The sequence below is a fragment of the Pollicipes pollicipes genome, unplaced genomic scaffold (genome assembly GCF_011947565.3).
Source record: "Pollicipes pollicipes isolate AB1234 unplaced genomic scaffold, Ppol_2.1 Scaffold_3087;HRSCAF=3621_pilon_pilon_pilon, whole genome shotgun sequence".
Lineage (NCBI taxonomy): Eukaryota > Metazoa > Arthropoda > Thecostraca > Pollicipedomorpha > Pollicipedidae > Pollicipes > Pollicipes pollicipes.
Genome location: NW_023596225.1, coordinates 39897238 through 39968036, shown reverse-complemented (window position 1 = coordinate 39968036; position 70799 = coordinate 39897238). Strand labels below are relative to the sequence as shown.

Here is a 70799-nt window from a genome sequence, read left to right as displayed (position 1 = left end):
GCGACCATTTCGTGCCCGTCAGCTATGAGGCAGTGGAAACGGCAGCGGTGTGGCATGATAACGCATATCAGTAGAAAGTCTGGTACTGGCTGTATTATCAGGCGCATGGTCTTAAAGAGACTGATCCTACGACAACCTGCGGCAGGCAACTAGTCGGTTCCATGATCTCTTCGCTGATACAACACTCATGCCTAAGGATATCAGCTTCTTCTTTGCAATATGCCGTTCATGCGTTGTTCGGCGCTAACTCATGAACTGACGGCATGGTAAAAGTGACGTTCCTGAGCACAAAACTACTCGCCGTTGCCATTTCGAGGTCCGTCGGAACGCGGTGACGTGCGGTCGATCAATTCATGTAAAGTCCAATGCACGCGATCCGTGCTTCGCACCGAAATAGTGATGAATGGGTTGCGAATATAAACGCATCGAGCACGTGCGGCGGCATTCATGCCTCCCGGCGGAAAAAGAACACGATTACCGACCGCCACGGCGGAAGCGCATGTCGATTGCGTCTGCCGCTCCACAAAGCAATTACATCGGCGCTGATGCGTTTGTGGGCACTGACAGCCAAATGCGTCAGAGCACGTTTGCTCTTGCCCATCCATTTCCGTGTCGCAGCGTGATGCCGACGTGGAGCCGCCACGTCCTTCCGTTCATACGGCCTGTTTTGGACATCGTCGAAGTTCGACTTTGATCCTTACGGTTCTCGTTTTGTAGGGCGGCCGGAATGCGGATGTCACATTCGGTGACACAACGGTATAGACGCGTGCGGGCCACGGGGAAATGATTTGCAGGTCACCGGTGTGCGGGTCATTTCATGTTTGGGAAGTTCTGGGTCGACATTTGGTGCGGGGTGGCGCTGCCCAGCGTGGGCGTGTCGAGTCTTCCGTGGCGTGGTCGGCAACGAAATTAGAGCGCAGAGCAAATTAGCTCAAAATGAGGGGGCGACAAGGAAGAGATAGCTGGAGGAAATGGGGAAAGGCTTTTAAGGCGATTAGGGACTGATGAGGAGAATTCTTAGTCAACATTGCATCTAATGTTTATGGCGCACAAGGTTCTCTTTTGGTCAAATAAATTAACAATGTATTTCACGACACCGGTATAATTTAGCCCGCAAAATATCTTGCCTCTGACAGTGCTGTCAACCTACCATTTTGTGTCCAGATTGAAATTGGGCAAATCACACGTATTCATTGTTTGCGTCGGGAAAACAGGGGCTCTGGTGACCCGACGGGACCGGCGCCGGTTCCGACAGCGGCGTCGGCAGGGCCCGCCCTGCGGCGGGCAGGAGCAGAGGCAGCGGGCAGCGGCGCTGCGGGCAGCGGGCCGCGGCGGGCAGGTGCTGCAGGACGCGCTGCTTCCTTCCCATGTGGGATGGGGCTCAGGCAGTGCCACATGTCGCGTGTCGGGGGTGCTCGGTCTGCCTCCGTTGTGTGGTAGCTGCTGTGTGAGGGTCATACTCGAATTACGCTGATTACACATGGTCTGACCTTCAGGGGTCAGTCAGGAGAGGATTACAGCCAACCGGAGTGCAGTGGCTTCCAAACGAATCCTGAAAACATTTGGTTTGAATGGGCCCCTTTTGCGCTACTGCTGGTGCAAATGCAGAGGCATTGCTTATGCATTTTGCATGGGCGCTTGTCGTCTGCTTTATTATTTACCTCGTCCGCGCAGCACGATGAAACGCAAATGTCGCAAAAGAACCGCAATAACAGCTGAGCATTGGCTGCGGCAAACTGCGAGTTCAATTGCGCACCATGGCTCGTGACTTTCATTCAACGCTCCTGACTGAAATTCTGCGGGCTTTCCCCGCGCAAGCATTATTTTGAGGCATCGATCGCATTGTTCTCGTGGGCCTTTTTTGGTCTCTTCTCTCATGGAGATGATGGTATGACGTTAAAACGGAAATCCATAGCACCTGTTTATGAAGTCCTCGTCGATCGTTCGACGGCTCTGAGTCTGTTCCTTGTAATTAAAGACGTCCAGCATTCTATAACACGTAAAATCAATGGGTATAATGGTTGGTTTAATAGTTTCGCATGTCCGAAAGACCACTCTCTCCTCTCTTCCCTCCCTCTCTCTCTCTCCCACTCTCTCCCTCTCTCTCTCTTCCTCTCCTCCTCTCTCTCTCTCCTCTCTCTCTCTCTCTCTCTCTCTCTCTCTCTCTCTCCTCTTCCTCCTCTCTCTCTCTCTCTCTCTCTCTCTCCTCTCTCCTCTCTCCTCTCTCCTCTCTCTCTCCTCTCTCTCTCTCTCTCCTCTCTCTCTTCCTCCTCCCTCCTCTCCCTCTCTCTCCCCTCTCCTCTCTCTCTCTCTCTCTCCCTCCTCCTCTCTCTCTCCTCTCTCTCCTCCCTCTCTCTCTCCTCTTCCTCCTCTCTCTCTCTCTCCTCTCTCTCTCTCCTCTCTTCTCCTCTCTCTCTCCTCTCTCTCCCTCTCTCTCTCCTCTCTCTCTCTCTCTCTCTCCTCTCTTTCGGATTCTATCTTCATCTGTGTACTCCGCTCTAACTGTTATTCTCATTTTCCATCTACCCGTGTAACTCTTCGTCACTTTCCAGCATTTTACGAATGATTACTCCTACATACATAAATCCGCCTGGGCTTAGGCCGTTAATTGATGCGCTAAGTTAGTCGCTGTTAGCTCGCCGTGGTCCAGATTTTCCACCTTAAACTGCTATGCATTTTTGGAGATTACGATCGACGACAAAATTCGCGGAGGGCATCTCAAAACCGACCGGGGGAAACGAGCAGGGGACTGACTTGCAACCCGAACCTCCAACCTTCCGAATTTGCAAGGTTACGCTCCTAGTACCCGCTGCATCGAAGTCCCACTGCCATACAATGACCGGGGTATGTTGAACCACCAGCAGGATGGGAACCGCCACCCGACGGCTGGTCGCCTCCGGCGGCGGGCCACGTCGCCTCGCGTGACGGCCCGCCCCACTGCACCTGCCCCGCTCCAGTGCGCCCTGCAGCCAGCGCCGGCCCGCCCGCGGGCGGAGCGGGAGCGGGGCGGGAGCGGGAGCGGGGGACCCCGCCCAGCGAGCGGCGGCAGGAGGGCCGCTGCCGCTGCCGGCCGCGCTCAGTGTCTCCCCGTCGTCGCTCCGAGCCGCCACGTGACGCCATGCTCCGCGTGCGCTGCCTGCTGCTGGTGTTGGCCGCATGTGCGGCGTGTCTGCAGGCGTTCCCGACGGCGCGCGCCTGTCGAGGCCTGCCTGAGGGGCATGACGCCCAACCACGGCAACTCGCGCTCGGATGACCCCGGCTCCAGCCCGTTCGTCGTCACCCGCCGGACGCGCCGCGACAGGGTCGAAGGTGAGGGCGCCGCCCCGGCCCGACGGCAGCCGGACCGGCGAGGCCGTCTCGAAAGCTGACGCCGCGGCGCGTGCGTGGGAGGCTGCAGGGCAGTGTTGTTCGACAGCGCTTGCCTGGACCTGAGAGCAGTTGACCCGGCTGCTGTGAGGGTGTCGGCCAACCCTGAATGATGCTGGGGTCGCACTATAAGGCTAGCCCATGCAGCTCGACCAACTCACTCACAGCTCACCGCCTTCATTTATCGGTGACAAGACTACAGAAGTTATCTGTCAACGCATAGATCCCACAAGATCTGTGACCTTGAGATGCATAAGCAACCGAACATTGCAATTAAGCGAGCCGTCAGAACGGACATTCGAAATGTAGGCATGTGGCGCATGAATAGTGTCGTTCCATCGATTTTATATCGCACTTCCAACTAGTCTGAAAGCACGCAAACGGGGCCAACCCACTCAACCTCAGTATCTTGAACCGGACAAACTAAATGCCTATTTCACCTTCATCGGCACAGCAGCCCGGGACAAAGTTATCAAGGATTTCCATCAGTCGGGACCCAGAACAGGGAACATCCGTCACCGGCTTCAGTTTCAGGCTTCAGCGTGTCTATTTTTCGGTGCGAAAGGTGACAAACAACTTGAAACCTTGAAACTCCGCTTCGGCGTCATTGGTCGAGCGTTACTCCGCATCAGCAACGTCCCGGAAACCGTGTCTGCCAGCTGGAAAGTGTCGATGGGATATCGATTCCTAAAAAGAACGACCCGTCAGGAGCGTGGAACTTTAAAGTCACTCACACTGGCTCCAGCCATGTGTTAATTTATGACGAAGGCCGTTCGCCAGGGAGTCACGTCTCATCCGCAGCACCTGGGCCTTTTCATCGTTGAGCAGCAAAGACCCGAGGAAAACCAGCCGACATGTACCGCCCCTCAAACTGTTCTGGAGCAATCTTGCGCAGCGTGAACCAATCCGAAGTAGCACTTCTCACACTGATAGGTTTAAGCCGCTCTTTTGATGCGCGCCATTTTATCCGGGTCACAAATTTCCGGTTGTTACAGTCATCCGTCGGATGATTTGAGATCTATCTGAAAGGTCGCACGCAGAGAGTAAGATTGCAAATGCCGTTTAGTCCTGAAGGCATCATCATTTTGCTACTTTTCACGGCTTCTGTTTCGTCCCTTTGTTTCATAACATAACCAGCAATGACCTCACCCTTGTCATAATACCGCCTGATCTTAACGGCTTCCGTGTCAACGTAACCTCTTACGCTGACGGTGCGCCGTCACCCTCACTGCACGCGGAGCAGGCTGTCAGATCTGCGGCAATCGTTGGAGACGGCCCTGGACACGGTGTACGCGTGGTACCTACGGCGTGGCATCGCGATCCACGTTGGTGTAACGGACGTTTGCTCTGTGGAGACAGGCGCCAACGCAGCCAGCACTCGGTCACCCACCGTCCCGTTTTGAGAGGAGATACTATAATGTACAGAAAGTGTAAACAAGTAAGGCGTGATTCTGGGTCTTACGGTCCTGGGAGCTGCACGTGAACCATGCCAACTCAAGCGTCATAAGGATATCGAAACATCAACTTCTAATCGCCAGTTTGGAATCGCGTTCGCTCTCCGAAGCACCATTGACACGCTGCCTGTCCTGCATCGTGCATCTGCAGTGCATCTGCACTGTGCAGTCTGCATTGTAGATCAGCAGTGCATCATTGACGCGTTTGCCTTCCGACATGACCGTTACTGCACATGGGTTTTACTGGAGCGGCAACCGTCCCACCCTTGCCAGATTGCAGCCTTGCCGACTCTTGCAGGTTGAAGTGTCGTCTTTTGAATTCTAGTTTAAACAGGTATGGTTACTTGAGGTAAGTTTTTCAAACGTTGCAGCAGGGTGAAATCCAGGCCATGGAAACTTGACCATGTGTTGGATTTTCTACGACAGTTAAGCTGGCTTAATCCGCAAAAGCATCGTCGAGTTTTCTCGTGCGCCTTCACACAAAGGCTGGACTACGGAGAGCCTGACCTTACTTCCACAGTTTTCTTACACTATCAAAACACTGAGCGCAGTACATGACAACCCAATCGTTATCTCTGTATCGTTTACCTCTGCATCTTATCATCGTTATACTTCGTTTGCCCCGAAACAATCACGGCAAGCGAGGAGATGCTCGACGAACTGGTCGTACTTAGGAGGAGCCGATCATCAGCAAAGATATTACGGACGTGCTTTTTCCGACATTTCAACCCCTCATAGATGCCACCTTGTGACGTGTACTTCTGATTGACGATTTGTGAATGTTGACACACCTGTTGACAAAGGTCCGAGGATGGCCCGATTCATGTGGAATGACCAGATAAATGCAACACGAAAAGTAAAGCAAAATTGCGAAGAATGTCGGAAGGAAGACAATCGGGAAATGGGGTGCTGCTTTTTCTGCCTACCCACCACCTATGAGCATCTTACTTCCTTCCCCTTACTTCCTTCCCCGTCCTATGCAATTAGTGTCCCACACAAAGCACCATACGTTGATGCCCGCGTGATAAATGTAATATTGAACCCCTACTACCTGCTACGAAAAGTGGAATAAAGCACGTAACCACGGCTAAATGCGTGTAGAGCAAGAGACACGATGTGAGGATCCTCGAAGTTTGCGGTGCTAAGTAATGACCGATATTAGTCAAAGGTGGTTAGCAAGAACTGGAAACTGGAAATCAAAATAAATGAGTCAGTGTCATGTATGGTGACTGCCAGTACAAGGAACATTGTCACCCAGGTAGCGCATGACGAATCAATATGTGCCTAGTGCAATATCATGTTGTCGTGGGCAAAGGAAGACACTGATGTCATTACTGAGAAAGCCGACGCCCGCCCCCAAATAAGCAAATTAGTTGTCTACAGGGTGTGGGAGGTGCCGGCACAGTCATTACAGGGCATTAATCAATTTTCATTACTTCGCTTACATGTGTCGTCGCGTAACACACGTACTGTTACATGTGCTATTAGTGCGTGAAATAGTGGGGTCATAACCAAACTCACTTGCTGCCCATTTCTTATCACTCCCATCACTCGTTACTACCAACCCGCTCACCCTTTTCCGAGGCATTGGCTGTAGATTATCGTGAAAAACTTGATTCCTAAATAAGCTACTGTTTCTGCTTTAAATTAAGTAACTGGAGCAGCTATGAGAGAAAGCGACACAACCAGCAGTTCAGCATCCTGACTCCCTGCGGCCCCCGTCTCATCGATGCAGGCTGCATGCATCAGCCCGGAGCGGTCTTCAGTGCCCTCCTGGCTGGGGCCCGCGCAAGCGGCCGCGTGCTCTAGAGAAGGCTGGTCCTGAAATGAGCATCGCTGGCTGAAACGGCTCGAATCCCAACCAAACTAGAGCCATGCTTGAGGCATTGGTATTGACGTGTATTGAAATTAGCATCGACACACACACTCACACCTCTATTTTCCCCAAATAGGTGCATAATCCGGCCCGTTACTTCCCATTTGTCGGTGTCCGTGGACTTACTGCATCGAACCCATCGACACCTCTCCTATCGTCTTTTCTCTCTGTCTACGCGAAATAAACGCTTCTCGATTTAAAACGGCGCTCGGCTCAGCACATCGCCCAACCTTGAACTTAACCCACGCGAGTATATGCAGCCGTCAGGTCACCACTGCCGTCAGGGCCAGTTACTGTCCTTCCCCACCTCTTCCGGCCACGTTACGAGACCCCACCCAATGACTGACGCGCTGGGCTGCCCCGAGTAGGAAAACCAGCTCCAGGAAAGTCCGGACAGGCCTGCAAACGAGTCGAACGGCGTTCTCCTATCTGTTTCATCTTATATGCACAATGCAATGTCTGCAGAAAGCCCAATATTGTTTGTACGTATGCACCTGCATAAAAGGGTTCATGCAACAGCACGTGTGCTGCTACCTGCCTATCAGATCGGCGCGCAGCAGGAAATCGGCGCTGGCCAAGCCGCTGTCACATTAGGCGTGTCCTGAGTCATGGCATGTCCCAGCGGGGGCCGAATGGGGCGGTCACGCGCGCGCCGTTGCATTGTTTCGTTGGGGCGTTACGGCTGGCGTCGGAGCCACGATGGCGATCGACGGAAAACTTGGCTTGGTATAAGGGTCCTGCACGTGACCACATGGTGTGAGCGGCTCTATTCATATGCAGGGCCATTCACTAAGGTCATGAAGAGTTGCTCTGGCCTGCACACCGAATCACATTCAAACAGACGCCAACGCAATGCAAACTTCGTTATAACTTAGGCAAATGTTTTATATTGCAAAGTCGTAGTGAAAGGCCTGCCGTGGCGTTCCTCAGCCCCGTGCCTCTTCGGAGGTGTCCCAAACTCGTCAGTCTGACGACAGAAGGTATGCTTAATGCTACTGGCAGGTTAAGGTCGTCTAGTGAAGATAGGGCTATGCCAAATTCAGCCCATTGTTTTAATCGGGAAGTACGCCGTTTTTTGGCAGACGCCAAGAGGGAGAGAGGTCCGGTCACGCGATAACATCAGTGAGTATTAGCACGAAACAAGACAAGTTTTTACGCGTCAGCTTGCCTTGTTTTTCTCGTGTCGCAGAGTAACAAGCACGAGGTCATTCCATCTACGTGGGTGCCGACAATCCCTGCGCTGCATGACTCGCAGCCCCGCTGGCATGAGCCCAGGTTTCACAACGATTGCGTTGCAATATGGCACACTGCCGAATGCCGCCCTCGAATGCTGATCGCAAGTGCTGTGACGGGTGGTGCTCACCGTTTCCGGCGACAAAGATAAGGTGCGGTCTGCGGCTTTCACGAGGAGTAACTCCTTTGCTTCCGCATAGGGTGTGCAGTGAAGAGCTGTAAGCTGGGTATGTTCGGCGTCCCAACGCGTTTTGTTCCGTTGGTTACATTCCCCAAGTTCTCAGTGATACCCATGCTGAAGGAGTCGGGCCTACCAGCAAGCTTTGAGGCACATTTTTTCAACAACGAGCACAAACATTTTAGTTTCATATGCGGCTGATCAGCGCAGGCCTGATAGCAGAGACCTCGCTGCAGAACTTCAAATGTCAAACTTTTGTCAGCGAAAGAGCAGGCAAGTTGTTATAGTTGTTCACATCGACTTAGCCTATCAACTATTAACAAACCTGAGCAGTCCTGGGTAAATTTTATTATATATATGAATGTATAGGTGCATACACGTACACATATGCATATATATATATATATATATATATATATATATATATATATATATATATATATGTTGTGTGTGTGTGTGTGTGTTGTGTGTGTGTGTGTGTGTGTGTGTGTGTGTGTGTGTGTGTTGTGTGTTGTGTGTGTGTGTGTGTGGGTGTGTGTGTGTGTGTGTGTGTGTGTGTGTGTGTGTGTGTGTGTGTGTGTGGTGTGTGTGTGTGATGTGTGTGTGTGTGTGTGTTTGCCGCGTAAGGGATCGAGGGCCGCTTTAGTTTGATGAACAACTAAATTATGGACTTTTATGTAAAGACCCTATGCCACTGTACGCGTATGACTTACGGTGATAATGCCAGGATTAGCACTCGAACTGCATTTAACCCCGGTGCCGCCGCACGATATTTCGTCGCTTTCCATATCGTGAACAGGAGGCCTCTCACTCGTCCAACAACCCGACGTACCAGACAGTACATTGAAAATACATAGCTGAAGCCACACCCGTGGATTTACGACTGCCATGGGATCATTTTATAATAGGTCTTACAAATGCTCTGTCAGGTCAAGTTAGATGAGATCAAATCACGTTTTATCATCGGCACGTTTCCGTTACTTCCGTGAACCAGGCTGGTACAATGCAGAGTATGCCGTCACTGACTTCAAATGGGCAGGAAGAAATCGCCTGAGATCATTCCATAACAGCCCATGTCTTTTTCTTTGGATGGAATAACGACCTCCAAGTATGGTGGTGGTATTATGCGGCCGTTAATGTATGTTTAGTACTTTGAGGAGTTCTGCAGACTTTTACTTGACATGAACCTGACCAGCTTGAACGCCTGGTTAAAACGGTATGAAGCTCATTGAAATGTGTGGAATGGCTCGGACAACCACTTTTCGGAAAAACGGAGGCGACTGCACCACTCCGTCCTCCTCCTGTGCGCAGCGGATAAAAAGCATAGGGTTTCAGATTTATATGGATTGCAAAGAAACGCAGACACCATTGCACGGCATTGATCAGCGAATGCTGTCGACTCAATCTGACTCATTACCAACCCGATGCATTAATATGTTTACGTGGCATCGCGGTGGAAGTGGTGTCTACAACATGACATACGCCTCTCAGATGACATCCAGATGAAATGACGGCAGATGAATAGCCACGTTACGCCGGTCCAATATCCCCCACGTGCAGTGCCGCAGCTGAGGCCGACCCATCGTTTGCCCTAACGGCTGCGCATAGACGGGGCCTCGCCTCCTCCACGGTGCGCCCGCTCGTGCCGACCTGGCGAGGTTCACCTGCGGACCCGCCAAGGTCAATAATGCAGCCGGGCGGTCCACCTGCTGGCTGACCTGTGGCCGTCCCGGGAGCGGCCAGACGGGGAGACGGGCCGGCGGCCCGGCCGGCCGCCCCGGTCGCGTGCAACATTGAGGCCGGCCGGCGCCGGCCAGCTCGTCGCCCGCCTGGGCCGTGGGGACAACCGCCTGCAGAATTCAGCCGCTCAGGACGGGTGCCCTCTGCAAGCGTGATGTTGATGGGAGGACCCGTCCTCCGGCGGCGTGCGTGGAGGAGTTGGGGGACACGTGGGGGCCGTTTGTTCCTTGTTCGGTGACTGGTGATCTTCGGAGGTGATCTGTTGGAGCTGTCTCGCGCTGACGCCAGCGGCCACGTGCCGGCGGGACGCGAGCACGCGCCTGTCGGAGACGTGGGCCTGGTAATTCGATACTTGTGCCCACATGGCTAAGCCATGCCTGGCCGGCCGAAAACATGTTCAAGATTTGAAGAGCGCCCGGAAGTCAGAGGAGAGCGAGAGCTGGACGCGACCCGGTGAACCGCAAATGCGAGTTTGGGAGAAAACAAAAAGTAGCATCAGTATGGGGAGAAGGCTTCATTAATAACTGATTTTACCCTCACCCGCGCTCTTTGGCTGTGGTGTTACTGTTTCCTCTTTGATGATTTATTGACCAGTGTAGCGCCTCGTGCCCAGTGCCGTTGTCATGTCTTACCAGTGCGTGACGCCCCCAGATCAATGAGCTTCACTCCTGACGTTCGTCACGCTGACCCCATTCCCTATGGCACCGAAATCAGGTAATTACACGCAGGGCAGCAGAATCGATTGATTGTGAGGACATGAAAAAACATTAAGATTAATTTCGTGCGACCATGAGGATGAGATCACCAGCAAGGTGATCCCCCGAGACAGAGTCGACCGATTCTGGAATTATTAGCGTGCATTGCCCCTCGGCATTATTACGTGTTGCAAACGGTATGCCTTTATGCATTACACTCGTCGGACTTATGGAACACTGAAAGCGCCAAAAGAAGTCGTCGTCAGGGAAACGCACAGTTCCGACATTCGTCAAGTGCCAAGACGAGTCTTGAGCCGGCACCTGTGTCTTGAACCGGCACCTGTGTTGGTCCTCACCCGACTACAGCACTTTCACCAGCCGTCATCCGCCCCCCGCCCCCCCCCCCCCCCACAGTGGCGAGACTTTAGATGGCATCTGTCAGTCTTCAACCGGCTGCAGCACTTTCACCAGCCGTCATCCGCCCCCCCCCCCCCCTGACAGAAGCGAGTCTTTGGCCGGCACCTGTGTCTGGGCCGGCACCTGTGTCGGTGCCTACAGCACTCTCGCCAAGCCGTCATCCCCCCCCCCCCCCCCCCCTGACAGAAGCGAGTCTTTGGGCCGGCACCTGTGTCTTGGGCCGGCACCTGTGTCGGTCCTCATCCGACTGCAGCGCTCTCACCAGCCGACGTCTCCCCACAGTGTCCATCCACGCGGTGGGAGGCGCCTACATAAAGGGCTTCATGATCCAGGGCGCGTGGACCCGGCCACGGGGGCGCGCCGCGCGCGACCAGGGCAAGTGGCGGGAGGTGGAAAACGTGAAGCAGCTGCCCGAGTGTGCTGCCGTCACGCACGGCGATCGGAACAAGAAGACTAGCATCGCCGTCACTGGGAGGGACGCGGCGATGTGGCTATCTAGTGAGTACGGTCTGGAATCACTAGGGTCGGAATAGGCATTCCCTCGTGGTGTGGCCATCTAGTGAGTACAGTCGGGACATGACTAGTGGTCGGAGATACGGGCATTACCCTCGTGGTATGGCCACCTAGTGAGTACAGTCTGGGCCATGACTAGGGTCGGAATACGGGCATTACCCTCGTGATGTGGCCATCTGGTGAATACAGTCTGGGATATGACTAGGGTCGGAAGACGGGCATTACCCTCGTGGTGTGGCCATCTGGTGGGTACAGTCTGGGACAAGACTAGGGTCGGAATACGGGCATTACCCTCGTGTGTGGCCATCTGGTGAGTACAGTCTGGGACATCACTAGGGTCGGAAACGGGCATTACCCTCGTGGTGTGGCCATCTAGTGAGTACAGTCTGGGACATGACTAGGGTCGGAAGACGGGCATTACCCTCGTGGTGTGGCCATCTGGTGAGTACAGTCTGGGATATGAACGAGGTGTCGGAAGACGGGGCATTACCTCGTGGTGTGGGCCATCGGGTGGGTACAGTCTGGGACAAAGACTAGGGTCGGAAGACGGGCATTACCCTCGTGAATGTGGGCCATCTAGGGAGTACAAGGTCTGGGACATGACTAGGGTCGGAAGACGGGCATTACCCTCGTGGTGTGGCCATCTGGTGGGGTACAGGTCTGGGGACAAGAACTAGGGTCGGAAATACGGGCATTACCCTCGTGATGTGGCCATCTAGTGAGTACAGTCTGGGACATGACTAGGGTCGGAAGACGGGCATCACCGTCACCTGGGAAGGACACGAGGATGCGGCCACTCAGTGAGTATACAGCCAGGGGTGTGGAAAAGAAGAGAATACGCAATCGAGGCGATCTGTCAGGGCATGGATACCAAGTCAACGCCCGTTCCGCGAGTTTTCACCGAGCTTGGAGAAAAGGTCGTGGCCCCGATGTGGAAGGTGTTAAGAATGTGCTTAACATAACCGATCAAGGTTTGCCTGATTTGAAAATGACCGGTTTTCTTTACACCAGGCGGTGCTGGGAATGACGATATCATACGATAAATAGCCATGGCTTGTCTTAGAAAACTTCACATTCCAACTCGGCGCTCATTATCCCGAGTTTACAAGGCGGTGGCCGTGACTTGCCCTGACACACCGCTTTAAAACGTCAAGGCACCTCATAATATAAGTCAATGGTTACTTAAAATAACATCACACAATCAGCACTTCGGTTATTGTCCTGAAAAATAGGCATGTCTAAAGGACCAGGAGAAGTTAAATGTTAAAGTCACTCGAATCTTGGTACACTGAAGGTCCGTTATTTTGAACAAACCGATTCTTATTCCGGATGAGGTCTCGATCTCGCCTCTATGTTCGCTTATCCAGACAACACCCTGAATGGCGACAAGGATTTGTCGAGACTTAAAATGTCTCGAAGTGCTGGAAAATTGGGGCTCGATATCTTCGCAATACGATGCCCTTACCAGCGCGTGTTCCGCCAATGGCTGACAAGGCGTGCTTTCTATCGAATGAAAGATTACACACCACCAGCGCGCAAGAAATAATAGTCGGATAATGACAGATGACCACACGACGTTATTAATGTCTCAAAAGACACTTTCTGGCTCGGGACACGCTGTAACTCGTTGTTAGCACACGAGAGGCACACAGGGGCGTAGGCAGACTAATAGCCAGCCTCACGTACGGCAGGTGCACACAATTTCTCACAAGTCGTAAAACATATTGCGTGGTCTCGCTGCTTCCATTTTTACGAGTCAACCTGAAATTTTTACTGTCGACATCGATTCACGTAGACATCAATACATGGCAAAAATATTGGCCAGGTGGTGGAAGGGGATGGAGTGCCTCCCCCCCCGGGGTGCTAGGTGTGTGCGCCCCCCCCCCCCCCCCTGACACTGCCCAGAGAGTCAACAGCCAAGCGGCATCAAGCTCATTGGAAAATCGAAGGACGGGCTTCGAGAAGCACTGGGTCTGGCGCTTTAAGCGAATTTGGAATTCGTTAGACTGACATGGGGGCGGGGAAAGCAATGAGAAAGCCCCCTCCCCAAAAGTAGAATACCCATTCTCTGAATTCAGCATGGTATGCCCAGCAGCAACGCGCTCGCAGCTTACAGCTGTCTCTGCTTATCAAAATCCACTTTTTCCTATCTTGCTGTATTGGGAATGCAGCAATATGAGAGAAATGCGCGCGAAGAATTGATGATAATCGTTCCTCTGCGTGAAATGTCCGTGTTGGGATAGAAAACGCGGCCTCAGTTGGTCAAACGCTCAAACCGCGCTCTGTCTGTCGTGCAGTTCTCGGAAGTGTGCTGTTGAAGACCAGACATGTGTCTGATTTCTAATGCTAATTCTTGGTTCCCACTTCCTGTCATGTAAACAAGCCTGTGTATCCTGGTTTTGTCTGCTTTCCCATGAACGCCAGCCCCTGGTTCGTGGATGCTTTGGTTGTTTTGCAGATATTCGACTCTGGTCTATGGTTGTCACCAATCCCTTTACAAACACAACATATGGGGCCTTGGTATCCATTGGTTCGTTCATAACACCAGATTTTGGTCCTTGGCTCCCGCTGGCTCTATCACAAACGCCAGTACCTGGTTCCTGGTTCCCACTGGCTCCCTCACAAAAACCAGAGCCTAGTTCCTGGTTACCATTGGTTTTTCCATGTGCACCAGATTCTGGTATCCGGTTCCAATTGGTTCGCTCACAAAATTCCAAATCCCAAAGCCTGCTGCTGGCTGGCCTATTCATAAACACGAGCTCAAGTTATAATAACTGGACAATGATATACCATTGCAGATATGTCGCCTGAAAAAGAAGTTTGCTATGTAATATCTACTTGTGCAACGTACATGATGAAGTACACCATGTGGACGCGTACAAGTTCCAGGCAATAATTCCAGCCAATATCTTAGTTCTCCTCGATTTCATTAACGGCATATACTGGATCTTCTTTTTGTGCTTTTTGCACTTTTTCCTCGCACGTGGTCATCATCACTTCATGACTTAAAACAGGGATATTAAGTGAGTGAACATCTCCCACGCGAAATGCTAATTTTGCGGTGAATCATGTACAACTTATAAAACAGGACATGTTTGTTTTACGGTGTGCGAAGCCAGCACGCTCTACTTTGATACAGCTAAGTTGACCAACTTTTCGTCTAAGGCCTGGCCGGCACCAATTGCTCGCCGCAAATACTGTGCCACCACCCGCGCCCTGCGATGGCAGCTGTAGCCCCTACGCCCGTCGCGCCATCTGCCGGTGACCTCCGGTGGGCAGCACCCGCCGCCGTGCCCGCAGGACACAACGGGCACGCGCCGGACGGCAAAAGCTGGTGGACAGTGGCGGGTCGGCCGGCGAAAAATGGCGCGCCACCTACCGCGTCAGGGACCGATCAAATATTCAGCGGCTACGACGGGCCGCGGCGCCGTGACTCTGTCGCCATAGCATCTGACCATGCACACAAGCATTGATTCCGACGCACGGTACCGCCCGGACGACGGCTCATTGTTGGCGGGGCGCGATATAACTTCAGCAGCTGGCAGTGACGGGTCGCGGAGGGGGGGGGGGGGGGCGCAACGGCTTCGTGCGTTCGTGCCAGGTATAGCTAGGCGCTCACTGTTTCACGGCGAACGTGTGGGTACTTGCGAACAGCGTCAACTAGAGTCAAGGTTCGAAAAGCGTTTTGACTTTTATCGACAACGATAAACTTGCAGATTTTTTGTCGATGATCTATAAACTATCGACAAATTGCACGTAGGACACCCGAAAATATTTCTCACGTGCGTCATATATGGTGAAGTTATTGCATAGCCATTGTTTGAGTTCTATGGAATGAAGCGTGGTGTTTTAGCTTTTTATGTCAATATCCGTCGACAAAAGTCATGATTAAACTTCATCAAATTATTGTAGCCAAAAGGCAATCAAATATCGTATGCTTGAATTCAAGCGAAATCAACCAACTACCATTGGTAAACCCGTGCCTTTCAGCCAATTATGGACAAACTTATGAATAACACCAGCATTGAAACGTTCTTTGATATGGTTCCTCTGCTTGGAGACGCAGCACCGAACAAATCTCACGAATGTATTTCTCAGGGTTGTAGTTTCTCATCAGTTGGGGGAGGGAAGTGGGGATGGGGTCGCGCGCCCCGAACCATGAGAGTAACGTGGGGTAAATCAGCAGAGAAATCAGTTCTCAGGTGCATGTGCAGGGAAACTTGACATATTTTTCACTGCTAAGTCTGCAAACATCTTTTGCGATAATGCATCCGTGACGCGCGCACCCGTGACAAAATAAATAATGCACCCGTGACAAAATAAATAATGCACCCGTGACAAAATAAATAGTGCACCCGTGACAAAACAAATAGTGTAACCGTGACAGAATACATCTTGGAGTGGCGTTCTACGCCATGTAAATGGCCGTAAATTATTTTTCCAGCAGTATGTGGTGGTTTCTTGAACTCGAGTCAAGTAGAACACAAAAAAGTAGACCCAGACTCGTACCCGTACTGAGCGGACGTGTGACCCGACATGACCCGACCTGTCCACAGCGCCACCGTGCTCCAGTCATACTCCCTGTACTGGGCCAACGTGGAGGCGGTGGAGGAAAAGTCTCTCGGGGGATCCGGCCCGTCCGGGCCCGGGCTCGGAGGCCCGGCGAGGGGCCGCCCCCTGAGGCCGAGACCAGCCCGGGCTTCTCGCCGAGCTCTCCTGGGTTCTTCCCGAACTCCCAGAGGTTCCCGCCGAACCCCCAGAAGTTCTCGTCGAATCGCCAGAAGTTCTCGCCGAACTCCCAGAGGTTCTCGCCGAACCCCCAGAAGTTCTCGCCGGACTCCCAGAGGTTTTCGCCGAACTCCCAGGGGTTCCCGCCGAGCTCTCAGGGTTTCTTCCGCCCACCGGTGAGTGGCGGCGATCCCGTGACTCTCCGTCTCATCTAGACACTTCATGGTTGAGAAGGTTGTAGCCTGTGGGCGCTTTGTCTGAGCCATGCACTTTTTTAAAGGCAACCGATGCTCAGAGGTGCGCTTTGCCGTTCACTCGCATGCTTTTTGGACATTTTGGTCTGCGTTAGCCCATCTGTAATTTATATATATATATATATATATATATATATATATATATATATATATATATATATATGTGTGTGTGTGTGTGTATGTGTGTGTGTGTACACATATATGTATACATATATATATATATATATATATATATATATGTGTGTGTGTGTGTGTGTATGTGTGTGTGTACACATATATGTATACATATATATATATATATATATATATATATATATATATATATATATATATAAGCGGTGGCATCCTCGACTCCGTTGCGGGGAAGTGTGGTTACTAGGCTAGCGCGAGCTTGTTGCCGCCACATGCATTATGGCTCACGCTGAGATGATTTCAGTTCGGCAATCAGAAGTGAGGAGTGCGAAGATAAATCAGCATTATGAAGAACGGAGAACTACGTAAGACTTCAATGAGAAGTACATCGACAAGAAAAGCAACCTAAAAGATCGCATGCTTCCCCCACGCCGCTCACGCCGTAACTGACCTGCACGGCTGGGGGCGTACTTATCATATGAGGGTTTTTACGAGGTTTATATGGGGTCATTGAATGACTCTTACGTTTTGGAAAGTGATTGAATGGTGTATCGAGCCGAAGATGTGTCGCAATAATGTCAACAGAAAGCTGTTTCGTCTCGGTACTTAGTACGCCTCCGGATCATTTCCATGACATTCTCGGGTGAACGTGCTTCGAATATGAATACCCCGATGCGTCTGACATGAAATATATCCCACAATTCAGAGCACATGTGCTGTAGTTGTGAGCGCTCCACTGCTGGCACCAGAGTACGGGCAGACCGACCAAAGCCAGTGAAAAGTGAAAGCCGCCACCGACGGGATGACCCACACACCGGACACGTCCAAGCCTGAGCCACAAAACGCATTGTAGAGTTGCTCGCCCGCACGCCGTTCAGCCGATACGCTCACCTGCTGTTCTGAAGCGGCGCCCAATGACGTCAGCCGCAAGCGAGCACCCAGTGATGTCATCCCTAGACGAGCGCCCAGTGACGTCAGCCGTAGGCGAGCGTGCTGGGGCGTCAGCCGTAGGCGAGCACCCACTGACGTCAGCCGTAGACGAGCGTCCAGTGACGTCATCCCTAGACGAGCGTCCAGTGACGTTAGCCGTGGGCGGCGCCCAGTGACGTCAGCCGTAGACAAGCGTGCAGGGGTATCAGCCGTAGGCGAGCGTCAAGTGGCGCTAGCCGTGGGCGAACGCCAGGTGACGTCAGCTGTAGACTTCACACCACTTCAACACCAAAACGTTACAGAGCTTGCATTAAGTTCCGCCGATCTTTCCAGTGAGAAACCAGTCACCGTTTCGAACCCGTTTATTGTACTGGACAGCCACATCCGCCAAAGCACATGACAGGTTCAGGCCAGACGCAATTACCTCCGAAAACGGCATCTACGGCGCTAACAACGCTACAACAATGCATACTTCCGTAACACACGCAAACGCATGTCACCTGTGTACTCACAAATGGTCATACGCTTTACTCTCAATACGTCAATATTCGTAACATCCGCAGTTGCAAAACTGTCAAGAATCGAAAGCACGTATAAATAAATTGACTAGACCATCAGCAAACGCGAAAAGCCGTCGTAACCCTGCCGAGCGAGAGCTTCACCGCACACCCCGCGGTATATAATATCATCGTTTTGCCCACACGTGCTCCACGTACAACGGTATCACCCACCACAGAAGTTGCACGAGTCGGCCCATTTAATATTCTGGGGTAAAATTGAGAAAAGGGGACATTCGATGACACCCGACAGATCATTGCAGCGACTCGATTACGAAATTCGTACCGCGATTACAGAGCAGTCTACCTCGGTGAAATAACGACGAGGCATAATGATCACCCATATTGAGGACTAACGTGGTAAGCGCATCACATTTGACAGAACCGTACTCACCATTGCAAACATACTGTCACCAACTCCCTTGGTACAGATAGCTGTCAAACATTGCCATGGCAACGATACAACTGAAATGATGCGCGCGGATATACCAAGCCAGTAAAAATATATCGTAGCCAGCGTCCGTTTCACGGTCGTCTCCAAGCATCCTACAATTCAAAATATTGGACAGTGTCCAAATGGTGATGGTCCAGGGGAGAGCCGACCATGCAGGCAACAGATGACGTGAAAAATCGCTCAAAATGAGGGTTCAAAAAACACTTAACTTGCTTAATAGCCAAGGCTACTGCACGCCAGAAGGCTTTAAACATTTATCAATGAACCCTACCCGATGCCGCGCAACCTCCATCTCAATATGTATATCCGTGCATGGATATTAGATATGCAACGATCCTCAGGCATATTTGCTGCCAGATATGTTCAGTGATATTGCACGTTGATCACATTCAGAAAATCTGTCTCGTTTTCCACGACAGACCAGTCTGACTGCGCACGATCTCAGCCAGTGACCAGCGCCCGACGGTACTGCACAGGTCCACCAAATGTTTGGATTCACAGCAAACATTCTAAACCGCTGAATACATGTCTAGAAACCGGGCCCGCAACTAGAAAAATATGTTTCAGTCGAGTAAATTTATGGCCATTAGGTCTCGATAATCCAATGCCATTTTTCAGCCTAACACACCTAACTCGTGCAACCGTATAAATGTCATGCGCCTCGCTGACGAAGTTATTGGAATAAATAATACAAAACGAGAATGACTTAAGCAAGCTAAGGGAACAAGGACGTGTATAATGCCAGCAAACTGGCATTCGTTTTACAAGGAGTGCTATTTGTTCTTGTCGTGCATAACTACCCAACTCCTTTCAAGATTTTCGCTGCTCGCAATCTGATCAGCAAGACGCGCCATATTTATGCGATCGCACGATGATATTTGACCACGTTGAACACGAACATGTCCAAACATAAACTGTGACTGTGATTAAAGCCCTATGGCCGAAAGCAAGCCATCTACTCAATCGAATATATCTTTACTAGTTACGGGACCACGGATTTCCATTGTGTTCACTTACGTTTGATTTACTTCCGGCGACGCAACAGCATATCAGTGTGCCGGTCTAAATGAGCGCAACCATAACAAAGACCGTGCCACACGTCCGCAACGGCGCACACGAAAGCGCTGGGCACTAATGCCCGTTACAAATCACCTGAAAAGTTGCTAATGCCTGAGAAAAACAAAGAACGCTACGTCTCCGCACCAACGACGCCCCAAACACGGCGGCGCGCCGGCGGATACGCCCCGCATGCATGAACCGCCATGGCGCAACTGCAAGCATGTTTACGCAAGTAGACCTGAGCCTCGGAGCCCTCCCGCCGGGGGAGCTCCGGACATAGAATGAGAGATGGACTGCCGACAGTCCGCGCTGAGCAGCCCTGCCGCCCGCCCGTGCCTGCAAGCAGCCACGGACGAGACTGTCGCGACTAGAACGTCCGCGCCCCACATTGAGCAAGACTTAGGAAGACAAAACGATTGCACGTGCGCGAGAAAGACTAGGTCAATCCAGGTCATCAAAATGGACGACAAAACTATTGAAGCGCGCCGCTGCCGGCCCGCGCAGGGCGTCATGACGCAGCCAGCCGTGATATCAGCGTGCACGCGCCCCCGGGGCATGCGCCGCGGCGGCTGGCCGGAGTCACCAGGTCAGCCGGCCGGCCAGGTCAGGCCGGGTCAGGCACGCCGCGGCTACCGACAGAACCTGCAACACGGGGCGCGCCGGTCAGGCGCGCCGGCCGCTGGCGGCCAGCAAGGGGAAGGGGCGGGGGACGCGCCGCGTGCAGGCGAGGCAGCAAGTGACAACACCCGAGACGGGCGCATCGACCAAGCCGGCGGGCTCCAGTCTCGATAGTCAGGGAACAGCGGACTGAGAGGCAGGAGCTAGGAGCAGTCACGCCCCGCTTTGGAAAACATTAACACCGTTCCGCAGGGTGGCATAGAAACGACTTCAGGCTCGAACATGGCGCACGACGGCGTCAGCTGGCGCCGCGCTCGCTGTCCGACCGCCCGAGGCCGGGCTGTCGGGGGCGCTGGTGGGGGAGTTCACCAGATCGGTCGACAAATCATGACACCAGAGTGTAGCAGGGTTCTTTCTAGAAGAAAACAAACTTGGGTAGACAGGGAGACACACCAAGGACGTAGCCGACTCCAAGTACGGGCTCGCGTAACTGCCCCAAAAGTCCGATTGCTCCGCGGATTTAGGCCACTTTATTCTCGCGTTCAGATAAAGACGACAAAAAGCTGCAGTGACCTGGCCGCAGCATACGATGGGGCTACACCAGAGTAGACAGCTGTGAGCGAATGGGGGAGACACCAGGCCGGTTGTTATTTCCCCGCACATAAATTAATAAAGACCCTGGGTGCAGTTTACTGATATGATTATCCAGATCATGTATTTAACGACATATCGTAAGCAGTATACTTAAGAGGTCATATGATAAAACAAGCATGGCCAGGTGGGGGCAAGAATAAAGATCGACAGCCGAGAAAATGTATCAGGCCGAACTAGAACGAAAAAGACTGCACTTTTGCAGAACGGCAACACTGAGAAATGGGGTGAAGGGGCAAACGAGGGCATATAATCCTAAAAAAACATGCGTTTTAAGGGACTAGCATAACAGACGTAAAATGTGAAGCCTCATGTCAAGCTCTATGCCAGCAAAGTCCGTACGGAACGAACATTACGTTACGAAGCTGTGACCCAACATGAGCGCCGACAGTCATGCTAGTAGGTATCAGATTTGAGGCCCCAACAAGAAGTTCTTGGCCTTTAAGGTCCGAACGACAAAAGGTTCTTGGTCTTTAAGGTCCAGACAACAAAAGGTTCCTGACCTCTAAGGTCCGAACAACAATAAGTTCTTGACCATTCAATGTCCGAACATAAGTAGGTGTTGCCTGTTTATGTTCGGACCTTGACACACTGTTACTCGGATCAAAGGCTGTAATTTTCAACGCTGAATCCAGTAAAATTGCTCTTGGCGAGTCGCGTTTCGACTTAATGGGCTCCTGTCCCATCACAGAAATGGTTGGGCGGATTCGAGGAAGGCCAATGGAGCTCAGACTCCTCCGAACACGGCGAGAATAGCACGATTTCACCCCTAGCGCTAGAAGATGGGTAACATAATTTCGATCAGGACCAAAGCTTCGCGTGTCGGACACAAGACATTCCTAAAGCTAGAGGTTCCAATTGGTACCAGCCTTTTTGACTGACAAACCATGCGTCATGAAAGCAACGCAGATGCAACAGCAAATCTCGCGGGAACCCCCTTGACACACCACTACTCGACAATTGACCACGGACAACGAAAAGCCCTCGCTTTTCCAGCATGTCCGTGGGCCAACAGGCATCACATTACTCATTACAGCAGCCCCCTGGGAACAATCACCCTAACGCCGCGGAACATCGGCCGGGCCAGCCCGATGACCCGCGGCAGCCAGGCCACCCCGCACAAGCCCGGGCCGCATGAGCCTGCAGCCGGCTCGACAGGGCTTAGTTCCGGATATTCGAAGTTTGCCAGACTCGCGCCACCGGCAGCTGTACACCAGACGCATCACACCACTGCCAGCACGCTGCCACCGCCAGCGCCCTCAGCGCCGGCACGACACAGCTTGGCGCCGGCCGGCTGCAGGACGGGCATGGACGGTGTCTCTCAGAACGGCGCCGTGCGGGCGGGGACGGGGCAGCGCGAGCCGGGACCAGCTCCTTACCTGGCGCCGTCGGACCGGGCAGATGATTGGGGTGCGGTCTCTCGGACGGGTGCCGCCGCTGGCTGGGCGGCACCGGGGCGGACCACGGACTTCGGGCGGCACGAGGACACGCACCAGGACGCGGGCGTCACCGCCGCGCGGATCTGGCACACCAGCCGCCGATGTGGTGGTGGTGGTGGTTTATTGTGGTAAGAATGGACGCCAAGGAAGACAGCAAACATAATACACGACGCGCGGTTACACAAAATGATGCGTTCCTGCCCTCCCCCGCCCCGCCAGCCCCAGCAGCACACGTCACAGCTTTCCACACCCCGACCAGGATCGTCCGACGCCGGCGAGGGGCCACTGACGGCCCCGCAAACCACGAATGCCCGTTAACACCTGTTTGTGTCCTCTCGCATGCGCCTTGCCCCTAAAAAACACAGGCTCGCTCACTGGATCAGGAGCTGGCGCCGAACCCTGTCGGTTCTGGGATCAGGGCTGCACATTTGGCTGGATAGCACTTAATTACCTACTCTCTTCCACCCGGTCGCGGCGCTACAAAGCTCGGACGAAACCGGAATGAGAGGGATCATTTCTTCAATGCAAAGCAAGGCTACAAGGCCGGCGCGACCGCTCGCGCCTGCAACAGCCCCGCGGGCGATCGGGCCGGCTAGACCCAGGTCACAGGCCCGGCAGAGGGAGGGGCTCCAAGTCCCACCAAGCGGTGACCCTCACCCGGGCCGAAGGTCCTGCATGTCTACGGGGGCCTACGAATAACCACCGTCCGACTCTGGCCAGACTTTCTCAAGAATTGCGGCAGTGTGCCTCACGGTTAATCTCGTAAATGCGCTACGACCGAGCCAGAGCCACCATTCAACAGAAACGAGAAAAGCAACATGCGGTTTGACGCCTACAGCAGCCCACGGTGGCATCGTTCCCGACCAAACTGGGGAAAGCGCCTGGGCGGGGTACACCCAGCAATCTTGGCTTCCTGACGGGCACGTAACGCACCCCCCGCATGGCCATCAAGGCATCGCCAAGACTTCGCCAGGCGCCGAACAACAGCGCCCCTGTCAGACATGATTCTGTATTGAACACGGCCTTGGCCACTACAGAGCAACGCGGTCAAAAGAGCACGTCCCGTATAGACGCATAGACAATGAAAATCGATACGCGATAGCGGACGGTTGAAATCAAAACAAGAGCCGCGACAACCGCATGATCGGTCACCAAAACAGCCTTCTGACGGCGGCTAAACCACTCCGAAAAACGTGCCATGATCCTCGCTAATGCTCAATGGAAACATACAGGCGCAAAAATGTACCGCTAAGAATAAGGATGGGTGTGGGGGTGGGGGCGAGTGTCTGCCGCCGCCGGCGGGGCCCGGCCGCGCTGCCGCCAGACCCCTGCGCCCCTACGGCGCGCGGCCCGGGCTACATTACACATCTAATGGGCGGCGGCGGCGGCGGCCGCCACGAGCGCGCACATGGCCGACTGGGCGCGAGAGGGGCGCGGGAGGGGAGCGGGCGGGCCGGTTAGTAGGGCTGGAACTTGTTGCGCTTGTCGCGCGGCGGGGACGAGCCGCCGGGGGCGCGCTGCATGCGCGGCGTGTACGTCTTCTTGTGCACGCCGGTGGTCTGCACGGCGCCGCTGCCGCCCAGCAGCTCCTGCAGACCGCCCAGCGAGCTCAAGTTGATGTTGGTCAGGGCGGACAGGGCGTTGAGGGCGCCGGGGTTCTTGAGGAGGTTGGCCAGCGGGATAGCGGACGGGTTGAGCGCGCCGCCGCTGCCACCGGCGCCGCTGCTGCTGCTCTCCTCCTCCGCCTGGCTGCCCTCCAGGTTGGCTTTGTGCATCTCCACGCTGCAGGGAGAGACAAGAGGCGGCGCGGATTAGGGCTGGCGCGGCGGACCGGGATCGGTCGGGCGGTCGGGCGGTCGGTGGGGTGGGCGGGCGGGCGGTCGGACGGAGCGGGCCGGGCCGGGCCGGGCGAGACGGGCGGTGGGACGAACACAAACCAGAGGGCGAGACGGGCCAGGCGTGGAGAGACGACATGGCCGCTGCGACGGGGGACTAACAAAGTATTTCGGCCCGGCTTGGGTTTGCCGAGCGCAGGACCCTGTCGGGCCCGGACTCGAGGTGGCAGCAAACCATCAAAAGACGGGTGGTAATCGTTGCAAACCCGGGAAGGAAAAGAATGGGACATGGGACACCGAAACTAAAACTGCCGTTTCAAGCTTTTAGACTGTCGTGGTATCCCCGGGGGACGGGCGCGACTTTATCGGGTCTTTGGGTCACAGGCAACGTAAGTATACGGGATCAGCTGAAAAGGGATCCCCGGATCTTCCTGGTCAGGACCTGCGGTACACACCGGCGTTACGGGAGATGTCAGGGTCAGCAGAATCGGACGTCGCAGGAATGAAACGGCGGCACTCGGTGCGGGCTCGGGAGGCGGCGCGCGACAGGACCTGCGGGACGATGACTGGACCCGACGAGATCATGGCTTGAAGGCATGGACGACCAAGAAAACAGGCGAGTGAGCAGGACGTCAGAGAGATGTGATCACAGGGCGGCCGGGCGTACCGTGAGCGGGGTCAGATGATTTACTCGGGACGGTGGGCAGACGGTGCGGGTTCGGCCCAGCGCTGCGGAGCGGCACGCCGCTCCCCACGCTGGCGGATCCGGGAACGGACAGGCCGGCGCGCCGACTCTGTCGTCCCCGATGCTTCTCCAACTCGGAAGTGTCCGGCGACTGTCCCCGGAAGTCCTGCCGCCGTGGCGGCGGCGGCGGCGGCGGCTGGAAACGCGAGTGTCGCCACTCGCCGGCAGGTGGCAACCGTGCGCCGGCCTTACCTGGTGTTGATGAGGTACTGAGCCAGTGACACCTGGTCGCTGGTGCCCTTGATGGTGATGACGCGCTCCTGGTGGGTGGCGTCGTCCGTCGAGTCGTCAAACTTGGAGATGGTGATCATGGCGCCCGTTATCTGCCTGTGGGGTACCATCAACAGTCAGCCAGGCGGCTGCTGCGGGCAGGCAGGTCACAGCGGAATGCGCGCACAATGACGTGACGCACGTCACAAGGCCGGAACGTGATATCCATGTTGCCACCAACAAATTCTCACCCAAATACGTTTCTCCAGAGCAGAACACACTCTCCTTGTCGCAATCAGCATGGCATTTCCTGGGCGTGCGAATGTCAAACGCTGAATTCGTCTGCAGCGTCCAACACATACGCATCGTCGTTCTCGGATTCCTCTGGAGGTATCTACCACGACCACTTGACACCAAGCAGTTACCCGCCGGACGCCACACACCGGCCGTCACACTGCGGCGAGCCTGTGACACGACACCGCCCGGTCTCGGCTCACCTGATCTCGGCGATCTTGGTGCCGCCCTTGCCGATGATACAGCCGATCAGCTCGTTGGGCACGGTGATCTCGTGCGTCTGCGTGCCGGGCCCGACGCCCTGCGGCGCGCGCAGCTGGGAGCCGGCCAGCGCCGCCAGCGCCGTCACCGCTGCAAGACAGGTCGGGGGCGGTCACACAACAGCGGCCGCCTCACGCCGCGCCGACGGCCACGACCGTGTGACGCGCGAGGCAGCCCCACTGGGCGCGCCGGACACCGTCACACCCACGCGTGTGTGTCAACACCGCCGTGCCGACACGTGACCGGCCCAAATCACGCCCGACGGCTGCGCTCCGCCGCCCGGCGCAGTGTGCACGTCCGCGTGCAGCGTGTCCGTCTGTGTGCAGCACGTCGCGTCCGTCTGTGTGCAGCGCGTCCGTCTGTGTGCAGCGCGTTCGTCTGTGTGCAGCGCGTCCCTCTCTGCGCAGCGCGTCCGTCTGTGTGCAGCGCGTCCGTCTGTGTGCAGCGCGTTCGTCTGTGTGCAGCGCGTCCCTCTCTGCGCAGCGCGTCCGTCTGTGTGCAGCGCGTCCGTCTGTGTGTAGCGTGACCGTCTGTGTGCAGCGCGTCCGTCTGTGTGCAGCGCGTTCGTCTGTGTGCAGCGCGTCCGTCTGTGTGCAGCGCCAGCGCGTCCGTCTGTGCGCAGCGCGTCTGTCTGTGTGCAGCGCGTCCGTCTGTGTGCAGCGCGTCCCTCTCTGCGCAGCGCGCCCGTCTGTGTGCAGCGTGACCGTCTGTGTGCAGCGCGTCCGTCTGTGAGCAGCGCGTCCGTCTGTGAGCAGCGCGTCCGTCTGTGTGCAGCGCGTCTGTCTGTGTGCAGCGCGTCCGTCTGTGTGCAGCGCGTCCCTCTCTGCGCAGCGCGTCCTTCTGTGCAGCGCGACCGTCTGTGTGCAGCACATCGCGCACGTCCGTATGCAGCGTGTCCGTCTGTGTGCAGCGTGACCGTCTGTGCGCAGTGTCCGCCCGTAACGCGGTGTGCCCGTCCGTGTGCAGTGCATCAGGTACCGTGTCGGTCGACACCGCGTACCGGCGGGGCGCACGCCGGTCGAGCGGCCTCCCACTGACCTGAGGTGCTGGCTTGTAGCGTGTTCTGCGGCCCGCCCATGCCACCGCCGCCGCCCAGGCTGCCCAGCAGGCTGGCCAGCGGGTTGTTGTTCTTGGGCTGCGAGCGGGCGCGACAAGGTCAAACGAGCCGCGCCAGGCCTCTCGAACACCACCCACACTTATAAATATATCGAGTCGGGTGAGATGGTCGACATTCACTTACATCAGTACGGCGCGTAATGCTACTGACTTCTGTGTGTGTCGTTGAGGCTTTACGACGCACTCAGCTGCTGAGGCTATATGGCGTCGCCATGACACTGACTTCAATCATTGCCACATCAACACCGATAAAGAACGTGACCGACTTTGACCGGGGCCAGCCGATACCGGTTCGCGACCGCGAACGATCCTCGACACGAAACAGAGGCCCCGCTGACCAGCAAATGAGCCCGTGCCACTTGGAAAGCGCACGTCACTCGGGCTACACCCCGACGATTGACCACAACACGTCGCGGCTCGCCCCAGTTACCTGGAATCGGCTGGGCGCCGGCTCGTACGACTGCGGACAGAACGAGACAGCGGTCAGACAGGGGAAGGCGCATGACAGCGGCCGGTCGGCACCGACCCGGGAGTTTGCGCCGATGGGTGCTGATGTCGACCGACAGCACTCCTGTGGCGCCGGGCCAGCTATAGCGCAATAGCGCGCAGAAGGCGGCCTGGCGCCAACCGCCCCCTCCCCCCCCCCCCACGCGTCCCATGGCGACAAGCCAGTGCATACACGCCAGTCCAGCGTACCGGCACGAGATTTGTGAAGTTTCACGTGAACTGACGCGATGTACCGGGTGTGGGGCATTATCGCCTCTCTATCACCGGGGCCGCTTCAATTGCGGTTGAACAAGTCATCGGAGCAGCCGATTACAAGCACTGCAACAATGTCCAAACAATGCCCATTGTCGCGGCCGGGCTGCGCCAGCGGTACCGACCCAAGGCAGCGGGGAGCGGGGAGGGGGGGGGGGGCTGGGGTGAGCACAGGGGAGGCGACGACCAAACATTAAGAGGCAATAATCACGCGAAACCATGAGCACATGCAGGGGCTGTGGGTGAGCGCTCCGGCGGCAGCAGGCCGGGAGCACAGCCCGCTCTCCCAGCGCCGCCCCTCCCCGCTCCGCTCCGCCTCGGCTCGCCCGGCACTTAACCGCACGCCGACCGGGCAGCGGCGCCGCGGCGCCCCGCGACTCACGTCGTGCCCGGAGTGCATGCCGAAGTTGCCGAGCTGCGCGAACGGCTGGTTGCCGCCGAACATGCCCGGGTTGCCGCCGCCCATCTGCGGCTTGGGCCGGTACGGGATGGTGGCGCCCTTGGGCGGCGACTCCAGCATCACGCAGCAGATGTGGTAGATGCACTGCGTGATGGCGTCGCACGCGCCCGAGATGGTGACAGCGCGCTCCGTCGAGTTGGGCAGCATCTCGCTGGCCACCTGGATGCTGGCGCCGGACACCTCGCGGATCTCCTTGATCTTGGCGCCGCCCTTGCCGATGAGCGAGCCGCACTGGGAGGCCGGCACGATCAGGCGCATGGTGATGGGAGGCCGCGGCACGCCCGAGCCCGTCTGCATACTGCTGGCCTGCGGTGCACGGCACGGCCCCGGTCAGAGCCCGCGCCGAGCGACGACCCGGAGGGTTCGCCGTGCGATGGCGAGACGCGGGACACAACGCGCGCTGGTCCGCTTTTTGTCAGAACAGAGCGACGAGACGGAAATGACGATTTGTCAGAAATAAGGCGACGAAGGGGCGACCATTGCCTGAAAACACTAAGCACATACGGGGATACGGGACTCGGGAATGCTCGACGGGAATACGGGAATACGGGATACTGTGCCGTATTCCCAATTCCAGCTCGCCACATCGTGTGTGTAGTGCATGCAATGCTCCTAACAAAAAGGAACGTAACCTCATTCACTGTGCTGTCCATCAGGGCGGCTATTTATGCACCACAGCACACCAAATCACGGTAGGACGATGCTCAGGACTTACGATCGAGAACTAATGGTTCTGTCGCGGACACACCTGCCATCTGAGAATCGTGGCTTACATCCATCCTTAAACGCGAGAGGGTAGAAAGGCAGCGTCACGGATCGTGGGCGGCTGACTCGGCCTTACGCTGTATTCATTCTGATTGCGCTCGCTGACCTCCTCGAACTTCTTGCAAATCAGCTGGAATGCCTTGAAAATGGCGTCTGGCGAACCAGTGACCGTGACTATGCGCTCTGGGCAAGAGCCATCAGAAATGTTTATCTTGGCACCGCTCTGGAACCAAACAAAACATCATTGACCCGTGGCATCACGCCCCATGCGCTGTTGTCGAAACCAGTTCCAGGAATGCTGCCTCCCAGTGCTACAAGCGAGACGAACAGAGATTGCGGTCAGGCACGAGGGGAGTTGAGCACGCTCACTTAACCAGCTGTTCGGCTGCTTTGCGGCATATATGGAAGCGAAAACCTACCCAGTGCTAACCAAGGAGTCATTCTCCCTGTTCACCACGTCGACGAAATTAACCATGAGACGCCCTCGAAAAGCATCAACACCCCATCCCTGAACGCCCAGCGGACATACCGGGGACGCCGCGACCGCACCCGCCCGCCCCAGCACACGGCACTGGCGGGCGAGGGCCTCACGGGGGCCACAGCGGGGCTGTCCCGACCCCACACACGGGCCACGCCCCGTACGGCAGCGCCACCCGGACGGGCAGACGGGACGAAAACAAGCCACGAGCTGACAGAACGGGGCGATAGCGCACTCGCAGCACTCACCTCTTCCCTGAACCTTTTGACGATCTCTCCTTTCTTTCCGATAATACTGCCCACCTCCTGCAATGCGCAGACAGGTTATGCCAGCCTGACCTGGGGAGGCAGTGTTGAACGACTCCCTCCCCTCGCTTCAGTGACCAATACGGCCGTGCGCGATTTCACGTCTAATTCTCCATCTTGCAAATTCCACCAGCAATTAGACCACTAACAGTAACACCAGCTTCACGCCACGTCGAACTTCAACCACCAGAAACAATCATCACATCATCGCCTTCTTCGAACAGCACGACAGATCCGGCACCGCAACATCTCAATCACGGCCAGCATAGGCCAGTCACAGGGACCGCCTCCCGACCGAGCGTGCCCTGGCAGGGCCGCCCTGGGGTCCGCGGCTGGTCACAGGGGGGCCACCAGCCAACCGAGCGTGCCCCGGCGGGGCCGCTCCGGGGTCTGCGGGCCGGTCACGGGGACCAACTACCGACCGGGCGTACCCCGGCGAGGCCGCCCTGGGGTCTGTGGGCCAGTCACAGGAGGCGACCTCCCGACCGAGCGTGCCCAGGCGGGGCCGCTCCGGGGTGCGCGGGCCGGTCACAGGGGCCACCTCCCGACTGAGCGTGCCCCGGCGGGGCCGCTCCGGGGTCTGCGGGGCGGGTCTGGCCGGGCTGGATGGCGCCTACCTTGCCCTGCATGAGCAGGCGGATGGTGAGTGTGACCGACGGCCCGTCGGACGGAATCGACTTCAGCTCGCTGGAGGCCATCGCGGCGACAGGACAGATAGGGGACACTGCCAAACAAACAGAACGCAGGTCTGCACACCGGTCCACGGCACGACACCGACGAGAGCGAGGGGGGGGGGGTCCAATGGGCACGCTGAGGGTTCCAGGTGCTGCCTCCTCTCGAGAACTCCATGCAGGGAGCACTCTGAATCACCAAAAGTGTCAAGAGAAAATGCTCCGCCTAACATGAGCGTTCATATCCGGGTCATGATTAGAACAGAGCGACTCTGTAAAACGTACAGGAAGACGGGCAATCGAAACCCTTCCAAAACCGACGGCGGAGCGTGCGCACATCCGTACACTGCCCCGTCACAAACGGCATGGCGAGTGACGTCATTTGTGTACCTGTCGCCCGAGTCGTGACATGACATTTGGCGGGCAACGGCATGCAGCGAGGGACCTGATTGATCGGCGAATACCTTCTGCAACGGACTGTCAGATCGACCGGTACCAGGTGAGGTGTTCGACACTTTAGGTTCTTCTAGCTTCACTTCACTTCTGATCTTTCCCGGCTAGCAACTGATCCAGCTCACAGGATGGGGGTTCAGGGACGGCACCCAGCTTCAGGGTCAGACCGTGCTACCTTTAGCGCAAGGTAAGAGCTGGCACGACAAATTATATTGCATCAACATATTTTGGGTTTTTCACCGCCGCGTCATGTTACTCAATCACTACCGTCCACCCCTGGCCCAGGCAACGTGGTCGGTGAAAACTTTCTGCGGCGGGAACCGAGCCCGCAATACCTCAACGAAAAAAGCACAGCCCTTGCTACAGCTTGCGCTCATCTCAGTTTGCCGAACGATGATAAAATTTAGATAACTTCAAGACAGATATTTACTTCTGCCGAGTCACGGTATAATCTGGCATCCAAATCATGTCACGGCTACGAGAACTCATCAAATATATTGTGCCTCGTATCCGGTGTGAAATAATACTTCGATTTTCAAGGAATGTCTTACGTCCTGCACCGAACAAAAACGACTTGTCACATTCGCTTTGCAGACAATAAACGTACAGCAGTAAAATTCACATATCGCGGCTCCGACGCACAAAACATCACGTTTACGGACACCACAGCTCTTTCCAGACGATTGCTTTGCCCTTCTAGACTATCGGGGAATCGCATGAACGACATTTATACCCAGGACGGTAAATGTGTTCCCAACACTGACAACGGGACTTGACAGCGTTTGCCGCCTCCTGACGTGTACGATGACGAACGACTCGGAATGAAGCGTACGAAGCCAAACGGCTTCGGGGCCATTGTTTTCAGATCGAGAAATTGGGCTTCATTCCCTCGACACGTTAACTTCACCGGCCATCCATTTCCCAACTTCCAATCACGATAAATGCGTCGCATACACTTAGATGCAACATAAACCACAAGTAGTGACTCGCCAATCACGAGGTCGTTTGGCCCCGCCACCTACTTTGGCGCCTCGTTGGGCAAGAATGACACAACCTTCGCAGGGCGATGGTTGATGCAGAGCTATGGTTGATGCAGAGCTACGCACGGCGTTCTCCTACCGGAAAATCTCACGTGCTGCCTGGAGACAACTACATTTCGCACAATTTCTAACTAAAAGCAAGAAAAACTTATCGACTTACGTGTCATACAACCGCGCCCAAATCTTCGGTACCATCTGTAGCATTCATTATGCGCGCCGTAACACCAAAAAGGTGTCTTCAGCCCTCCTGTGTCGTCTTTTTAGGAACATCAAATATCGAATATCCTGCCCGCGCCGGTGGCACAGCGGAGCTGCCTAACCGAGTCCAATCGAATATGTTAAGAAAAAACTGACATTTTCAATTGAGCCTTCCGAACCTTGGGAGAGACAACTTTGGCATTTATACGCGACGACTTCCGTCTCCATGTCTTACGTGCCATGTAAGACTGCAGGCCTTAGTGTAGCACCGTGTGTCGGGTGTTCGGGTTGAGATGCCTGGCTGATTGATTATACAAATATCACTTTAATGGCGGCACCGGCAAAGATCAGAATGTTTCCCGTAATCACGTACTGATGTAAAATGGCATTGTTGGCTTTACCCTGTTCACTCGTGACGACGAACACGGCTTGTAGTTTGCATTTCCACAGCCAACGCCTCCTTGAGCAAGTCGTTTAACCAGGGCCTCCTGGCATACTGAAAGTCGATTAACGGCGCCGAAAACCAGGAGCTCAACGCCCTTCTTGACTTACACCAAGTGCCACCTACCTGTGCGTAATCCCGCCGCCGCGGATGCCATTCAGCCTGTGATTCGTCCCTGCTTCGACAGAGCCTACGTGACATCCCGCCTGTGAACCGCACTTATGATCCGACGGGCCTACACCTGTGCAGCGGCGACCGGACGGTCTCGAGCCCGTGTCGCGTGGCGGGCCCACCCAGCCTGCGACCCGCACCTGTGATACGACAGGACCTACATCTACGGAGCGGCGACCAGACGGTCCCGAGCCAGTGTCAGGTCGCGAGTCCCTCACCAGCCTGTGATCCCCACCTGTGATCCGACAGGGCCTACATTTGCGGACCGGCGACCGGACAGTCCCGGGCCAGTGTCAGGTCGCGAGTCCCTCACCAGCCTGCGGTCCCCACCTGTGATCCGACAGGGCCTACATTGGCGGACCGGCGACCGGACAGTCCCGAGCCAGTGTCGAGTGGCGCGTCCCTCGCCACGCGTCCGGCCCGCTTCACGCCGTAGATGAGTGACCCAGGAGCCATGTCGGTCGATGATACATACCTTCACGGGACACCTGATAGTGTTGATCAGCGGGTATTTACCGTTGACAAGTTCCCGCCACCAACGCACCTGAACCGCTTGGTTGTTACAATACTTTAAAAGCCGTCTATACTGGCGAAGTAAATGGCATTGGAATAGATCAGCTCTCGCCAACATGCAAGCTTAGCGGAGCTTCATATTTCCCGCTCAAACCGTCACATGTAGTTACCAGTTGTCGTGATGAACTCGATCAGCCGGGTCTACAATCCTGATCAAACTATCCCCGTGTCCGACGTCCATCGAGTTCCTGGTCGCAGTCGGCGGCGTTGGCCGCTCGCAACAATGACCCTCCCCTGTCCAGCAGTACATATCCCGAGCTGTCTGCCGGGGGCATTCTGATCTCCTGAACCCAAGATCGACGAGGTGCCTCGTCGACCAAGATCGACGGGGCCGCCCCGCGCTCATGTTCACACCAGAACAGGACCACTCCCACCTGAATCCCATCCGCTGATCACATTGTCATCGTCCATTCACGACCGATCGACCGCGAGCCGCGATACGATATCCGACGAGCCCCACTATGACTGGCATCCGAGACTGCGAAGATCGTCACACGCCGTCGAAAGCCGATCTGGCGCCTTAAAGGCCATGGCGAGCGACGGACGCGGCGACCCGCCCAGGCAGGCACGCTTTTGGTCACAAGGAGCCTCGCCGGCCAACGACGTAAATCGTGTATTTCGTGAAGCGAGGCCGCACGCCTCCGGCTTTTTCCTTATGTGAGCCTGTCATGGCAACAAACGTTGTCCGTTTAGAGCTCACGGTGAGAATGCTACTATCGCTTGATTGCTTGTGGTCCCAGGTTCTGAGTCTGCATAAAAGCTTGCTTAATTGGTTCAAAGCTAGTTTCACTGCTAAGGACAAACATTGGAGCGTCCAGCCTTTGGGGCATATTACAATCTATTCTAATGAAACCTCAGCACTTATTACATCCAAGCATGACGCTGAGTAGTGCCGCTGCAGCACCACCAACGCATTTGTGGCATGCATGCAAGTGCTGAGTGGTAATCTTCGCCTAATGAGCATTACCTTAGCCAAAAATGAACAGAACAATTGATGTGATAGGGCACGTGCACCAACTTGCCATCTAAAAAATTTCATTTCTCTCAACCACTAATTATTTATATTTACCACTGTGCTGTTTCCAAGGCAGCAAATACGCATGAGAAACAAACTATCTGGCTTCCCAACACAGTCCCATAATTGGTATTCAATTTCCCATTTTTGCAATGTTTTTGTAAGATACTCAATTCATTCACCCCTCGAACATTTTTATTTTCATTTAATTCACATCACGATTCAGATTTAGACACACAAATTTCTGCACATGCATTTGCCATTTTAATTGCCCAGACACACTATCCATAGCCAGCCCCAGTATCCCTGTCAACGTTCCTAGATCAGCTACCTGTCCATAATCTTGAGGCAAACACATCGCCGACACATGAGCGCGTTCGGCCGGCAGATAACATTGGAAAATCATCCGGGATGCTGGGGCAAATTTTCCGGAACGGCGTTCGGCACCGCCGACACGGAAAATTATCTCAGATGTTTCGTGCCGGGGGTGAATTCCAGGAAATTTCCAGAGCATGGTCAAGACGGAGAAACTTTTTCCGCTACGCAAAGCTATGACCGTTGGCCGTGCATGACATATGGGCGACGACTCTGAGGGAAATTTCCGGACGGCCGGACACAAATGGAGAACGGAGGCACTAAACGGCTGACTTAACTTTGACAACCCCATGCTTCGTAGGGCGCCAATCGACACCAAACCTTTACCATTCGATGCTGCTTGGTCGATAACCTTTCAGCATCGACAACTGGTCGATAAGTTTCCGCAAATATGGTGACCTTAGGTCAGGTCAAAGATCACCAAAAATACCAAAAGCTGGAAAATAGGATTGCGGCAATCCATGCCAAGAGCCTTTGGGACCGATCAGCATGACATCCTTATCAATCGATGTGCCATTGTTGATACCCTTTCCATGACATCATGACCTTTGGTTGGGTCAAAGGTAACCAAAAACGATCGAAACCACCTTAAGTTGGCCTGCCGACAACACCACGCTCTGATCTTGCGAGACCGACCAGCGCAAAATTTTTACCACTGTGTTATAGTCAATAACCTACCTTTTCCAGAACACGGTGACAATGGGTTAAATCAAAGGTCACCAAAACCGACTGAAACCAACTAAAATTAAATTCCCTGAGATTGATCAGTGGTTTTAGGTAATGTTTGACCTGACCCACAGTCACCATGCTCTGGAATGAATGAGATATCAGGTATGACACAATTACCGGCGGAACTTTCATGCAGATTGGTGCCATAACCTCAGGGCATGGGGTTGCTTGCAAACAATTTTGGCGGTTTTGCGTGTTTTTAGCGATGTTTGACATGACCCAAGGCCACTATATTTTGGACAGGATAGCAGCTATGACACATCAATTGATGAGTTCCATGCTGATCAGCGGCACAGCCTCAGAGCATAGGGATGTCTGCGACCCTGCTTTTTGTTTTTGTTTTTGTGGTATTTTTGGCTATCTTCTACTGGACCCAAGGTCATCATACTCCAGACAGGAAATGTCATCAACCAAGCAGCATCCAATGGTGAAGGTTCGTTGTCAATCAGTGCCACAAGCTTGGAGCATGGCTTGGTCAACAGGTTTGGTCAAGCATTTGGTCCCCCCTCCCCCCCCATGAGGAACAGAATCTCCAAGGATGATTATGGGAGGGGAAATTCATCACTAAATAACTTGTTCTCTGCTAAATGCACCCATGAGCCTGCTGCTATAAAAAAACTAGCAGAGAGTGGTGTCACCCAACATGCATACATCCCTGACCTCACCCTTAATGGGGGAACTGGGTAACAAAGGCATGCACAGATATTCCAGCTTGTCTTTTCAGGAGTAGGAAACAAATAGATCAATGCCACAACTGAGGTGTGCATTGAATAATTCATAACAAAATCAGAGCAAGACATTTTGTCATGACTGATTGCACCTAGCAATCTCAAAGAACATGAAAGTAAAAAATTGAACAAACTCATACTTTGGAGGATGGGCTGAAGATTTTAGTAAATCAATTTGAAAAAAAATGCCAGTGTACAATACACCATTGACTTTGCCAGGGAAAGTTATATGGGGTAAGACATATGAGATATCCATCAGAAAGTAAACTCCCAACACAACACATACTGACTGCAGCTGTAAACCTCATCACACCTTGAACCTGTTCAATACATATTTGTTGATCTCTTCAAATAATTCAAATCAAACCTTTTGAATGCATGCATTTCTGGGATAAAGGCTCATGTCAGGCAATGTTTCCTGCATGAACAATGACCCCTACCATCCAAAGTATAATTCAATATCATTTCCATGTCCATTCCACATCATTGTCAGAATATAGTGGTAACAATTGAAAATGCCACATTGCTTGGCATGCCTCCCCCCTTCTGATGTCACCCGACCTTTAGAGCAGCCAATACCAGTGGTCATAGGTCACCTGTCAAGGGCAAATAGCAAGCACCTGAAGACACTTAAACCCATATTACCACAGGTGATTGGAATGGAGGGTAGGCAGTCAAACAGAATAATCAGGATGGATATTAAACACATGTCTTGGAAAATCCTCCATGGAACATCTTTGACACAACATTGCATTGAATGGTCAAGGACTTATTTGGACTGATCTGATGGCATGTGATGTGGAGTTGCTGGGAGGGCAAATGGACTTACCTCAGGTGGATCTGATGGGAATAGTTGGGTTTACAGCAGGTCACTTGCAACAGGTACCTGGTCTCAGGTCAGATTAGGTCAGATGCCTGGAGAGGAGAAAAAAAGGTCAAGGTGGTCTAACCTCATTGAAGGAGGCAGCTTGGTTATGCATGTGTCTGACATTTCATTGGTTCATATGGATGTATGAGTGAGGATCATGACACTGAAACATAAACATTATACAGACAGATTGGTCACATCAGAGCCTTCATCAACCTTTATTACACACACACAACTCAGACAACACAAATACAACCCTCCATATTCATCAGACTTTATTGCACAAGCAACACCCGCAGAGAGCAATAATCCAATGGTGTATTGCTGTACAGAATAAACAAGGTCATAAGTGGTGAACTTCTCATATCACTGTCACATTACTGCAAGGCAGCCCCATCTTGAAGTAACACTTTTGATTGTGAGATAAAATTCCTCAAGATGTGTTCAGAACCAACATCAATAACTTTAAAACATTGGACATCACAGGGATGAACAAATGCCTTGCTAGAAAATGATTGCCTTATAAAACCATGCTTGATCCATGACTAAACTGGCTGAAATACTTCTGTGATGTTATCACATAAATCACACAGCAATCCATCCATAACTTTATTTAGGAAATCATGCATGGTTTCACTCATATGGTGACAACACAAATGCTTCTCCAGCTGAGCAACACCACCTGCCAAGATCACTGCATGGCCAGTGATCCCCTGATCAGCCTAAAAAAGACCAGGTTTTAAAAAATGTCTTCTTGAGGCATGGTTAAGCTGGAATTCATATTTAATGTATGATGAGAATTTTGGGACAGCCCATGACACCTTGTACAGGTACTAAGCTGAAGCAGATATGAACCTGTGCAGAAAATGCCCTGCACTGCACAAAACAACCAGAAGTAACCATTCATGCAGGCAAGGGCAGCCCACAGGCTGAGTGCACCACATTTGTTCCAGCACACATCTATCAATTACATTGAGCTGCTTGAAGAAAACATAGTGAAAAGACACTGAGCTTCTAATATAGCTACCCTCTGCTGTATGCATGAAACATGTAACCAGCTGCAAACAAATGCCAGAGGCCAGTAGTCAGGGCATTGGCTCTATTCATCAGTTTTTACCAAGTGGCCCAAGTTATGGCTTTTAAGTAATTAGATGCATGATTCAAAATGTTAAGTGCTTGATGCATTCTAATATACTGCAAATATAGTGCTCAAACATGACATGGAGGCCAATTAGACCTGCCCAAAACACCTTGTTGCCTGGTTTGCCACATTTTGCAGCCTGGCCAACAAGCAACTAGCCAAAGTGGTCTGATGTGATGCTTGCCAAGCATGTACAGCCAGTACTGACATCACACATGAAAATCCAGGGAGGTCTACAACAACAAACAAAAGGGTGGCAAGCATCAGGCAGTAGCCTGTGTATTGAGCATGGAATGATCATTACCAAAAAAATATAAACACCCCAGAACAGCTAAGCAATGCTATCACATCTGCTACCCAAATGTTTACCTTTAAGGCCATCAATCAAATACCAGTATGTATCCAGTCACTGTAAATAATGCATAACTCCTGAGATGAAAAAACAAAACTGGCACTTAATGAGCACCTCAATTGTCAATTGATGTGGCTCACATTACATTTATTCAGACAAAGCTGGAAGCCATCCAGTGTGCCTATAAATACACACTATTTACACTACCTGCCCAACAAACTAAAGCTTCCTTACAACTACCTGCCCAACAAACTAAAGCTTCCTTCAACCTGCATCAAATTAATCCAAGAAACCCTACAGGATCACATAACAATAATACTACATGTACTAAGAAGAGAAAACACCAAGTCCCAGCCCAAAACTGACACACCAGTACGTTATCCGATCACAAACGCTGACAAGACAATGCCCCAGCTCAGTGACATCCACAAACCAATGATAGCTTGCCAGCTGCACAAACCATCCGGTAATCCATCTACACACCATGCCGAGCCGAAGTTCAATGCACAACCTCTCAATTGGAATGCCGTCACACCTAGCACACAGAAGCTGGAAATAGGTAGATGTATGATCAGTAGACAGGACGATGACATGCAAATTGCGTCGGTATCACTAACTGCAACCAGCCCCCGCACCGCATGAACCAACGCTACCATGCGAACATTTCGAGACCCCCACCGATCGGGAGCTGTTTCCACACATGCACACACCGAACACAAACACACCTCAAACACAACCCAGTATCCGACGGACGCCGGTGCCCGCTTACAATGGCGGCGCGGCAAAATAGCGTAGTCGTGATTCGGCGGCAAACGGACATCCAGCACCACCATGTGTGAAATATTTATTGGGAGGCGAAGCAAGACATAGAGGCCAAATACACATAAATCTCCTAGAACTGAGCACATTCGTTTTAATCCAAACAGTAAATAAGACCATTGCCGTACTATTCGCCAAGTAAAAGCAATCTAGATAAAAATATCCTGTGATGCTGCCCGCGAGATAATTTTTGTAAGCATTACTTATCAGTTCAGCCACAAGAGGGCTCTTCATGCCAGAGGTGGCAGGAGGCATCGTTGTTGACAACGAGGAATCTGTGGAATGTGCATGGGTGAAATGAGAATGCTGGTGGTGGCTGGCGGAAGGAGACGAGATGATGCCAGGTGGTCTTCTCCTCCACATTCAGCTCTATCCTTTTGACGTTGTGTCGCAAGGAACGAGCAAATACTGCGTTTGCTCTCCCCAGACTCCTCGAACTCCTCGTACTCGACTCTTCGGACTCCGACTCCTGCTGAGTCCTCAGGCTCCCCAGAACAGCCGACAGCACGGGGACAGACGTCCTGCTTTCTTCACTTACCGCGTCTTCCTAAATCCTCTTACCACCTCATCTCGCCTAGAACTTTTGCAAGCTGCGGCCGTCTGCCATGAATCGGCATCAGTGTGGCCAGGCACAGGCCCCCCCCCCCCCCCCATGCAAACGCACGCGGTACAGACCTCGAAAATTGAGCCCTACCTTGTGCGATGTAAGGCTCGGAAGACTACATCTCTCAAACGGTCCTAGGACGGTGCCATCACTCTCCTCTCTCAATAATCTCCTGCTCTTGAAATGATCAATGCTAACTGAAAAGGCGCGAAACAAACCAAACTAAACGACACTGGTTTAGCTGCTGCAATGCATTACTTTCACCAATATCGTGGCAGCGTTTTGTGAAATGCACCCATCAGGGCTCGTCCCTAGTCTTCCCCCAGTATGTATGTGCTCTGAACCGATGGAAATGAGGCTACACATAGACTCTCTAGCCTCGGGTGGATCAGGCGGGACCATTTGTTTTTATACGTTTTCAGATAGTTCCTTTCTCACGTAAGGCCACGCCAACATGCGCTGCTCAAAATTCCACAAAGTTGGGGGGGGGGGCGGGGCGGGAAGGCTTGTCCCGCCCCTCGCCACTGGTGCGAGCCTATCGCCATGCGACGTGCTCTACCTGCGCCGGGCGTTCAGACGGCTTGGACGGTGGAGAGCAATGCACAGCAACATTGAAAACTTGCGTCTCCGAGTTCAAGTGATTGGTTCTGCTGCAGAGTGGTCAGTGAGCACAAGCTTTGGTGGTTGGCAGCTGGCACTGTTGCGGTTGCGGACGACGCCACCGCTCGACCACACCGCAGAAGGCCAGTTGTCACCTTGAGTGGTACTCTGGTCTTCTTCCGCGCGCCTCATCACTAGCAACTCCCGGCTCTATTCTTGTTACACCACCACAGCCACGTGCGGTTACTCTCCCAGACTCCGGCACGACCCCAGGTGGGCTGGTACTTGGTCATGAGCTTTGTTCACAGTACGCGGAGGGGCTGTTCTAGGCTCTGACTCTAGCCGACTTTTACACGTTGCGGTTGATTCATCACTGGGCTCGGGCCGTTGAAAAAATGAATGGAGCCGGCTCTGGCTACCGGCCCAATTAGCATTTTGAGTGCAAACTATAGCGAAATTCCCTGTCTACAGAACATGGTTATCATAGCAGACACTAGGCCGTCGACAGGTCCGCCACCCGCTTCTCCTCGCCGTTCGCCACATTTCCGGGATGATCGCTGTACGCATGGAACAATGGTCCTATAATTCATCAGAAACCCGTGAACGTTTGCCGACTTCAAACAGAAGTTGTCCAGCTTAGCAGCGTCAGGAAGGTTGACCTTGAGCGCTCTCGTCCATCCATCCGCGACCCGGCACACCGCCCATTTGTTTGTGGATATATGCGACTGTGTGTGTCCCTCGGGTGGTCCCAGATTCCACAGTCGGAATGATGACCAGTATCAGCACGGTCGTCAAAACCCATCACCAGCGCCACCATCGCTAACGCCATCATGATGACAACGCAATCGTTGTTATTAAAACATTAACAACTGCGATACTAGTACTACTACTACTTCTATTGGTAATTACCATAATTGCTCCAATGATAATTATCAGCAGAAGTATGATCATCATTATCACACTACAACTCCGAGCATAATCAGCGTTGTCGTCACCAACGCCATCATCATCATCGCATCGCCACGTTCTAACTGAAAACAAACAAATTACGCGAAGCACAGCATGCAGCCGGCGCGTTTAGCATCGCGCGGGCCTCCGCCTGCAAACCGGTCACGAAGCTCGCGCCCGACCGACTTCCGCGCAGGTCGACAGCTGGCTGTCGTGTGACCGGTCAGGCCGGGCGACATTCCTGGCGCGTGTCAGCGCAGATTTGCCCGGGGCGCCTCCAATCCGGAGAGAGTTACCGCGCCGCTGCAGCCGCCGCCCGCTCTGCAAACGTGCGGCCGAGTTTCACGCGCGTGCCGGAATGTTTTATTGATGCGATCGGCACGGGCTGATGTCTGGAGGAGGGCTGTCCCAAGCTCTGTCGTTGGCTTTCGGACGCGGCGGGGAGTTACCAGATTACACGTTCTGTCGTGATCTAGTCTGGTTTTGTGATGTGCTAACGAATGCCGCGTGCTAATTGCGACGACCAATCTTGTTGCACGCAATTATTTTATCGCACGCTTCCGTAATGCAGGTCGCATTCCTCGGAATAATGGTCCATTTCTGCATGGGGCGCACAATAGCTAACCATTTGGGCATACGTGACGTACGTGAACAGTTGACCTCGGTTTAATGAGTCAGGGTTCGACCCACCAATGACCATAGGAACATGACCCCGGTCCTCCCACCCGCCACACCGGGCACCGCACTCACATGCACACCATGCACTGGTGCACCGCCGGCGTTCTATATACCGCTCAACCGGTGCAGGCCGCAGAAACTGATTCCGCTGCATACATAACCATGCTGCATAGTTATTAGGCGCTGTGGTGGCGGCCCACTCTGAGCACTTCCGCATGTGCGGTAACGAACAGCAGCGGACAGCCACGCCGGCGGAGGCGGCCGCGCCGCGCGCGTGGCGAAACAGACGCGCCGCCTCCTGACTGGCAGTGCGCTCCGATTGCGAACGGAGTGGCGTTTTCAGGCCTCTTGCAACTGGAGCGCCCTCCCACACATTCACCGTTCCCGGTGGGGGCGCGGGAGTTGCGGGAAGGTATTGCGGACTGGGTGTGCGTCTGTGCGGTGGTGTCCAGCGGCTGGCGTCTGGCTGCTGCGGTTTCAGAGTGCAGTCGCGTAGTGGCTAGCTGAGCTGTCTGTGAGGGTGGGTGGGGGGGGGGGGGGGATGGTGGTGTAGTGCCATCAGAGTTTAGGAGATGGGTCAACACTTTCCGAAATACATGTTTGTTGTGGAGCGTGTATTGCAGGGCATGCTCGGTTTCCTTTGAAGTGGTTGGTAGACTTTGGACTTGCATTTAAAAATGAAGAAGTGCGTTTAACTCCTTTGGTGGGGTTCAGGGGTGTAGTTTCGCAAAATACGCCGCAAGTCTGACCAGAGGATGTGGCTAGTCCAACCTCCGACCCACAATTTCACCCACTGTCTTTTCAAAGTTAAGGGTGAGTGCTGAAGCTCCCCCATCTAATACAAGACTACTCCCTTGGTTTGGTTCGGATTTACGCATCTGATATTGATTTTGTAATACTTGCGATTCGCGTTAACATGATTTATCGTACAGACTTCACGCAACGGATGAGGACTTGGAAATATATCTTGAATAAAGAATGCGCAAAAATTTAAATTCACGGATACGCGCCGCACCGACTGAGCCCCATACCCAATGCAAAAGAAGAGATATGCTGGAATTATCTCAGCGGAAATAAAGGAGTTAGATGCGTCCATGACATAAAAAGAGCCATAGAGCCGGTTGTAGCATCCAGCATGACAGGCAATAAACCATTGCCGTTCATGTCAGTAGCTCCTCAAATACAAACGACTATCCGAAGGTATGGAGAGTCTTATTCCTGTCATGAAAATTCCTCACCGCTTCCCAGATTTAGGCCTCGGACTGATCCGATTCGGGGGCGTTTCTGCCAAACAAGAACCTGTGCCCGTTGCTTGTTGCCACGTCCTAGCAACTAGTGTCGGAGGCTACCATACCAATGATCCACTGCAGTTACGTGCGCTGTAACTAATGCCAGGGGCTTCGTGACAATCGCGGATTATTGCTGAACGTGCACGTACATTTCTCCAGGAAACAGATGTAAGTACCTGCGCGTATACGTGCTCGCACGCAAAGACATCTCGTACATCTTGTACGCAGCGGGCTGGAGCTGGGTAAGAACGGGAATGACAACTTAAACCTACAGTCGGTCGAGCATTTCTCGCACTGTTCCGATGTAGCGTCCGTTTTGCCGGCTACCACGACATCAACGACAAGAGATCTGTGGATACTGGATTTGAGCACTGTTAAAATCAGCAGGCAGACGACCCGTTGGGCGAAGGTGAAAGAGCTTCCGTAGGGCGGGGGTTCAAATATCTCATCAGAACGTGCCCCATGTTTTTTCCTCAACACAGACTGACTTGTTGCTGAGCCACGAACAAACGAGCCCTGGTACGGTAACCTCAGTCAGTCGCGAGGCAGACGACGTGCCGAATTCGCCGCCGCGTGTCTTGTCTCATTCGCCATGCATTGCTGTATCTGAGCCCCAAGCTCCGCTGCAGAGAGTCCTTCATCGACTAGAACACCCACATAGCACACGCGCTCTGCTCTTTGGCTCGTCGTGGAACGCATAACTTACGACTGCAAAGATGCGGGTTTTACATAAGTGTCAAGCTGCCATTAGTGCTTGTGCTTTCGTAGCCCTCATTATATGCCATCGATGTCATGCATTATCACGCTGTTGATATTAACAAAAGAATGAGCCGCAAAATATCAGCAAAACATTATCGCGTTCCGCGTACACGCGAGGCGCTTTAATGTTTAACATGGTGGCCTTGGATAATAACGGAGACCCTCACACGCGGCTCGTAAAATAAATTTAAGGCCCACATCTTCGCAGTCATTTATTCACACGTTCCACCACAAAGCTAAGATGTCCCTCTGACCTATCATGATTCCTCCTGTTGTATGCATTCGTTAGCACTATGTGCATTGGCCTTCCTCACCCACAGCTTTATTGCTGAGTGCGTACTAGACACGCGGCCGTTACGTGCACTTTTTCATCAAGCATCGCACTGACATCAAAGTGACCAGGTGTGTGTGTCCACTCTTATCTCTTAAGTGCTGACGTCCAACCAGACCGGTTCTGTTGACGCGACCCACCTGCATCAAAACACACATATCCCTTGTCAACTCGGAAGCGAAAGCAGCAGACTCTTGCAGCACTCCGCATGAAGAAAAGCCGTCACCTGTCACAAGCAAGGATGTGGGAGCCACCTCTGCAGAAACTGAAAACTGCTATGTTGGGCGAAGATCGCGGTCACGCATGGATGCCGTCGCGTGCCTGCCCTTGTGCCCGTCCTCTCCTACCCTGCCAGGAGCGCCCATACTCCCGCGATCGGTGCCTTCACAGAGGCCTGTGCTGTTGCTGCTCTGACGGGCCTATCATATGGCCAAGCCCCGGCTGGTTTGTGTCAGACCATGTGATGCCCCGCACACCGTGTAATCTGGGGCGGGCGTGCGATGCTGTGCGGTGGGCCAAGCAGCCGCACGCCACCTATCTCGGCTACGCTCCTGTGCCGAGCTGCAGTCTCCGCCCCGGCCGCCGGAGCGACCGCAGAGTGGTGGCGCGGCGCCCCGGCCCGGCGTCGGTACTGCGGCCTGGACGGCGTGTCCACGCTTGTCCAGCTGCGGTCGCCTCCCGAGCAGCGCCGAACGACTCCACAGCAGAACCGCTCGGCGCTCCAACCTGGGGTCGAAGCTGCGGCTGAGTCGCAAACGTGTCCGGTAGCGCGATGGACTTCTACACGTACACCTGATGGCATCGCTCCGGTCGCAGCCGCAGTTCGATATGCGTCCGTCGGTGCAGTGCTGATCTGTTTTCCTGTGGTGGATCGTTGATGTGTGCAGAGTGGATAGTTGCTGTGCGTGGAATGGTTCGATTTTTGCTCTCGGGGTGCAATGCTAGCGAGTAATGAGGCAAAACAAACTTTCGTTATGAGCTATGCGGGCGTGGAATGCAGATATGTTCTGGTGAGATGTAGAACACATATGATTTTGCTACAACCTGAACTAACCATATGTATTTCAGTATCTTGTGAAATTTGACGTGACCCGTAAACTTTGCTGAAGTGGAATGACCCGAGCAGGCAGCGGGCCCGGTTTCCAATTACCTACCTCCGTGCCGACGCTGTTTCACGTTCGTCTTCGTGGCATTTTTAGATAGGGGAGAGAGAGAGAGAGAGCGGATTACGGCCGGCCGGCCATCTCAAGAGGTGACAAAAATGCCGCTGCACTTTCCTCCACTCCAGCTTCCACTCCAGCTGGGCGCGGCGCCGGCCGCTGCAGCTGCTTGGTATGTGCCGCGTGTGACCGCCGTCTCCCTCGCCCGGGAAGCCTGGGCGCGTTGCACTTTCCTATCGTCTCGCACGGCGGCCGCTGTCCAGGAATCTGCAGGGCTGCGCTGTGGGCATGCTTGACGTCATCGACCGGCACTAGCTCTTCCTTATATCAGACTGGGTGTGCAAATGTAAGTCACTTGTTCAGAAGAATTCGGTGCATAAGTAGAGTAGTGCCTAATTTTCCTAGGTATTTCTTTATAAGCAATTGCAAAGATTCATAAGCCAATATCAATGACCATGCGTGAAGCGGCGTGGTCATTGACATCATCTCCATTGGCATTATTTTGAGTTAGTCTTAACCCAGTGCATTACTGTTACTGTAGGACGCTGCATCCTGGAGTACTCACAGGGCATTTTCCCATTCGTTTTACAAATAAGTGGATGCTGCATCTTATATCATGAAAGTAATGTCCCGATTGCATGCTTGGACAGTTTGCTTGAGCCGCGACGGAATCCCAGCATTATCTTGACTTGCGCAAGCCTCCCGGCTTGTTGCGTTTGCGCTGGCCCTGTCACCTGAGTGCTCCCAACCATGGGAATACCTCGCCCCAAAGTCATAAATAACAAGCATTAAGGACAGCTTCTCGTCTCACGCCTAGCCGTGATGGGACTTCTCGCGATCTCAAACATTCAAACGTTTGCCGTAAAATACTGACGCGTTCGACCGGTCCTGCGTTGATAACCGCTCCTCCTTTCGTCTCACGTGTGGTTGCTTGCTTGCCCCATGTTTTTAATGAAATGCGTCGCATTCCATTGAGCACCGAAGCCACCAGATTGAGTACCCGATGCTGGTAGTATTCTATTGAGCAACAGCACTGGCAGATTTAATGCCTGATGCGAGTAGCGTGACCTATTGAACCTTCAAAACACATTAGTCACAAGCTGATGAAGATGCGAGTGGCGTCTTAGAAATCCTTTTCACTCGCGATCCTTATCCCGTATGCCCCTGAGGACACCCTCTTCACATGACGCGGGAGAAAGTCCTCGGCGCGAGATAGCGCGAGCCGGGGGCACTTGTAAAAAGTGACCGCGAGACTCGCCGCCTCGGAGGGCGCGGCCGGCCGGGTGGCCAACAAGAGTGAAACCTCGCGCGGCCGCCGGCGGCGCTGCCGCCCAAGCGTGCCTCGTTGCGCCGAGGCTGGCCTTGCCGGGCCGTCGTTCCGCCACATGAAGAGGCTCAGATCATCGCTCGGGCCCGCCGCGCGTCGCCGCCGGCGCCGCGGAGCGTGACCCAGAATCGCGCGCGGCGTCGGCGCGCCGCCGCCAGTCGGCGCTGCGAGCTGCGGCGCGCTCCGGCCGCGTCGCGCGAGTCGCCGCCCGGGAGCGGAGCCCGCCGGCGGTGTGCAGTGCTCTCTCCGCGCGCGCGAGTGGGGCCCACGTGTGGGGCCCGGTGGTCGGGCGCTGACCACTGGACTCGGAGCGGGCGCGAGCGGCGGGTGACAGGTCAGTGGTGAGCTCCGCTCTGCTCTGCTCTGCTCTCCGCAGGTGGAGCAATTGCACGCTAGCATGCACGGCGGATCTTCCGCGGAGATGGGGAGAGTGAAGGATGCGACTTTGACCTCGCGTCGAGCTCTGGAGTCACATAGAGTTAATGTCAATTTTTCCGGAAATGTGGGGTGACCACCCGTCTTGATCCTTCCGGCTTCCGTCGTTTCTGACGCTATGTGACCGTGCAATGGAGACTTTGAACGTGGGGGCCACTGGGTGCTTGAACTAGCCGGATGAGGACCTCCATGTACTCGCGGAAGACTGGGCTATTTTTGTGTTTTGACCATTTGATGCTTGAACTAGCTTGTATGAATGCTTAAGTGCTATTGAATACTTGAATTAAGTGCTTGAACCAGCGCGGTAAAGACCTCCGTGCACTCGCGGAAAAATGAGATATTTTTGTGTTTTGGCCATCTGATGCGACATCAAAGTATGTTATATCCTCAGTAAGCTGGGATGTACGGTGCCACCCTTGTCTCAATCCCTCTTAATCACATAGTCACCACTGCGGGGCGTGCACCAAACAGCGCACGGTATGCTGAGGGCAAGGGCCGTTCCTTGCATCACGAGGCTCCCCATGAGGTATTCAAGTTGCATTCGCTTTTCAGTCATATCATAACAGCGGCGAACGGAATGGCGAAGATAAAGCGCGCTTCCAAACAATCTCCTGTGCGTATATTATGCAGAGCCTCAATGCAGCCCTCACCGACAACAGAGGCCCGCTATCAAGGACATGGTAGTACAACTGTCGTGAGTCCCGGCGAGGCGCTTAATCGGTGGATGTAGCAGATCCATTCCCCGCGAGCGATACCTGTCTGACGCGTCACGCGCGGCAGGCTCTCGCTCGCTCAGCACCCCGCTCACCTGTTTGTCAGTGTGATTAGCATCAGTGTGACACTTGGGTGATAAACAACTGTCACATATACCTGTTTCCTGTCCAGATGGTGCCCAAATGAGGGACCCGTACTTTCTGGCACATACACAGGAGGATAAACAAGTCAAACCCCGTTCTGGTGCGGGCCTCTTGAAGCAACTTGCACGCTTGGTGAGTAATGAAATGTCAAAAGTGCCGAAAATGGCAGCTAAAGCTCCTCATTTGTGGTTGATTCTGTCTAGCTGTTTGATGCTGTCTAGTAGTTGGTCCTGTCTTTAAGATGGTTTTGAGGAATTGATGGTGACTTTTTTGGGGGCAGCGGGTGCATCGACTGCAAATGATCATATTGCAGTTTTTTTTTAGTTCCCCCACGTAACCATGCTCTGGAAACAAAATTGCCCCAAACTGATTTTCAGAAACGAGCTTGAATCATGGAAGACATAAGCCATTGGCCCCTAGAAATCCTAAATATTCGCCCTCTATTTGCTTGAAATAAAGCCTTGTTTGATCGGCAAACATGTAGTGTTTGATAAGACAGACGTGGCACAGGCGGGCGGCTAGTGATCTACCCTTTTTCTGACTAGCAGGTTGCGGGTTCTGGTCTGAGAGCCAGCGTTGTTTACTTCTACCTTGAGACGATTGGCATTGCTCCGTTGCAATATCAAACATCATAACGATCACTTCAGTGTTATGGTCAACCCTCCAGCGTATGGGTATCGTGATCGCAGCTCCAGAGAAAGCTGCCGACGCTGAGATGATGCCGCTGCAATGCGACTGCAAACATCAAGCTCACAAGAAGCTGTTGAAACGCACTTCTTGTTTAGTTGAAAGTGAACGCGACGCGCATGGTCGCGAATCCTTGAATGGAGCGCTAGCAACTGTAGAAGCCATATAAGCGCTCAGGGGCCGTGGTGTAACCGGGGATCGACCCCGGGCTCCCCATGGGGAATTCGAAGGCGCTCACCACCCATAAGCAAACTCGTTACCCTTACTCTCAGTATTCCATGTCATTCCGAAGCCATTCAATACCGCGGACAACACATACTTCCCATCCACATGCACAAGCATCGAGCGGATTCCCACCCAGTGTAAGACGCATGCTGTCATTAAGTCCCTCCTATTCATTAGCGCTCCTCTGCTTGAGCTCCGTCACTGAGCGGCAGGCGTGCTGTTGTGTGGGCGCGAGATCCGCCGTTCACGCCGACACAATGCGTCGGCTCCCTGTCACACCTTGACCGCGACAGTCCCGGCCATTCAAGCCCGACCCGCCCGTAATAAGCCGTCGGGCGGGCCGGCTGGGCGCGTGCCGGCCGTCTCCAGCCTCGTCCGTGTCATGCGCACGTGGAGCGGGCCTATTGTCGGGCGGTCGGACGGCGGTGGGCGGCCCGGCCGGCATGCGGCCAGCCTTGGACGCTGGTGATTCTCTCAGGGTCACGGGCCGATGTCGGCCGGCGGGCATCGCATATCTCCCCCCCCAGAGAGAGGGCTATGAGCTCTTCTCATCTCAAGAGCTCCTACTATATCTTCTATCTCTTTCTATCTCTCATCTTATCGTCCTCTCGTCTCTCACCTCTCTTCTCCTATCTATCTTCTCCATCTCCGCTCTATCTATCGCTTCCCCCTATCCCCTTTCTTCTCCCTCTCTCGTCTAACTTCTATCTCTCTCTTTCTCTCTTTCTCCTCTTTTCTTATCCTTCTTCCCCCTATTCTCTCTCCCTTCCTCTCTCTCTTCTCCTCTCCTCTTCCACTCTTTCCTCTCTCTCTCCTCCTCTCTCTCTCTCCCTCTCTCTCTCTCCCTCTCTCTTACCCAACCACCACCCAGTTCTCCTTCTCTCTACTGGCCTTCCGTAACCCTTCGTCCGGCTGTTCCATGTCTCATTATTTCCTTCCCTCTCTATCCTGCTATATCAAGCTATCTGTCGGTCTCTACGCTCTCACTTCACTCTCACACAGCCCGTCTGTCTCTTCGCCGCCGGCCTGCCAGTCCGTGGACCCGGCCGTCCGGCCGCCAGTCGGTCCCATCTTCGTCTGTTCGTCCACACATCATGATTTCTGTCTGTCCTTCTGTCCTGTCTTGTCCTTCTACCACGTCTTGTCTTTCTGTACCGTCTGTCCTTCTACAACGTCTGTCCTTCTGTCCTGTCGGCCATTCTGTCCCGTCTGTCCTTCTGTCCCGTCTGTCCTTCTGTCCCATCTATCTTCCTTCTCCACCTGTCCGTCTGGGCCGTCCGCCCTTCCGTCCGTCCTTCCACACGTCTGTTTTCCTGCTCGTCCGTTAATGTGCCGCCTATTCATCAGCTGTCTGTTGGCGTGTCGGTTTGTCTCAAGCCTCGTTACGTCTCTAACGTGTAAACCAAATGCAGTTTTCTGGCAATCCACGGTCAGGGGTGTCGATACATTGTTCAATGGCGCGTGCGCAGCAAGCCACGTAGCCGAAGACGTGAACTTTGAATGTGCCCACTGCCCACTTGTAACCGTAAATCGAAAATTGCGCCCTAGCGCATCGCGTAGCGCAATTATCTTTCGTGCATACACAAATGTCTTGATGTGTTTTACACGTTACGTTTCACACGTGTCAGGAAGAGGAAGAGCACCACATACACCAGTTAACATCGCATCGCGAACGGTCGGAGGCCGGTGCCCTGCACCAGGCGAGCGCGGCATTAGTCGTGGGTCAGAACCGTGACCTTCACGGGCGCGACGCCGTGGTCGTGTGCCCAGGGAGGCGTCTCGGCCCGTGTCGCGGTCGCCAGCGGCTTGTAGCGAGCTGCGATAACCCGGGACGGCCGCTCGTCTAAATCACCCGTTCGGCACCCACGGCGAGGCCGCTCGCGCCGCGAGGGAGGTCAGTCACCCGCGGTACCTCCACTCCGGAGAGACGAACCGCGTCCCGGCCGCGGCATGCCCCTGTGGCCGCATGTTTGGAGCGTTTTATGGCCGGACTGTTCCGCTTCGGCATGGCATGCGACACGAGATTGAGGAAAATGGGATGGATCAGCGACCTCTCAGAGAGCGAGAAAGACCAGACGGCCGTGTCCGACGCCCATCTAGAGGATTTAAATTGACTGATGATAACCTAATTGTTCATATAACAGGATTTTCCGGCGTCTGTTTGATACGAGCGGACGGGAATATTCCTCTTTCTCTGAACAGCCGCCTGCGGAAACGTTATGTAAGAATATGGATGATTTCGAGAAAGCGCGAGTTATCAAGTCAGAAGGGCATATTTATCGCCTTCGCCGTGCGAACTGCGATAGTTTTTGCACCATACCTTTGAAAACATAATTCTCACTCCGGAGCAAGGCGAGCCTATGTAGGTGGTAGTTTCCGATCAGCAGCGTGAGGATTCCTCCGAAGAACCCAAGTTTACGAATGCGAGGTAAAAGCGCGTGAAGTACAAGCGATAGCTTGTAATACAAATGATAACATGGGAATTGCCACTGAAAATGTGCCTCATGAAATGTCATCGCACGTGGACTCTCAGCCACACATACTATTCGGGGACTACGTAGCTATCTCACCAGGAGCTCCTGTTCGATCTGGCCAATGAGCGGCGGCGTGACGCCATCTGTGAAGCACGTCAGTTGCTGATGACGCGGTGTGGCTCATGTTTAGGGCCAACTCACGTTGCAATCAGTACTCAGCTTTGAAGTGCATAATGCATGGTCTTTTTAGCATGTTGTGGGCGGGTAGGACGCCACGCGTTCGGCCACTGTTCTCACCACTGACCAGACCCCCCCCCCCCTCCCTCCCCCACGCGCTCGACCACTGTTCTCACCGCTGGCGAGATAGCCCGCCTCCCCCACGCGTTCGGCCACTGTTCTCACCGCTCACCAGATACATCCCCCTTCCCCATCCCCCACCCACAGCCCGTTCCTACCTCGTTATAACCTGTCATGCATCATAGCCAATTTCCTATGATGTATCTATGATGTTGATAAGATGCTATGCATCTTAAGTGGCCCAAATCCAACCAGAAATAGAACAAACTAGGTGAATCTATGTTTAAGATCGAGCGTGTTGATGCGGGTCCGCTCACTCAAAATTATTGGCAAAGAGCTCTGATTTAGTGGATCTTCTCAAAGTGGAGAACCTCCTTTTAATTAAAATTTGACGTCATGCAGCACCATCGATCCATATGAACGCGTCTTTTTATTTAACGCATCTTCGGTTGGCGTTTCATTTACTCCCGATGGCCTGTGACGTCATGTACTTTCAAGGCTTCGCATCGTTGGCATGCGTAAAATTGCATTGTTTAACCCAACCATTTTCACAAAATTGGCAGTGCTTGTAACTGACCTGACCTTCGAACTCACCGGACAGATGGATGGCAATTTGTATCCTGTTGGAAGCCACTCTGGCTCCGATGACCGATCGGCTGCTTTTCATTTCCCGCCTTTGTCCGCATTGTCTGCTGGTAGCACCCCACAGAATGGCTCCTTGCCGTCTTCATTCGGGGCAATTTTCACTCCTTGGAGCCGGCTCAGACGCCTGGGAAAGTTTCTTTGACCCGCACTTGTCTGATGGAGGAAGGTACTCAATTCTGGTCGTCTTTCCGTGGCCAGTAATAAGAGGTCTACGATAGCACAAGGTACTCGGGTACAGAGGAAGGCTCATCCTCTACAGACACATTCTCAAACCATATCAAACTGTTCTGTACTCTAGACCTCTGCATGCAATGGTGTGTACAACGTTTGGACTCCATAAATTTCCGGCCTACTCGCTGTTTTGTACAGGCAAGCGCTCCCGATCAGACCGTACAGGTATCTGACCTCAAGCGAGCCGTGGCTCAAGCTCGTCCTCTCCTCGCCGTCAGCGGCACTTCCAAGAGCGATCCGTTTCGCTTTCAGAAGCCCATATGCCGGGTCAAGAGCGCTGGTGTACGGTGTTGGCGAAAGTCAGCCGGGGGATCGATAAAATTCAACGACCGTCTTGCTTTGATTTCCACTGGGTCATGGCTGCTGAAAAAGACGCTCGTGATTTATTTCCGATCGTATTGAGTTTCCAAATGAGTGCACCAAATCGCAATTTTACAGCCTGGAATTGCTCCATAACTTTCACCTTTCAATGAGGCGTTGGCTGATTGAGGCTATACATGTGAGGCTGTGCCAATTTCCAGGGAGTAATTATTCTTCTCGTCTGCACGAATTCCTGAGGAACGGACGTGATATCGCAGTGCATCGACCCTCACGTGGAGGGTCCTGGCACAAATGCCCATTGTGCCGTGGCACTCGGGTGCTAGCAAGACCGCCGTAATCGCAGGCATTCCACGAAACGACAGCGTGCATCGCGTCTCCGTAGGGAAGAGGAGATATTAAACGCAACCTGTGCAGTTAGGAGTATGGTCTTAAGGGCACTGTCTAAAATAAGTGGCATGCTAATCGTACTTCGAAAACTGTGATTCCGTTGCTATTGTAGTTAACAAACAGTTAGATGTTCTCGAAAACTGTCACCTTTATAGAAGGAGTAAGAGATCAACCAGATCATCGGTTTAAGACTATCGATTCCAGATTGTTGGATGAGCTCCCGGCCAATTGTGAGTGTCAAGTGGGGGCGGTTTCCTTCCCATACATGCGACCACTCATTACCGCAAACAGTCAAATTCGCTGTCTGGCATCCGTGTTGCGTCATGAGTTCAAGACCAGACAGATAACTGGACGCGCGAGGCCACCTGCCGGTTCAAGCTCCGCATACGTCTACCCAGAGCGCATTTCCACACCACACGCCCTCCCGCCCCGACGCGAGACCCTCCACGCCTTATGCCGCCACTCACTCACTGCCACCGGGACCGCGCCCTGGGACCGCCTGCGGCCTAACTCTTCCGCCTGCTCAGCGGAGCTCGGCGCCCGTTCCCGGCGCGGGCGAGCGCGGGTCGCGGCCGGTCGCCTCTAACGACCGGCGCCTGGTGACCCGGCGCGAGCGAGCGCAGACCCGCCCGGGCCGACCGCCGCCGGCGGCCGTGCGCGCGCCGCCGTCCTCCCTGACCCGCCGAAAAAGAAAGTAGATAATGGCACGATTAGCGAGGAGTCTCCTGGCGGCTTTTTGGGGATGATTGCACAGGGCCGTTGACTGCCGGCGACGCTGGAAGCGGCCGACAGATGACGCTGATGGGCTGAACGGGCTCGCAGATCACCTATTGTTGGTGGCGTATGCTGACTTGCACGCTTAAACGAGGACCTTTATGAAGATTTGGCTGCTGATGAAACAGAGCGCAGGCTTGACTGTTATAGCTTCTGCGACTGTTCTCAGACCAGTTTAACTTTTGCTGACATTAAAAGTAAAACAAAGCTCCGTGGTTTCTGGTGATATCTCCATGTCTGGTGGGTTCCTGTGGGTCGTTTCACTTTCATCATTCATATGCATCACTCGGGTCAGATCTCATAAGAAGACTGGTTTCTGATACGACATTGTACCCTGTTGCTGACGTCCCACTTTGGATACTTCGTAACTGCACGGCAGCAGACGAAACTAATGTGCCGGATACATATGTAATACTGGGCGGAAACGTTTTCATCAATGACATCGCAAGTTAATTGCATTGCGCTCAGGGGCCCACCACACAGACAAACGATAAACAGCTGAGTGATGTTTGAACAATGCTGAATTTAATTCCTCATTAATGCACCGCCCGGCGGCTGTCTTACCCTCGGCCCATCGGCTGGGCGGCGCTGTGTCGAACGGCCGGCGCCCCGCGCCGCCTCGTACACCGGGTCACGTGACCACGTCATCGTCCACTCATCTGGGAGGGTGACGGGGCAGAAGGCGGCTCCATTCATCAGCCCACTACCGGGCCGGCGCTGGCCGAAGCCGCCGCCACCGGCACCGAATGGGGCAAGACCGCAAGTGCGCGGTGCGCAGGACTTCAGTGCTCGTCGCGCCGCGTTCCGCGTCGGATTTGTGCTTGCTCGTCTCTGTCACTACGGGTGCCGACGTGAGTGGTCTCGGACAGAGGCGTGTGCGTCGTGAGAGTGTGGTGTAGACGTGGGGTGGCTAGAGAACGGGTAGACTGCCGGAGCTTCATGACGTCATGCACCTTATTCGGCTTGCAGGGCTGGAGAACAGCTATGACCTGCAGACGTCCCAGTATGCACGTTGCATTTGTATGAGTGCATACGTCGGAGTCTGCATGCCTGCAACTATAGACAGATGACGTGCATGTCCGTGGCAGCTGTACCAAAAAAAAGACGTCGTGTTCCGGTGCAGCTGCTTTTGTCGAGATGTTTAAAAGTCAGCAGGCTTTATCGAATGCATATCGCAAAACGAAACGACGCTTGCTCCGAACACCCCAATGTAAAACGCACTTGCCGCACGTCCGAAGCTTAGGTTTACAGGGACCGTCACGCACCATCAGACGCGTGCGTGACACCAAAGTGACGTCAGTGCGTGTCAGTTCCACGTCCGCGTCAAAGCACGTCACGTCCGCGAATGTCAGGGCTGCTGGTGGCGGAGCCCGGACCGCTGGCAGCGCGGAGGAGGCCGAGGCGGCCGGCCAGCGCCAGCCGCTGCAGCCGGCGACGACAGCGCGGGTCAAAGCCCCGGTAACTGCCGACAGTAACGAGCTCCTGCCTCCGGCCGGCCACTTACGCCACGGATGATAGAGTATCGACGTGGCCAGGTGGTCTGCCGACCACCGGCAGGGGACGCGCCGTCCGGCCGTCGGCATTTCACAACGCTCCGGGTCGTCTCACGGCGGCTGAGAAACGACCCCGGCGCCGCCGAGGCCGGAGAGCGGGTCCGCCGCCGCCGACTGCGCCGTAACGAAACCGACGGGCACGGGGCGGTCCCGCTGCGCCGAAAACGCCCGGTTACGCCCGATTTGAGAGGCGTGGCTGGTGTCGCGTCTCAGTCGGCGCGCTCCGCCCGCTTTCGATCGCACGGGAGAGCAGCGCGAGACAGATCGACGAGAGCTCGGGAGTGTCGCGAAGGGCGGCGCTGGCCGGCGCGGCCGCCCCTCGCGCGTGACCTCTCAGCTCGGCTGGTGCCGGGTCGGGGAGGCGGCGCGCTCGGCTGGCCACGCGCCTCCGCCCGAGCCCGGGGGCGGCTCTGATTGCCGACCAAGTGGGCTCGGTTCCGGGCGGCGGCGGCGGCGGCGGCGGCCCATGAGCCGGGCCGCTCCGCACCTGGTCTGCCGGCGGGGCCGTCAACCCCCGGCGGCGGCCGACAGCCCCGCCGCACCGCAGCGCATCCGCCCGGCGGCGGGCGGGGGCGGCGGCTGAGGGCGGGACGTCCGCACGCCCCAGGCACGAAGTCGCTCGGTCGATAACGCACAGCCACACACGGAGGAGCGATGACCTGCGTTCTCGCTGCCAGACGCCGCAACGGCGTTCGGACCGCTGGATGGCGTTCCGGAAATCGGAAAAGCAGTTGCGCGCTGTTGATCGAACTTGTTTGGAACACCTGCGAGATGCGCCGTTCGATCGCGAAGGAGCGAGAAAGAGGTGTCATAGCACAGCGGCGGCTATTTAGGGAAGCGTTGGCTGCAAACGGACCATGCGTGGCCCTTTCAGAAGACCGCAATTTAAAAGTTACATCCATTGTACCTGTGACAGCTGCGAAATCCGCTGCCCACCTGTCGGCTAGGAGCATCACTTGGCACCTGGGAACCCCATGTTTACCAAACGGCCTGAGGTGCGCTCGGTGCGTGCGGTCCCACGGTCCGAGCGATAACGAACAGTGACGGCGGTGATTCCGGAAACGTGCCGCAAATGTTCTGACCAATGAGATAGATGGGCCGAGGAGGAAGTGAATTATGGATTGTAATGCATTTAGCGTATAATAATAGCCACAGAACGGCCGAAGCAGCTAAGATTGATTTGAAAAGCCACGGTTGGAGTGTGATGAAAGCCAAGGCATTACATGCTTGGTGACATCCCGAATTGTCGCCCATCACAACATTTCGTAAAACCATTATTGATTCAAGAAGTGTGACCAAAGAAACCGCGAATTGTGTGTCGCACCTGAACGAATTTGGTGACAAGTATTTTGACAATCACCGCGTGAAAAGCAATGCGTTATCGAAATGAAGTAGACCACGCTCAAATTGTTTCCATTTGTTGTAAAATGTTAATGGTGTGCCTGGAAATCCACCCGATAAACGTGAGATAAATGAGAGTAACTTGCTGTCTGAGTTGGGTCCCGTTGAATCATCTTGGTTCGTTCTTTGAATGGTTTAAGTCTTTCAAATGACAGAGCGATAAAGCTATCTATCCAGGCGAATGCCTATTTTAACGAGAGAAAACTTTGGCAGCCACCGTGCCCTGAGCCAGACCCGTACCCTGCTACGCCGTTACAATGCCCGGGGACGGCGTGGGAATCCAAGGCAGCTAAGTATTGGTCTGACAGCTGAGCATGGTCGGTGTTCGTTCGATCGGCTGCTGTTGCGTTCCATGCCTGGCTGTGCTGCGGTGAAGGGGGCAGAATAATGGAGTGTGGGTAATTACTCGATTTAAAACACGCGTTATTGTGGCCTGTCCAGTAACGTTCAATGTGTTTGAGGGTAGGATTGGACAATGCGATAAATGGGACTGCTTTGTCAAAACTCACTGAATGACTTCGCATTTTGCTGCGCTCAGTAGGCATTTCTAGTAGCTGTAAAAAAAAACATACTGATTGAATTCCTTGGTGATCAGTAACAACGAGACCCTAGCCAGGAAACTAGCTTGGACGAATCGGAACAGTGGATTGACATACGTCTTAAAAGATCCGTTTAAAAGCACTATCTCATGCAGTGAACTTAAACAGCGCGCCTGAGCACCCACCGCCGTTCAGAAGCGCTCGCGGCAAACGCGTTGGTACAGCGTCGCCCATAATGGCCCAAAGCGCTGAGACCGAGCCACAGTATCGCTCCACAAGAAACGTCAACGACGGAACACACCGAGAGCCGCTCCCGGCGCGTTTGTTTTAGCGCCGTCACGCGCAGCCGCCGCGGCGACGACACTCCACCGTCACGGGCCCGGCGGGCGTCGTCACGGCCGAAACCCATACAGCCCCGGCGCGCCAACCGCACGCGGCTCACGCGAACGCCAGCTGGCGGCGCGCGCGCGCTGCGCGTGACCGCCCGCGCGCCGGTGTTTGTCGCGGACGCGGCGGCCTGTTGGGCAAGGCGCCCCGACCTCCGGCCGACGGTCGGTGACGTCACACTCGCCGGTCAGCGAGAGGCGCCGCCCGCCGCCAGTCATCGTCTGACCATTGGCGTCAGCGGCCGGCCCGTCGGCGGCGACGGAGGCGGTGACGTCACCGGCCGCGATGGCGCAGCTTGAGAGCGGAGGTTCTCGCAGCACGCCGACGCCCGTGCTCGGCGCTCGCCGGTCGCCGCGCCACCCCGCGCGACGAACGTGACACCGGCTCGATGACGTCACCGCTGGTGCGTGACGTCGACGCGATGGCGTTACGAGGCCAGGCGTGAACCTGTCCATCCGTAAACGGACGCTTGGATTGGGCGTGATGCGCGCAAGTGGGCCATTGGTCCTGGTCGTTAGTTCGGTGTCTTTCGACACGTCTTGAGTTAGAGGATAGAACGCCGGCACAGTGAATCGCACTGATTTTCATTGCAGCACGCCAGTTATTTATGACGAACCTAGAATAATTATCAAAACATCGCAATCCCTCACAATTATAGGGCGGTGTGGTACAGTGATAAGGGCACTTGGCTCTGGACGTGTTGGTCCTGAGTTCAAGTCCTTGCCACGCCTCTACCACATCCCACGTGATACCTAATGCAGGCATCCTACCTCTAGATGGCCCTGCCAGTCGGCAAGACATAAAGCTCCAATCAGTATTCATCTCTGCTTAGGCTTGGATAGGGGGAGGGGCAGTCAGCAGCTGTCAGGGGCGGTCAGGGGCGGTCAGCAGCTACGGGCGGCCACCGCCACCACCACCGCTCAGCGTCTGTATATGTCTCCTCAGCAGAGTGCGGTCAGCAGCTGCGGGTAGCCGCCGTCACCACCACCAATAGCGTCTGTGTCTGTCTCCTCAGCAGATCTCGGTCAGCAGCTGCGGCCGCTCGACATGGGAAACCAGCAGTCGCATGGAGCCGAGCCGGGCTCGGCGTGGGTGCGCTCGTTGCCCCGGGACCGCTCGGGCCGGCTGCTCACCTACGGCAGGCCGGCGCTCCCGCCGCCGTCCGTCCGGGTGAGTAGCCGCGGCTTCGGAGCCGCACGAGTCGGGGCCCGGGTGAGTAGCCGCGGCTTCGGAGCCGCGTGGGTCGGCAATGAGCTGGTGTAACCTGGCGAGGTGTTTTTTCCGTATGTGCGTGATCAACTAAGCACGGCTTAATTAGCAGCAACGTGTGGGAGGGAGCTCGACGGGCGGAGAAGAACAGTGCTCTTGGCGCGGCGAGGGCTCGTGTCGTTTTGATGAGTGGCCTTCGGAGAAATGTCAGCGGTGTGGGAGTGGGCATTGGACTTCTTGTACAGCTGCCAGATTGCCACGTCGTGGGTAAGGAAGAAGACATTAATCTGAACATTCGGCTCGGTTCTCATGCATTCCGGTTCTTCCGATATCGCTGCCATAATGCCTTGTTCGTTTGGGAACTACTGTCACCCAGCCGCTGCAAAAAAATGGTGGAAGCTTTAAGGCACTGTTTCCTGTCGATCACATACGACCCGTTTTTGCCTCTGGATCATCCCGTTACCTCCCGTTTATGAGCTGATGAAGCTCAGAGTGGAAGTCCGACCGGTCTCCGGTTTCAGCCCGGCTGGCTTTCTCCCGGTCCCACACGCCTCTCCAATACTCCTAAATCAAACAGCGCTGACGCGATCTGGACAGCTCCGGAGGCCTCCAGCCGTACCGCGTCCATCAGCGCCCGTACAGTGGGTGCCCGACACCGTCCTCCGACCCGGCCGAGCGGCGGCACGGCCGGAGAAACCGTGCCGTCGCCCGACAATGGGCCTCCGACGAGCCGCCACTCCCGGGACACTGTCCGTCGGCGGCGGCGGACGGCGCCCCGCACACACGCCACCGTCCCTCCTGCGGAGGCCGCGCTACAGACGGGATCAAACGTCGCCCTCGGACCGACGCCGGCTTTGTGTGGGAGGAAACGCCGGCCCGCCCAGATCGCCGGGATAGCCGTGGACGCAGAACGCGGCGGCAGAACGCGGAACGCTAATGGCGAGGCGTTCGCCCCGCCGTGGGCTACGACGCGAGCTCTCGCGTGTTTGTGCGCTCAGTGGCGGGCTGGAGAATGGCACCGGGGTTGGGTGCGTGACTGAGATTGTGACTGCGCGCCATCATCGCGCTTTAACTCGTTCGGACGCTCACCCACCGGAAACGAAGCCCGCAGCTGACAAACACGCACGTAATGCAAGCCTGGGGGAGTCGCCCGACCTTCCTTCCCCGTGTCTGCTGGGATCTCGTCACGCAGTCGACACGGCGCCGCGCGAGCGGACCGCCAAAAGCCACGCCGTCACCCCGCCGCCGTCGTCGCGTCGGCGCGGCCCGTCCTGTGAAATCGCCGGCGGCCCAATTCACGAGTCACGGGGTCATGGGAGCCGGGCCGGATGACGCACGGGCGGGCGACCCCATTAGTCTTTCATCACCTCGATGAATGACGCGCCGCGCCCGCCTCCCTAATCCGCAAATCCGTCGTCGACGGCCGACTTCGGACCGAAAAGCAAACGGCGCGCGCGGCCGGTTTATAATCGGCACGTCCCGCTGGTCAGGTTCGGACGTCGCACTCGGTCACCGGAGCAGCGGTGCAGACCCCGCCGGCCGCCGACCAACGGGTGGGAGCGAAATGGCACACACCGACACAGCCGCATTCCCGGCCCTTTTACTGTTGAGAGCCTGTTCGCACGTAAAGAATGCGCCCGTAGTGGGACGGCAAGGGCTCAGCGCGGCGACGGCTTTCCCTGTGATTGTTTTGTGTCTGTGTACCAACTCAGTCTGCTGCGAAACCGACACTGTCCAACAGAACTCGTGCCCCGGTATTTCAAGCAGTCTCTGTCATGTTTCCGAGCATGCACCAAGCATTTGATCGCCGCCTGCTTGCAAAATGCAAGCTTTTCCCGCAAACATAATTCAACAAGCACTGCCATCCCTGACAAGGCTACAAATAAGGTAAAGGCAGGAAGCGAAGTCTGCCGATTGCGAACCAACGTCGATTCACAAGCAAGCCGCCAAGCGTGGACAGACTCAGCAGGCCCTCCTCTGGGGACAGGGGCAGGCCACCGCGTGCTGACGCCTCCTCCTCGTCCGCAGGTGCGGCCTGACCGGGTGCCCGGCCAGCGGCTGCAGGTGTCGACCAGTCTGCCGGCCGAGGGTGGCCCCAGCACGCCGCCGCCGCTGCAGAGGTGAGCCGGGCACCGCCTGACCCGGCCCCGACGGCCGCCACTGGTCCGGCGCCGCTGCTCGGGTCGGGCGCCGCCACTCGTCCGGTGCCGCTGCTCGGGCCTGGCACCAGGGTCGGACCGGGCGTCTCTGCTCGGGCCGGGCGCCGCTGCCCGGGCCGGACGCCGCTGCTCGGGTTGGGCGCCGCTGCTCGGGCCAGGCGCCAGGGTCGGACCGGGCGTCACTGCTCAGGCCAGACGCCGCTGCTCGAGCCAGGCGCCAGGATCGGACCGGGCGTCACTGCTCGGGCCAGGCGCCAGAGTCGGGCCGGGCGCCGGCCGGCCGCCGGCGGACCTGCGTGCGGGTCACGGTCATGGGGGCCGCTGCCCGCCGCCTCCATGTCCTCTTCGGCGTATTGATTACGCCGCTATGAGCCTGTAGAAAACGTGCTGTGTCGGTACCGACGGAGGCGGCTGTCATGACTGCTTGGGAGCTGGGTGGTTGGTCACTCGCACGATGCTATGATATTTGCAGCACCATTTGTCACCATTATCAGACAGTTTCCCGGACCCACCTAGAACCAGACAAGAATAGCGCAGCATGATAAAATAACAGGCGTAGATGACGTGTAACCAGTAACTCACCCAAACATAAATTAGTGGTAGAACTTCCTAATGGCCGCTCCATGGCAATCACGGCCGATTAGGTGACTTGCGTTGAGCCCACCAGGGAGCATTGACGTTTACGCTTCACCACTTGCACTCCCAGAGAAAGAGCGCCATGCCATCCGCAAGACATCTATTTAGGCCTCGTTTGATCTATGTGAGGCGTGCACCGCTCCCATAACACTCTGCACGGCCGCGCGCAGTTTGCAGAGGAAGAAAACGCACCGAGTTTGAGACAATTACAGCTTTCACGGCCAGGCGAGGCCGCCGAGACGGCCGCGAGAGGCGCTAAAACATTCCGAAGGAAATCACCGCAGCTCGCCGCCGCACGGATTGCGGTGTGCAGAGAAAGTGACTGACGATAAGCTATGAATAAAACATGGCCGTTGGAAATCACTCGTGAGATTAATTGGCCACCGGTAGACTAAGGTGCGGCGAGAGATCGCCAGCACCGTGCCAATCGATATGTCCAGCGCCGAGAAGCGCCTCTCACCGGCCGCGCCACGGGAGCCCGGGGTCGGGGCCGGCAGCTGCAGGGCCACGCGCCGCGGCGGCCCCGCCCGCCGCTCCAGCGCCGGCATGTCGCCGCGCCACGTGACGCTTCTCCGGAAGCCGCGCGCGATTAATCACGGCTTCGCGCCGGTCACGTGACCTCGCCGCGGCGCCGGCGCCCGAGGCGCTCTCCGGCCGGCCGGCAGCGCGGTTCCGCCGCCAGGGGACGGCTCAATCGGCCGGCGCCCGCCACGCGTGATGGAGCCATTTCCGCGCACGTCGGCCGCTGATGGGGCGCTCACACCGCCGCCGGCCGTCGGGGCCTGTCTGGCGGCGGCGGCGGGCGGTGCTCGTGAGCCGCGACCGCCGCCGGGCCGCGCCTCATCGCACACCCGGTCACGGCGCGCTCCCAGGCCGGGTCTGCATCGCGGCCGTGGTTGCCCGAGCGGCGCGCGGGCCCGATGCCGCCGTGATCTATGGCGAGCGCGTCTGGCGCGTCCGCCGCGTCACGCACGGCGCATTGCAGACTGCATAATGCACGCCCCGCGCGAGCCGAGTGTGACGGGCACGCTCTGTTGCAGGTCCGCGCCGCAAGGGCGCAGCGAGAGTCGCCTGACGCGCGCGGAGGACGAGGACTACGACGAGGAGGGGGCGCCGCCGACGCACGGCAGCGAGCCGGACCTGCGGGGCGCGACCGGCCGGCGTCGGCTCGGCCGCGTCCCGGCCGTGCGCGGCCGGCCGCGCACGACGCCGCCCGAGCTGACGCTGCCACCGCCGCCGGGCGAGCCGCCGCCGCCGGTGCCGACGTCGGAGCGGCCGGCGCCGCCGCGGGGCGCCGGCCGCCGCCGCTTGTACAGGCCGCACCACGCCCAGCGCCGGTTGGCGGCGGTGTGCGCGCCGCCGCCGGCGCGAGCAGCCTCGGAGGAGCGGGGCCGGCAGGCGCGGCCCGGCGGTGGCGGCGGCAATGCGCGCGCCCGCAGCGTCGACTGCCTGCAGGCGGCACTGCGGGACGGCGAGGACGACCGGCGGCAGGCCTTCGGCAGCCTGCCGAGGGCTCACGTGGCGCACGAGATGACGGAGAGACGCCCTGCGGGCGGCGGGAGCTCGCCACAGGACAGCGGCCTGGTGCGATCCAGAGCCGCCTGCCGCAGCGAGGGGGCGCTGCAAGCGGTGCGTGACTGGCCGACCCAGCTAGAGGCAGAACCGCAGCGTGTGGAGCTGCCGCAGACGGACGACTGGGAGAGCAACAAGATCAAGATCACCGTCAGCAGTAGCACGGACGCCATCCAGGTGGGGAACAGCGCGGAACAGAGCAGGCCCAAGTTGATGTACTTTGGCATGTCGCCTTCGGCGGAGAGACACGAGTCGGAAGACGGCAAGGTGTCCGCCTTGGCGAAGGTAAAGCGGAACGCGGAGGTGAGCATCAACGGCTCCCGCGTCAGCTACCGCAAGCCCGCCGAGGACGACCACCCGGCGAGCGGCTCAGGCAGTCGCATTTCCTCCCCGAGCGCTGAATCGGCCCCAGCCCGGCCCACCAATCTCACGCGCATCCCGACGCAGAAGCTGACCGACTTCGTCAGCTCCCTGGAGCGCAGCAAGAGGCGCCAGCTGTCGGCCAGCCGCGAGGAGATCCTGACCGGCTCGCCGGCGCGTAGCTGTCGCTCCCAGTCGAGCGTGCTCGACGTCGAGCTGCAGGTGGGCACGGTCGAGTCAATCTCGATGCGCCTGCGGCCGACGCCGGCGCGGAAGCAGCAGCAGGTGCCGCGCTTCTCACCGCTCGCCGCCTGGCGCAGTCTGCACCTGGAGCCGACCGCGCGCCGCGCCTGGCGCGACGACCCCGCCCCCAAGCGGCCGCTGCGCGAGCAACTCTGCCGCCACCGGCCGATCGCGCAGTCGGCCGACTCCGGCATCGGTGGCGACGGCAGTCCGCCGCCGCCGGCGGAGCCCGAGCTCGGGGCAGGGCGAGAGGAGGAGGAGGAGGATATGGCGCCGCTGGCCGCGTCGTCGCCGGCGGCGCTGCGGCGCTGCTGGACGCCGGCCGAGGACCTGGACGCCAGCAGCGGCGACGATGTGTGCGAGGAGGCGGCCGGCCGCGGCCAGGACACGCTGCCCAAGCTGACCTCGAGAGGCGGCATGTTCGCCGGTCGCGGCGAGCCACTCGGCGCCGGTGGCAGCCTCTTCGATAGCCGGCGTCGCGAGCGAGCGCGCGTCGGCGGCGTCTGCGACGGCGCGGGCGGCGCGGCGCCATCGACGCCGACGTCGCCCGGCGACGAGTCGGCGCAGTCGCCGTCCCATTCGCTCGATCAGAACTGGATGCTGAGTCGGAGCGTGCCGAGCTCGCTGAACGCCGAGCACGAGGTGGCCGACGCGCCGCGGGGCGCGGCCGGCGCGAGATCAGACGTGGGCGCGCCTCCTGCCGGCCGCCACATCATGTACCTTCCCGAGTACCACTCGATGAAGGTGTCGCGGGGCCGCTCCGTCTCGCCACTCGGCCGCGAGGCCGACGCCAGCCGCTGGGCGGTGCGCGGCGCGAGCGTCGAGCGCCTCTCGCCGGAGAAGCCGCCTCGAGGCTCGCTGCCGGCCGGCAGGCGCAAGTTCGCCTTCCAGAGCACGCTGCGCCTGATCGAAAAGAAGAAGCTGGAGGCCCGACTGAGCCGCGAGGCCGAGGAGAAGGAGCAACGCCGCCGACTGGAGCAGGAGGCCATGCAGCGTGTGGAGAGCGAGTTCCGCCAGAAGAGGATCCGCGAGAATGAGGAGGTGCTCCAGAAGCATCAGTTGCGCATCAAGGAGCTGGAGGCATCGCAGGTCCCGCAGACCGATCTGCCGGTGCACAAAGCGGCGGCCGACGCCCACTCCGCCAGCTCTGACGTCACCTCGTCAGGCTCCGCCAGCGACATGGGCTTCAGCTCGCACAAAGAGTCTCCACAGTCCAGCCCGCGCAGCGCGTGCGACTCCTCGGCGCTGCCGCACTTCCAGCTGCCGGCGCGCCCTGGCGGCGGCGGCGCGGGCCTTCGCCGCGACCAGACTGACCTCTGGGAGCCGCCCGAGTGTCCGCCGCCCGACTACGGCAGCCTGCCACCGCTGCTGGACCAGATGCCTGTGTCGTTGCCGCCGCCGGCGCCGGACCTGGCGCCGTCGCCGCCGCAGCTGACGGCGGTGAAGCAGTCGAGGCCGCGCTTCTTCGCCGGCGTCAAGAACTGGCTGCGGGGGAAGAAGGAGGCGGCGCGCGCGGCGGACATGCTGCTCGTGCGCCGGGAGGAGCCAGAGGGCGAGGCCTCCTCCAGCCCGGACCAGGCGCCCGGGGCAGGTCCCCTGAGCCCGGCGCACTGGGGTTCCGATGCGTCTCGGTGGTCGCACGGACCGGCTTACGGCCGGACCGCCACCGGCAGTCTGGTGAGTCGGCAGGCGTCAGCGTTTCCGTGGCGACGTGCGGAGGCGACCTCACCTCATTAGTCAGCCGAGCTTTGATCGCCAGTTGCTGGCGGGGTCGGCGTTAGTGATCCCCGTTTTGGTCTGTTTGAATGTGTGACATATTCCAAGGGAATGTCATCCACAGTTTCACAGCGAAGCTCAATGGCGGCTTCATCACTGCTTTTGTCGAGCCTTTGATGCGCTGACGCTGAGCCTCGACCCTGCGCAGCATAGGGCTGTGACGTCTCGCCTCGTGCATGCCCTCCCTCTCCTGACGTGCGACCCGCCACCTCGCCCATCCCCTGCACCATGACCACGTGCCATCGGCGTGTCGGTAGGCTGGTAGACGAAGCGACGGCCTGGCTGGCCCGGCCGGACTGGGCGGCGCCGGCCGGCCCGACCCCGCACTGAGCCCGGCCTCCCACGCCGGCTCGGCCGGCCAGCAGCCCAGCAGCGGCTACGAGTCGTCGCCCAGCCTCGACACGTCCAAGCGGCTGACGCAGGAGCTGACCGAGTACCGAGAGGACAGGCGCGAGTACCGCGACTACCGCACCCCGGCGCCCCGACAGCGGTACGCCCAAAGGGACAGGTCAGTCACGCCCCTGCGCCGCCCGAACGACCGCGCAGGCTAGGTGGTGGGCGGCGGCACTCCAGCACGGGTAGCCTCCAGACGGGTTATTTATTCGCGTTGCTGCTCATTAGTAGGGCATTCCACATTCGAAGCGTGCACTAACGCAAATGACTGGAATGAAGTATGACGCGTTATCAGTGTTTTAATCAAGCTTGAGTGGTGTAAGAACGAGTGAGGAACCAGTCAGTAGTCGCATAAAAAGAAGGTTGAATGTAATCAGGGTCAAAGGACCTCGGTGTACACGCTGCAGCGTACGTTGTAGTCCAGTTTTTTATAAGCAAGTTATATATATATATATATATATATATATATATTATATCTATATAAGCGATATCAACTACAGATATTCTTCAACTTTCTGCGATACTCATCTGTGCTTAAGCAATCTCACTTTTCAAAGAGGCGTTTCCATCGATACGGCTGCATGACATTTACAATTTGCCGCCAAATTTAAAACTCAGCAGCCGGTGGCTGTCGAAAACAAGGCCTGAGCCAATTTGAAGTTCACTGACCCCAGTCCTCCGCGGGGCACTCCGACAGAAGTCCTCCGATTCCGGACGGGCTCCACCCCAGCCACCACGGCCGCAAGACTCCCACCTCCGTGTACAGCGAGCCTCCCGGCAAACCGGGCAGGTCACGACAGCGTGCAGGTCAGTCTGGCCGCGGAGCCGCGCAGCCGGGGGTCTGGTAAGGTCCGCTCCGACCCGGGGCTGCTGCCCGGACGTCAAACCAGGGGCAGAGGGAGACGAACTTTGTACTCGCTCAGACCACTGAGTCGCATCGACTAAGCCGTTGAGTTCAGGACACAGGAATGGCATTTCAATGGATGGCTTGGAAACATTTCATGGAAATCTTGCGATGTCATAATGTGATACAGTACGTGCCACACAATTGTTGAAACATTCGCTGTTTTTAGTTTTACTGTATGCTGTTAAGGTCATTTTCAAGGAGCATTATAGGCATAGATAAGACAGTATCATTAACATGTTTCGTTGTCGAGTAAGCAGCAGAAAGGAGAAAGATATAGATGCATCATTATCTCAGCAGCAATCCTTCTCACCGTGGGAAATTTACGAACCACATTTTCGAGGCTGTGCGCTGGCAGTAAAAGAGTTCCTGTTGGGTTCACGGTATTGTGGCGGCCGAGTTGGACAGCGTGCGCCGCCTCTCCCCATGGACATGGCACGACTGACATGTCTGTACTGTCACCTCAGGCGGTCTGGTCGGGTCACACAGCGAGGTTCCGCCCTCGCGCCCCGTGACCTCACACGGCAAACTACCGGCGGGCTTTCGCCTGGGCGCTGCCCCGACCCCGCCTCCGGGCCTGCCGCCGCCGCCCTGAGCGAGAATGCCGGACCCCCACCAGCCTGATGGGCAGCGAGCGGACCAGAGCCGCCAGGTGAGACATGGAACCAGGGCGCCAGGGGGCACGCGGGACAGGGGCTCCAGGGGAGACGCGGGGCCAGGGGCGCCAGGGGACACACGGGAGAGGGGCGCTAGGGGTGACGCGGGACCAGGGGAGCCAGGGGACACATGGGACAAGGGCGCCAGGGGTGACGCGGGGCCAGGGGCGCCAGGGGACACACGGGAGAGGGGCGCTAGGGGTGACGCGGGACCAGGGGCGCCAGGGAAGACACGGGACCAGGGGCGCCAGGGAAGATACAGGACCAGGGGCGCCAGGGGAGGCGTGGGACCAGTGGTGTCAGGGGAGATTTGGGACCAGGAGCGCCAGTAAAGACACGAAACCGGAGGTACATTGGGCTACAGATGAACACGGGTGTCATGTGAGGCGCAGGTGCCAGGTGAGAACCGGGGGATTAGTTCCGGGGGGGGGGGGGGGCACGAGAACGAGGAAACAAGAGGTCGTCTGCCCCGTGACTGCTACGAAGCCAAAAGAAAAGTGGCGTTTTGAATCTACTGAAGGTTATGCCCATCCGGTGTCATTCTGCTACACAATGGAGATCGGCCTCTTCATAGCTTAGCGCGTGACCACATAGTGGCAGCTCTGCGACCGTTGCTGGCCGAATTACGGTTTCGGTGCATTTCGGCAGATTTTGGTGTTACAACGGGCGCGTGAGGCTCCGGTTCCAACGATGACAACGACTAACACCTGTCGTAAAACAGCCAAAAGACCGTCATCGTCGTGCAGCGACCGGACATGGACTCCGTGACGGCACGTGGCGCGGCCGCCGCCACTGCCTGACCAGCGCGTCGTATGCCCTCCCGCAGGACGCAGCGGCGCCTGCAGGGCTTCCAGCGGAGTCTCTCGCACCACGAGCTGCACTTTCGCGAGGCGCGGCCGCGCCCCGGGCCGGCGCCGCACCCCGTGGGCCGCGGTCGCAGCGAGGAGCGGCTGGACGGCGTCCGCTGGCGGCGGCCGGCGCCGGCCCGCGCCGCGCCCCCGCCGCCCGCCCTCCCGCGCAGGGTCAGTCGGTATCCGAGGCCGCGCGGATCGCCACGCGGTGATGGTGGTGATGTGATGCGGTTGCGGTGGGTAGAGGCGCGCTCCTTCTGTCGATGGTCGCTCCATTCGTAGCTCGAGATATATCGCAGGTCTTTAGCTTTCGGGCTCGGATATCTGTATTGAACACATTAAACACATCCGAGCATACTTGTGCGAGACAGCTGCGAACCCAGCGCACCAAATGGCCCATGCAGCCGACGCGCTCTATGTCAATCATCACCATCCCCTCCGATCCCACGATGTGCGCATGCGCATATTGGCACCGGCACTGTCACCGAGGGGTGACTCGCCGGCCTGACGGCTGACACCTGCGCCTGTTGCAGGGCTACGTCCCGCGCTACATCAACAACAGCCCCGCGCGGTTCATGCACGGCGTGGAGCACGCGCTGCTGGCGCCCGGCCACCGGCCGCTGGCTATGCTCCCCCCGCGGCCCGCCTCCGCCTTCCCAGCCTGAACCGGGACGCGTGAGCCCGCGCTCGATGTCGGCCACTCACGCCTTGTCGGCCATGGTCCGCAGCTGCGGGGTCGGGGTGCGGGATCGGACGCGTGTTCGGTGACCCGTGCTCCGCGCTCCACGCGCATCGCACGTTGCAATTCTTGACTCAGGGTCGGCTCCTGGCGACCAGGGGCTGGCTGATGGCCGTGGCTTGTGCAAACCGTTGACTCGATGCGAAGCAGAGCACCACCAGACGCGAGCACCAGGTCGCCACCGCATCAGCAGAGTCGATGCGTCTACGGCGCCATCTTGGCCGGTCGGTGCGCCACCTGCGTACCGACGTGGTTAGTAGCGACACCTACATCGGACGGCTCCGCGCTATGCGGCAGCTCACGCCCGCACACGCCGGCAAAGGCTGCTGTATATCAGGTGTCGGTGCCCGGCGCTGCCAACAAGGGGCTTAACCGGACAGAGGAGCCGCCTTGTTACACAACAGCTGTGGTCATATGGCCTTGCAAATGCATGGTAAAAGATAGTAGATCGGTCACCAGCTAGGCTGTTGGCCGGAACGTTTGGAGGCTTCTGCACTACTGATGTCGCACGCGATGCGTTTTGATCTGCACTTGAGTTGGTGACCTACGCTGAGTGTTGTTCATTGTTGACGTGTGTCAAGCTGTGGCAAAGCTGTCCTTAGTCACATATGAGCACCCAAACGATTCGTGCGCGACTGTTTGGATGCGACTGTCTGCCGTGTGCTCTTTGAAACAGCCTTTCAAGTGTGGCTTCCAAAATGCGTTATAACTGCTTGTTCTGTCTAGACCGCTTTGAAAATAATATGCCGGCGTCTGCGCTAACAGAGGCCGACATTCCAGGAGGTAGGAGAAGGGTGCACTGCGGCGTCAGAATAACACGAACTGATCAAAATCACGGGTTGGGAGCACTTCTGTGTCACGGGGCTGCGCCGGCTAAAGGAAGTGCTTTCACATGGATCTGATATGCACCAGTTGGAGCAGTTGGTGCACCAGTCGGAGCAGCTGTGTGCTGAATGCTTAGCTTTTGATTGGTGATGAATCTCGGCGACAGAAATAGCTGTAGTATGTATGTCTATTGGTTTGTGTGAACTGACGCAGTTCATGGCAAGCCTTTGAGGAATGCTTGCCTGTTGTGACGATGTGTGTCGCTGCCCCATGAACCTGATCTGATGTCTGATCATCCTAATCCGATGTCTGTTGTCTGATGACCTGATGTCTGATCTGATGTTGGCGACTTGCTCAGAAATAAGGTTTAATACATGGAGAGTCAACGTCACCACCGTTACACGCCAGGGTCAAGGGGTAGTCAGTAAGGAACATAGTATATGCCGCACAGCCTATATGATAATGTTATT

The 70799-nt window shown here is 56.0% G+C and overlaps 2 protein-coding genes and 1 long non-coding RNA gene across 5 annotated transcripts; 2 read left to right on the top strand and 1 right to left on the bottom strand.

The window, feature by feature from the left end:
• Window positions 1-23287: 23287 nt before the first annotated feature.
• LOC119114750 (poly(rC)-binding protein 3) lies at window positions 23288-39147 on the bottom strand. 3 transcript variants are annotated; one of them, XM_037238774.1, is made up of 11 exons: window positions 39048-39147; window positions 36747-36832; window positions 30140-30246; window positions 29466-29522; window positions 28816-28962; window positions 27897-28280; window positions 27186-27215; window positions 26678-26774; window positions 25582-25729; window positions 25067-25201; window positions 23288-24076 (listed from the first exon to the last, which is right to left on the bottom strand). In XM_037238774.1, exons 3-11 carry the CDS (start codon window positions 30218-30220, stop codon window positions 23752-23754), a joined length of 1404 nt encoding a protein of 467 aa, XP_037094669.1. In that variant the 5' UTR covers window positions 30221-30246; window positions 36747-36832; window positions 39048-39147; the 3' UTR covers window positions 23288-23751. The 3 variants fall into 3 exon arrangements, with proteins under 3 accessions (XP_037094669.1, XP_037094668.1, XP_037094670.1); XM_037238773.1 differs by having other exon boundaries at window positions 39004-39096; XM_037238775.1 differs by having other exon boundaries at window positions 28846-28962; window positions 39004-39096.
• A 7861-nt stretch (window positions 39148-47008) lies between these two features.
• Window positions 47009-59158, top strand: LOC119114787 (uncharacterized). The gene is made up of 3 exons (XR_005096071.1): window positions 47009-47127; window positions 48114-48217; window positions 59022-59158. It is a non-coding gene; the product is annotated as an uncharacterized LOC119114787 (long non-coding RNA).
• Window positions 59159-62556: 3398 nt separating this feature from the next.
• Window positions 62557-66512, top strand: LOC119090148 (uncharacterized). Its single transcript, XM_037212942.1, has 5 exons — window positions 62557-62624; window positions 63051-63131; window positions 63450-64425; window positions 64744-65862; window positions 66285-66512. Exons 1-5 carry the CDS (start codon window positions 62557-62559, stop codon window positions 66510-66512), a joined length of 2472 nt encoding a protein of 823 aa, XP_037068837.1.
• Window positions 66513-70799: the final 4287 nt, after the last annotated feature.

What these genes read in the sequence shown, in the direction of transcription:
- LOC119114750 (XM_037238774.1), bottom strand. Translation starts at nt 30,220, where the DNA reads ATGGCCTCCAGCGAGCTGAAGTCGATTCCGTCCGACGGGCCGTCGGTC. An exon ending in GCCTGCTCATGCAGGGCAAG is followed by an intron (nt 29,523 to 30,139) that starts GTAGGCGCCATC and finishes TGCGCATTGCAG; the next exon opens with GAGGTGGGCAGTATTATCGG. An exon ending in GCAATCAGAATGAATACAGC is followed by an intron (nt 28,281 to 28,815) that starts GTAAGGCCGAGT and finishes CGTGCACCGCAG; the next exon opens with GCCAGCAGTATGCAGACGGG.
- LOC119090148 (XM_037212942.1), top strand. Translation starts at nt 62,557, where the DNA reads ATGTCGCCGCGCCACGTGACGCTTCTCCGGAAGCCGCGCGCGATTAAT. An exon ending in GAGGAGGGGGCGCCGCCGAC is followed by an intron (nt 63,132 to 63,449) that starts GCACGGCAGCGA and finishes GCGCGCCCGCAG; the next exon opens with CGTCGACTGCCTGCAGGCGG. An exon ending in GGACCGCCACCGGCAGTCTG is followed by an intron (nt 65,863 to 66,284) that starts GTGAGTCGGCAG and finishes CGGCCCGACCCC; the next exon opens with GCACTGAGCCCGGCCTCCCA.